This window comes from Lissotriton vulgaris, unplaced genomic scaffold (genome assembly GCF_964263255.1).
Source record: "Lissotriton vulgaris unplaced genomic scaffold, aLisVul1.2 SCAFFOLD_11150, whole genome shotgun sequence".
NCBI lineage: Eukaryota > Metazoa > Chordata > Amphibia > Caudata > Salamandridae > Lissotriton > Lissotriton vulgaris.
The window spans coordinates 1-50,933 of record NW_028248396.1 but is presented as its reverse complement, the minus strand read 5'-3'; the positions used below and the strand labels follow the sequence as shown (position 1 = coordinate 50,933).

At 42.8% G+C, this 50,933-nt stretch overlaps 1 protein-coding gene across 1 annotated transcript; it reads right to left on the bottom strand.

Moving 5' to 3' along the window:
• Nucleotides 1-502: 502 nt before the first annotated feature.
• LOC147664125 (interleukin-17 receptor D-like) lies at nt 503-40,257 on the bottom strand. Its single transcript, XM_086949975.1, has 10 exons — nt 40,138-40,257; nt 39,416-39,536; nt 37,517-37,561; nt 37,279-37,430; nt 28,507-28,572; nt 27,350-27,404; nt 23,234-23,344; nt 19,782-19,966; nt 17,499-18,426; nt 503-4,469 (listed from the first exon to the last, which is right to left on the bottom strand). The coding sequence occupies exons 1-10, from the start codon at nt 40,183-40,185 to the stop codon at nt 4,354-4,356; spliced, it is 1,827 nt and encodes a 608-aa protein (XP_086806101.1). The 5' UTR covers nt 40,186-40,257; the 3' UTR covers nt 503-4,353.
• Nucleotides 40,258-50,933: the final 10,676 nt, after the last annotated feature.

Here is a 50,933-nt window from a genome sequence, read left to right as displayed (position 1 = left end):
TGAGCAGGGCTGCCAGATAGAGGGGGCGGAACCTCTTTCGTATGCATGTTATTAGTGGACCCGGAAGTGAGAATCTGAGCAATGAGAATTATCTATAAGTAATACTCAGATTTTAACCTAAAGTCAAAAACTAATTTACGACTCCGCAAAACAGGTCATCAATGTACTGTACAGCAGATTCCTCTCTTTGACCTCCGGTCTGGTTGTTGTATCGTCGTTGTGGCCGCCATATTTTCCAGTCTAGTTATATTTCACCTTTGAGGTACCTACAAAACAATTCTGCATATTAACCATGAAATATCGAATATCTAACAGTCTAGTCAAGCTGAAATTATAGGCAGTGTATGTGGAACACACAGTTATTTCATACTGAAAATACCCGCTGGGAACATTGAACAAAATAATGATGGCACATTATAGTTTAATGTTAAGTGTTGCTGGGATCCGTCACTTTAGAAAGAATTCTATTAAAACAGACCGCGCAAGAAATTATTTAGAACAATTTTAAAAAGAGGCCATTTTATTCCAAGTGTTATTGGCAGTACCATAAAACAGTACCTAGTGTCCAAATAACACAAAATATCTACTTTCATCCTACGGCATATACACAAATCAACAACTATTTGGTCATAAATGTACACTGTACAGCTTCTAAATTTTCAGGCTCAATTTAACAACAGTCTTAAAGAAACCCTCAATGTACAGAAAACAAGCCCCTTCAACATTTTTTAAAAAAAACGACATACAGTGGTCTTCTAGGTAAACATGGGGAAAACCTGGTACCAATTAAGTTTGAATTATATTCCGGAGGTTACAAACATTGCAGCAAACATAACAGCCAAATAAAAAAAAAAAAAACGTCCATATGCGTCATCGATACGTTAAGTGCGTTTTTGATGTCAGGGGCACATAAAATTACATGACACATATGCACTTCGAGGGTTTATTCCACCTTGTGATTGAAATACATAGCAAAATGTGTTTGCCAACACTGGGGGGGAAGAAAAAAAAAATCGTTAAGAAAAAAAAAAATCGGAAAGAAAAGAAAAAAAAAAAAAATCAACCACAGTGCAAAAGATTAGTTATTTGTGTGTTTTACTGTGGGCCGCACGTGCTTTGTGGCTTTTACACAAGACAAGGATGAGATTTTCCAATCATGTGTTCTTCCAGTAGTAGTGTAGAAATTCCATAAGACTTCAGACTGGTTAGCATCTCAGTCCTGGATGGATCAAAACATGTCTCTGCACACTTTGAGGGGTACTATTGTGTGTCATTTGTTCACGTTTTTATTTTCTCACAAAGTGCGAGCTAAAGTGGCATGCTGCTTTCTAGTTTAAATATTCAAACTCAATGGGCCTATATCAAGATAGGAACAATATTCTCTAAATTTCCCGCTGTACATACAGTTTATGAAGCGGACCCATTTTATCATGTGAAGGAACAAGCAAGAACCCTGGGGTGGCTACATGCATTTATCACTGACAAGTAACATCTTCTGCTCTTCCAAATCTAGGGAGAACATTTTGGAAACAGGACATGTCTAAAAGGCGCCTGCGCAAACATCTTTTCAATCCAAAATACTGTAATTATTTAGCTGGGCCTCAAGAGCTGTTTTCTGGATGAAGAAACCCCTGTATATGTACATGTTTGTTTCACAGAATTTGAAGTATGAGCACTCATTTTCTGTACATCTTAAATAGCATAATTTTAAATATTATCAAGAATTACTTTTTAACACTAGGATAGATTCATATGCAGAATGTGCACACTTTATAATCTTTCCACCTGTGGTTAACTTAAAAAGTCACTTTGGTTACCGCAAGGAACAGGAGCCATGCAGTTCTATACTAGAATTCGCAAAGCAAAAGCCAAGTCATTTAGGTTTCCTGTTTTTTCCAAACCTTATACTAAGCAATTTGGGAACCCAGATTTCCTCTAAAAGATAAAAGGTTACATTGGAATCCAGTAATTTGCTTTAGTTAGCGTGGGCAGCTTTGCAGAAAGTTTTGTACAGCATTGAAGCACACGGTTATAAAGTGGCTGACCTACAAAGTCTTTTCATTTTCAGTTTACATTAGTTGGAGTTTGACCTTTTTAAAAAAAAATGTGTTAAGGACAAGCTACCTTCGCAGTTTCATTTGGAAATTCAAAAGCATGCCAACCACCAACATGGCGGTACACCCATCTCCAACTATAAGGGTTTGGGTTGTCTACTGAAAAAGGGTCAGGCATGCTGCAAAACGTTTCTGTAGATGGTTCATCATATTTTCCTAGCATGGGTGCAGAGAACAGAAGAGAGGTCCTGTGTTTGATTATTCACCATCCCATTATAGATGTATTTAAAAGGTTTTAGGCCTGAAATGTTGCAGACTTTATTCATGCCAAACAATTGTCATCAGTTTAGTTAAAAAAAAAAGTAAAACCACTTCCGGTTTTAGAAATGTGGCCAAAAGTTGATATTATTTAATTCCTAATAGTTTTCCTTTTAGCAGAAAACGAAGTGTAATCTTCATGAAGTGGTGATACAGCATTGGGACAGTTGTTCATTGTTAAGATGTAGCAACAAAATCACTTCAAAGACTTTTCCAGGATAATTCTTTCAGAGTCATGTAGACAACGACGCATGCTAAATCTGTTCAACGCTGCTATAATGCCAAAACAGCTAAAAGAAAGTCCAGATGTTGATGCCAGCTGAGAACCAGTATTCTTAGGGACCCAACAGGTGTCCATTTAACTAATCCCTATTTTAGGCATCTACACAGTAGATTTAAATCTTCATTTCTATAAAGAAAAGGTAACGTTTACGACGTAAAAAAATGTTGTGTTCAAAGAGATAACATGTATTTACAATTACGATTTCCCAATATTCAGTGGTATTAAATGGATATTCTTGCAATAAAAACTCATAAAAAAGCTGAAGTTCCAGCTTTAAGTGGCAAAGTGTTACAGAAAAGTAAAAGGACAATGAACAAATATAAAACTTTTTTTTAGTAAAACCATTTGGTTTAAATAAACAGTTAGGTCAGCCATGGAAATATGACGACAACAAAGTCCCATACATACACACAAGGTTGCAGAAAATCTGCAGAGCAAACAAACTGCATAATGAAGCCAGCCCTCTTAAAAGGATCTTCTTTGCTTGTGTAACTGTTGAAATAGTTAACCAAAGCCCATCTTGCTCAAGACATGTTCCTGATTATTAAAAATCTCATCACACTGCTTCGACATGGGTAGCATGGAAATGTTACAGAACATGTTCCAATGAGACTAATAATCTTTTTTTCATACTATACAACCTTCAAGTACGAAAAGTACCCATTTTTTTTTACTAATCTACTCTTTCAATACAAAATAAACAATTCTGTGCATTTTTAGCATATTCATGAATTATAACCAGAGAGGTTGTATGGTCTTATCACTTTCATAGATAATTGGGTATATGTGGCCAATAACTAGTGACATCTGAGAAAGTGTTGGACTGTCTGGATATTTAGTTGATAATTCTGCAATTCAGAAGATTACGCTTTTAAATGCATTTGTTTGTCAAGACTGGTATTGTACTTACACCAAGTTATCTTTTTTTAGCCACACAAATGTTACGTTAATGTACATTAGCGCCTAAACAAAGTGAATTTATACATAATAAAAAAGCAGTCACAAAAACCTTTTTTCATTTTTTTTTTACAAAAGTTTGCCCTTTGTTTAAATAACTTGTACAAAAATATGATTCTGCAACTTCTACTTTTGTAACATGTGTGTATAGCTACTTGCCACTGGATTTTTTTTTCATACAAAATTAGCCACATAAGGCACATTGGCTATTGTTTTCCATAGTTAATAGATGAAACAGATCCTTCTGAGTTGCATGGCATGACATTTGGCACAGAACTAAGACTAAAGGTATTGGACAATTAAAAAAAACACTGTTTAAAAAAATATCTGAGCGTATAAATGTCCAAATGAAAAATAGTATTGATCTCACAAACAGAGAAAATTATGTGTACATTAAATATCACTAAGATCGTCTGCCCATTAAAACATTTGATGATCCTTCATCACGAATTATGAAAAAAATTAAAGTGAGTGTTTTTGTACATTGTATTTTGAAACTTGCGGTAATATTACGAACAGTGGTTGCAATTCAGCATAGTGGTGTTTCTTGGCAAATGATCGTGCGCATTAATTTGCACCACTCGTCTGAGACAAGGTAAACGTCAGCCAACTATATTGCCCAGTAAGTGTCAACTTCCTTGGACTTCAGTTCCTTCAGGTAACCTGGGGAGATGTTAGCGTATAGATACAAACAGAACCTGTCTGCTAAAGTGGCTATGCATGTTAAACTTGAAAGATGTGCTATAAAGGTGCTATAGCTTGCAGTGCTTCGGGGTGGATGTGACACTGTAGTTCTGCTTTACACACATCAGGATCCAGGGATTTGCTGGCAGGAAGTACAGACAATTCTTCTTCTCCTAGAAATCAGAGGAATACACATTATAACTAAAATCTAATTACTTTGCACCCAGTTTTATATTTTGTACACAAATGTGATATAAGAACATAAACACACAACTCTAAAATTAAGACAGGTCTATTTATTCTTGAATGTTCTTAAAACATTTCTTTTGCTTTATGTTAAAATCAATTACGCATCAATTTGCAGAATTCTATAACTACACTTCAAACACCTCGGTTCGAGAAAAGATATAACCACTCCTACAAAGACGCAGTATACATCAGAGGTAACAGCAACATGATGGCGAACTTCCGTCATTGTTACTGCTGCACACAAGTGAGCCAATCCTTCCACTACCATAGGTTGCACACAGGACAGGTGAAGCAAGAAGATGGAGATGGTGGGGCGTAAAATGGCACATTCTGGGATCTGTGTCAGAGCCACTGCACCTGCTGCACTGAAGGATATAAGTCCTGACCACACCTCCAACTCCGATACCAGTCTTAGAAGTTGCAGCCACCAGCAGCGGGGCAAAGTCGAAAGACACCATAGGTGGTATACCCTGGGAACGGTATAGACTCCAAAAGGGTATCAGGAATGCAGGAGTAGCAAGGAGCCTCAAGATCCTGGAGAGAGAGGAGGAGCTACGCTAGCAAACAAGATGGCTGCTTAGGCTCCCGGCTCTGCCGACCTCCGTCTCCTGCCAGATGATCCTATCATTTATCCTGTCTTTACGCCCTGCCTCCGTGTGTATGAACCGGACTACAGCTCGATGGTGCGATCCCGAGATTTCTACCGGTTTGGTAGACAGAGTTATATCATGTTAAAGTTTGCGGCCTAGCCCAGCTTGGAAGCCGGGGCCTTGAGTACTGTCCCTGCCGGGTCCCAGTTGAACAACATCGGCCGTGAGCGTGTGGCAGGGTCCGGTCTATTTCTGTGGAGGTTTTCTTGGCCCGATTTTGATGGCGGTCTGCTGAGTTGGTAAACATCGAAGGAGGGGTGACGATGCACGACTGGGGCTGTGGGCGGAGGTCCCTGACCTGGTGGCCCGGTTAGCCTCCCGCCGGTGTTCTCTGGGTTGGGATCTTCGCTTACAGTTGCGAAGCGCAGATCGATGCCGCTGTTAACATTGAGTCCCCCTCTGCTGTTGTCTGTTCCACTTTTGACTGTTCCCCGGGGAGACCGGGCTCTATGGGGGACGTAAAAATGGTCGATATTGAGCGAGGAGCAGTGGAGCGGACTGAGAATGAACCATTGTTGCGAACTGTGCTGGCGGCCATTGGGGCTCTTCATACTAACGTGGAAGCCCTTATTCATAAAATGATAGCGCGTTCGTTTGAAATTGGGCGGATTGAACTGGACCCTGCTCCACTACAAGGAATGAAGCAGCTCGAGATACCCACAATGGCCATTTTGATAGAGGAAGCGGGCCCCGTGCAATGAGAGGTGTCGGAGCCTCCGGCCGGTGTGATGGCCAATAGGAGCGAGATCGGTGCTTCGAATGGACCGTCAAGCCTACTATCAACACTGACTGTAGAAGAACTAACCGGTGCTCCCTTTCCGGAGACTTTTGATGAGAACAGTTTTGGGCTTGAAACCGCGTCTCTCCCCGTAGTTCCATTACAATGGCGGAGGAAACAACGTTGGAAGTTCATGACAGTGAGGAGAGTCTTTGGACCTGATGGAGTTCTCAGTAACTTACCATCTTTGCTTGATCTCAGTTTGAACTTTGCTGCACTTTTCTCGTATTTTGACTATCCTGTGGAGGCGACAGTTCGTCCGGAAGGGGTTCGCACGTCCGATCGGAAGGGTCAAGGATGAGACTGATTGACTGGGTTTGACATCGTGGTCTTGATGGATGTGGGATTTGCTACCATGATGCTTGCGGGAGGTTGGGCGGTGTTTACAGTTTCCCCTGTTGCGTACTGCATTAGCTTCTTAATAGATTTGTGGATTTACTCTGGGGGATTCTTGGTTCTGGCGGGAGGGAGGGGGTACCGGGGGCAGGAACGAAGGTGCCCTCCTCCATTTTCTATTTTTAGTATTTAGTTAGATGGGGCGACAGGCACACTGCTAGTTGGGGTTCGGCGAAAGCCATATGCAGGGGTGCAGGGTGGGGGGATGGGTGTGAGTGTAGTTAGTTTAGGCTGTGGCGTGAATATTTTTGTCATTTATCCTGGTTTAGTTTTTTCGTATCTGGGGGCACTACGCCTTTCTTTATCCTGTTCTGTTGGGTGGTGGGGACTGAGTACCGTAGCGCATCAAATGTAGCTTAATTGTGTGCAGTCAACCATTATTGAACGATCTACGCGTCGATGTTTCAATGACCCCGCCCACTGTTTTTTTACAGAAATCCTGATATCTGAAAATGTTTGCTTATTATTGTAACTGAATGTGATGTCCCAGATACGTCTTTGTTTTAATTTGTTTTATATTTGAAAATAAAAAGAAATATAAAAAAAATGAACCTAGAGAGAAGGAGGCATCAGCACTTTACCACTGCTAACCAGTAGTAAAGTGCCTGTGCTACTTCTTTAAACATGGTTGAATTGGCATACCCCTAGCTAGAAAATGTACTTTGGCTATAAATCTCTATTATATGGTGCAAATGGTTCTCAGGATCTAATATCACTATATGACAGCAAGACCATCTGTGCCATCCATTACATTGACAGTGCAAACATGGCTTCAGTCCTAACATTGTGGCAGTGTCAACATAAACCCTTTTGACAGGTCAAACCCTCAATTTTAAACATATTAATAAGTCACCCTCAAGTAGGTCTTGTAGGCCACAAGACATGGTGCTTGGTATTTAATAGAAGGACATTTAATATTAACATAAGCTTACAGTGACTCACACCCAAAAGCTATGTTCACTGTTAGAAGGCTGGATGGCCCATAAAGAACCACTGGCAAGTAATATTACATGCCAATACAGTACCTTAGGAACGGTGCCAGCCAGAAAAGGAATTAAACAACTATTTAAATAGGTATTAAAAATCTAATTCAATGGTAAAGATGGATTATTAATAAATATTAAGGAAAACTAACTTTTAGAAAGTTACCTTATCCCCGTCTGAAGTTCCTGGAGACTAATTTGCATTGGTAGTCCAGCTTCTCCAAGCCAGTGATTAGCCTTGAATAGGTGTGAACAAAGTATGAAATGCTTCTCAGGAGCAAACTATAGACACATTGTTGTGCTGTTTGACAACTAGAATCCCCATGGAACTCCCCTCAACCCCCCCCCCCCCCCAAAGAAAAACGATGGACCTTTCTAACTGAAGAAAGAGGAGATCAGCTAGTGCTGTTTGCAATCTTGGGGTTTTATTTTATGACAAGTTATCTCTGAAGAGCAATGTCACAAAAGTTGCCAGCCCTGGCTTCACGCTCCTATATGGTCTTAGGAAGGTGCTTCTTCTACTACCTACTCAAGCTAAATCGCTCATTGTGTGTAGCATCATACTCATTAGATTGTACTACTGTAACACCTTAATACTCGGAGCTCCAGAGTATTTGATTAATAGACTGCACAGAGTCCAGGTGGCAGCAGCTAAACTTGCTCTAAATAGACCTCACAGATCCTTGGCATCTAATGCATTAAGGGACTGGGGCTGGCTGCCACTGAGGCAGAGGAGCGTCTTCAAAGCCATGTGCATTGTGCATAAGGCTCTACATGGTTAAGGTTCTGTGCTATTGCAACGTAAACTGAAAGTATACACCCCTGGGAGACTCCTCCACTTGAGCACTGCAAATCTTGCCTGCATGAATACATTTCACAAGAAACAACAAGGTGGTTGTGCTTTTGCACCTCAGGCTGCCCAACTGTGGAACAAGTTGCCACCCTCGCAGGTCAGCTACAGATCAGCTGAAATTTAGGAAAGCATTCAAGACCTGGCTCTTCCCCAAGTACTTGCTCTTCAAGTATGTGTTTTTGTTTTTCGATGTTCAACAGTGTTCCTCTCCTATGCTGTCAGTGCCAGGATACCAGCATGGTGACAGCTGCACTTTATAAATAAACTGACTGACCCAAAGGGGCAGAGATGGGTCCTCTGAACCCCACAGAATATGTAACCTGTGGGCATCCTTTTTGATATTACAGTGTAAATCCTGCTTGACAGCTTTTAGCCCACATGTAATAGTTGGGGCATTCTTCAACAGGAGAGAACAGGATGCTCAAGCTATTTTTGTGTATCCACTGTCTGGCTGCTGGAGGACCATGCTTTCTTCCTACCAGATACGGTCTCTGGTTTTATTGTGGGTAAAGGGCCTGCCTCTACCTGGATTTAAATGCTACATATGGAAGAAAACATGCACGCACACACACACCCCTCCCCCCAACCCCGCTCAGAGCCCAAGTTGAGTGTGGTCGAAGTGTTTACCATCTTGTATTTGCCTTGACACATTGCATTTTTGGCACGTTTGCAGGAACGTCAGCAGGAACTACAGCAAAAGAAGATAGGCCCGGTCCTGGGAAGTTTTACCACACTAGTTAGGGAGGGGTGAGGAGTCCAGGACACTTTCTGGACCTGCAGTAGATCAGAAGAGGAGTGGACCTGCTGTCTGTGACCTGAGAGGAGCCCTTAAGGACTAGACCTTCTCCCGATTGTACCCAGGACAAAGAAGTGGATTCCAAGAGTCATAAGGCTGCCCTGTGTGGCTATACAGAGACAAGCTGCAATTGTACCTGGTCTGGACTTGCTGTTCACCTCTGCCCGACACTCTGGGAGTCTCCAAGTGTCTACCTGAGGTCCTGGGGGGCTTTAGAAGTATGCACCTGTGGTCGATTGAGAGTTAAAAGGCTAAATCAGAAGGTAAAATCTTTAACCAGTACACACTTGCTTGGTGTGTCCGACACTCACTCCATTGCAGTCAGCCTCAAATGGCGCCTAAATACCGGTATAGCGGGCGACAATTGACTATCATTGGCACTTTGTGCTTTTTTACACTATTTCTACTTTAAACTTTAAAAATGTATCTCTCCGGCTCCCCTTGTATTTTTTATTGTCATTTTGTTAATTAAATGTTACTCTCGCACTCCACACTGTATCTGCAGCATAGAATACCGATTTAAGGCATGCTTTTGCAATCTTTTTAATCTCTTCAACTACTGCCTTCCCTCTCTTCTAAACCTCCTCTGGAAGATGCCTAACCATTTGTCCACCAAATATCACCACTCGGACATATCGGTTTAAAAGTACATTAAAACTGGCTATTTCCTGCTGACTGCTCAATTATTTTTAACTGCCTGCTTCCAGCCTTCACTGTTAGTCGGGCACTGCACCACATGTAGACACTGATAGTGCATTCTAAATGGGATATTTTGTATTGTAGGCATTGAATAAAAGCTTTGTACTAATTTTCTACTGTAGGAGTTACAGCTTGTGTTGTGGTTGGTTTGAGGTATACCTCCCTTTGTAGCTGGAAGATTGCTGGTAACATTGGTAAGTGATGATACTTGCTACATTGAAGTGTTATGGTCTGTAAAAAAAGATGGCGTCTTCCTATGCTGAATCCATTTGGACAGCTAAAATGCCAGATACCCTTTGGGTGACATTGCGGTAAATGAAATGTTTGGTGGGGAAGGTTGCTTGGGTAGAGTTCAGTTTCTTCCTAAGGTGAGTCTTGCTCTACAAACTGTGTCTTTCTCATCTTTTGTATCACATTGCATCGCAGAGTCATTTGTGTCTGAATCAACTGTTAATCCTTTCTCTGTTAAGTGTTCATCCCCTGTATTCCATTCCTGTAGAAACTGTTGTGGTACCATGGTATAGATGGAGTTGTAAGACTATCAATGTCCTCTCTTGGTCTCTTTATCCTTAAGGGTCTTGGACCCTTAGAAGAAGCTAAAGCCTACTCAAATATATATATATATATATATATATCTATATATATATATATTACGCACATTAAAAAAATCATTCTTCTAGGTTCAAAAATCCCATATGTTTTTGGGTGCTTTTTATCAGTGTTTATGGTTTATCATTGTGTTTTCGAACTCAATCTTGTTCTGAACTCCAGTCCAATTTTTGTCTTTCTTTTTCCATTCTTCATTGTGCTCTGTCCTCAATGTTGTTGATTTGTCTCAATTCCTAAACACGATTGTGCTCTGAAGTAGAGTTAGGGGTTCTTCTCTTTGGACTCAATCGTTCTGTGAAGTTGAGTCCAAAGATATTTCAGTCAGCCTCAATGTAGTCTCATTCAATGTTAGCTGCCAAGCCATAATAACAAATAAGAGGGGGTGGGGCGGGAGTCTGCGGCGGTCGAAGAATAAGAATACTTCAGGGAAGACATGGAATAGGATCACCCCAGAAGGTCTTTAATAGACACTCTGCTCGGTGCAGAATTCAGTTGGTGCATTACCAGTTCTCTTGGCTGAAGGATTTCAAAACTGAATAGGGGCTGCTCTTGATATTGTTGCTCCTTTGTCAAGTGAATGAATGAATGAAACTGCACTTGTATAGCGCTATCTACCCGGAGGCCTCGTAGCGCTTATGACTGAAAACTTACTTAGCGCGGGCTCAGGGCAGATCAGCAAGATTTAGCATACAAGTGTGTTTTCAGGGCTTTCCTGAAGGAGAGATGATTAATAGTTCCCCGAAGGGATAAAGGGAGGGTGTTCCAGAGCTTGGCCGCAGTGTGTGAAAAAGAGCGGCCTCCCCAGCGGGCCTTCCTAACTCTGATGGGGGTGGCCAGCTGGAGGGTACAGGAACGGAGGGGACGGGACATAGGAAGTAACCAAGGGCTGTAAAATTGCAGGGCCTGTGTGATGAAAGGCTTTGTGTAAAATACACATGGCCTTGAATTGTACTCTTGCCGCTATAGGGAGCCAGTGGAGCTCCCTTAGGGCATTCCTTGCCGACTGCCAGCGAGGAAGATTGTAGAGTAGACGGGCCGCACTGTTTTGGGTGACTTGGAGCTTCTGGGTGGCAAAAGTAGGAGCTCCCATATAGAGGGCGTTCCCGTAGTCCAGGCGAGATAGTATAAGGGCCTGGACCAGGATCCTCCTTGCCTGGAATGGAAGCAGAGGGAGCACCTTCCGCAGCATCCTCATCAACCCAAAACAGGTAGCTGCAGTCTTTGTGGCTTGGACCGAGAAATTCAAGGCTGAATCGAACCAGATCCCCAGGCTTTTTATTTGGGACTTGGGAGCGGGGGGCGGGCCTAGACATGGTGGCCAGATGGATGCAAAGACAGAGGGAGAAGGATTACCCAGTAAGAGAACATCTGTTTTCTCCCCGTTAAGTTTTAAACAGGAAGATTGCATCCATCTGGCAATAGCCTCCAGACAGGGGCCTAAGGTGTGGGACGATCCTTCCGAGTGGTCTAAGGAGACCACCAGTTGGGTATCGTCCGCGTAGGTGACAATACGCACACCGAAGGGATGGACTATCCTGTCTAGGGGTTCCATGTAGGCATTAAACAGGGTGGGGCTCAGGGAGGAGCCCTGAGGAACCCCACACCTGAGTGGATGTTTAGGGGACACCGCCTCACCCTCAAAGACCTGGAAGAAACGGTCAGCCACTCCAGGGCCGCGCCCGACACGCCCATGTCCGCCAGTCGTTGTAATAGCGTGACATGGTTGACCGTGTCGAACGCGGCGCTAAGATCTAATAGGATGTATAGTTTTTTTACCTGCCGGTGTAGTTTTACAGCTTGAAGAATTTTCTGAATTACATGCTGTGCATTATTCCGCCATATCTAGTGGTCGGTCCGGAATTGTTGTATTTGTCTTTTTTTTTGTTTTTTTGTTAGTGAGTGTCGATATCCCACCATTTGGTGTCCTCCTGTGACATAGGCGTGCTTTTTCTGGAAGCCCCCACCTTTAGTTGCCATCTTCTGAATTTTTTTTTTTCCTCCTTCCTGTCTCCTTTTTCTTGGTGGAGGAGGGTGGGTTCTCTAATGAATACCGAAAATTATTCAAGCTGCAAAACTACGCCGACAAGTAAGAAATTACATGTTTTGAAGCGTGAATCTTTTCTGGATTCACATGCTGTGCATAGACTTTGTAGCAGTTTGCTAGTCTTGGTGTGGCTGGGTGAAAGATGAGCGTTGGTTTGTGAATAGATGTTGCAAGACATTCTGTCCACCTTGTGCTTCTTTATACATTTGAATGTTCTCACAATAAGATTTTGTGAACGTGTGCACTGAAGGCCATGTTGCCATGCCAATGTCCTGAATTGGAGTATTGGCAGGAAAGGCAATAGTTGCCCCTTTCTGTCTTGTTGAGTGAGCTCGCGGGGATCCTTGTAATATTTGTCCAGCTGGTTTGTGATATAATTGTATGGCTTGTGCAATCCATTTTGCAATTGTGTTCTTGGTTACTGGCCTTCCAAGAAAACTGTTAGCAAAAGATACAAAGAATTGCTTTGTCTTTCTGGATTCCTTTGTTTTTTCAATGTAATACATGACTGCTCTTCTAGCGTCAAGAGTGTGCAATGCTTTCTCTGCTTGTGTCTTTGGCTTTTGGAAGAAAAAATGTATTTTATGGATTAGTTTATGTGGAATTTTGATACCACCTTTGGCATGAAATGCCAATCTGTTCTCATGACAATTCTGTCATTATGTATTTGGAAGTAGGATTCCTGTAATGTTAGTGTTTGCAACTCACTAACTCTACGTAGTGAAGTTATCGCCATTAAAAAGGCCATCTTCAGTGTGAGCATTTGTGGCGTTGCCTTGTGCAGTGGGTCAAATGTTGCCTTTATCAGCTGAGCAAGTACTACATTTAGATTCCACGTGAGTGCTGGCACTGTGTTTAGTGGGGCAATTCTCTTTGCCCTTTCCAGAAAACTTTTTACCATGTGAGAAGTGAAGAAGTTCTTCCCTGCGAGTCCTCTTGTATATGCTACAATTGCTGCTAAGTGAACTTTCAGTGATGCATAGGTTAGTTTACTCTGCAGTAGATGTGTTAAGTACCTTAGAACTGTTTTTTGTGTGTGATTTTTGGGGAAAGACTTTCTCTGAGGCCTCAGAGTATCTTTTCCATTTTGCTGTGTAGCATTTTCTAGCGGTCAGCTTTCTTGCTTCCCTTAGGACTGCCATAGTACTTTCTGGTAGCTTTAGGTGCGCAAGCTCTATGCCCTCAGGAGCCATGGTGCGAGAATCAGGCTTTCTGGGTGGAGCACTCTTCCTTCTTGCATGGTTAATAAGTCTTGTCTGTTTAGTAATTTGTAAATTGTCCATTAAGATATCTCCATTATCTCGGAGAACCATGTGTGCCTCGCCCATTGTGGGGCAATAAGAATCATTGTCATGTGGCTAATCTTGCAATTGTTGATTACTTTGTGGATTTGTGGTATCGGGGGAAAAAAGCATAAGCAAATCTCCCTGACCAGTTTATCCATAGCGCATTCCCTAGGGACTGATCGCAAGGTTGCCTGGCCGCAAAGTGTTGACATTTTACATTTTGGGGTGTTGCAAAGAGGTCGACCTCTGGAGTTCCCCATTTGCGAAAAATCTCTTATTGATGCATCTCCCACTCGTGGGATGACAAAGCTTGTCTGCTCAGTCTGTCCGCTTCTACACTGTCCTTGCCTGGCAGGTGGATTGCTATTATGTTTATGTTCCGTAAATCGCCCACTTCCAGAGTTGCTGAGCTAGAGTCGAAAGTGTTACAGTATTTGTTCTCCTTTGTTTGTTTATGTAAAACATGGTGGTTGTATTAGAGTTGTTTTCCCGTGCAACTCTTTCTGAAAGGTTTTTAAGGGTAGGAAACAGTCTTTAACTCTGGGATGCTGATGTGCTGTCCAGCTTCCTGCTGTGTACACAGTCCCCTCACTTTGAGGTTGTCCATGTGAGCTCCCCACCCTATTTGTGAGGCATCTGTTGTTATGGTCACTGTTGGAGTTGCCAGCTTAAAGGGTCTCCCTTTGGATATGTTCCCCTTGTTCCACCATGCTATTTCTTCCTATATTTTTTTGAGTGACAACCACTAGATTCTCCCAACTCCCCGTTGCTTGTGACCATTATGCTTGAAGCCATTCCTGGAATGGTCTCATGTGTAGGCGGATGTTGGGATTAAGTGAATGCAGTAACTTCCCCACTGTCCTCACTGTCTGAGTGCCCCTTCCACTATAGCTGTTTTTCCTTCAATAAGGCTATTGTTTGTTTCTCGCTTGGGAATACTTTCCCCACTACTGTATCTATTCTTGCTCACAAGATCCTTTTGTCTTGTTCTGGCTCTGGTGAAGATTTGTCCCAGTGTATTGAAAAACAAAGGTGGATTAGTGTATCTATTACCTGGTGTATGTGCTGTTTGCAGACTTCGTACGAGTTTGCCCTTATTAACCAGTCGTCTAGCTAAGTGTATACATGTATTCCCTGTCTTCTTAAGTGTGCAGCTACTGCTGCTAGACACTTTGTGAACACTCTTGGTGCCGACTTTAGACTGAAAGGTAGCACTTTGAATTGGTATTGTATGTCGTTGACTACAATTCTTAGTAACCTTTTGTGTCTGTTGTTCATTGGGATGTGCAGACAGGCATCATTGACGTCTATGGTAGCCATGTAGTTTCCCTTTTGTCCACGGGGTATTACCTTCTGTAGGTTCGTAATCTTGAATATTTGCATCGTTATGAACTTGTTTAGGAATCTGAAATCTAAGATAGAACGTAGTGTTCCGTCTATCTTTAGGATTAGGAAGTACGTAGAGTAATTTCCCTTGTGAGATACATGTTCTATTGCTTGTTGTCCCTGTACTTCTTGCAGTAAGAGTGGTTTCTCCTTTTTTTTTTTTTTTTTTTTTTTTACAGAGTTTTATATAGCGCAAACTTCACCCAAAGATATCGGGTATCCGAGCGCTTTACATAGCACCAGTTGCGTTTAGATGAGGACACATAATTTTTTGTTGTTGTTAGGCAGAGGGCGATTATGGGCCATATGTATCATTCCAAATTGCGACCGCAATTTGTCTTAGTGGTATGTGTGAAAGAAAAACTGTCCCACAAAATAAGGAATCGCAAAATTTGCAATTCCTTATTTTGCAATTGCCTTTACGGAATCGCAAATTGCTATTCCTTAAATGCAATGTAGGAAGCACAGAAAAAGTGCACAGTGGCCTTAAGGAATCGCAAATAACCACCAACTTAAAGTTCGCGGTAATTTGCGATTTCTTTGAAAAGTGCACTTTTTTGCGTTTTTTAAAGTGCCATGTGGCGCACATACACATGTGAACACATGTACATTTCAGGGGTGCAACAGGGTGTCCTTTTGACACCGTGGCATTCCATTCTCAATTTGCGATTCTCTAATTGAGAATCGCCAATTGAGAGGAGGTATTCCTTAATTGTGAATTGCAATTTGTGATTCGCAATTAAGGAATATGTAGGATTCGCAAAATTATTTGCAAAGCCTACATACATAGCGTTCTGCGATTCTCAAATAGCGATTCTCTACAAATTGCTATTTGAGGATCGCAAAACCAAAAGTTTCATACATATGGCCCTAAGTGATTTGCCCAGAATCACAGGATGTTCAGCGTTGTTGCCGAAACTCGAACCCAGTTCCCCATATTCGAGGTCGACCGCCCAAGCCGTTAGGCCAACTCCTCTCCCCTTTGTAAAAATGTTTCTCTTTGGCCTTCTGTTTGGAGGTGTTTTGACTAGTTCTATGCAATAACCATACTGTATAATGTTTGAAATCCATTTGTCAGAAGTGATAACTTTCAATTTTTAGTGGAAATTCTCTAGTCTGTCTCCTACTGGTGTAGAATGTTGGAGGAACTGTTTGTTTGATGTCTTTGATTCTTTGTGTGCATCCTCCGTGATCTTTCTGGAAAGTGTGCCGTGTTTGCAATGCAGTCATTTAGCTTGTGTGGCTGCTCCCCCGTCCCCCCCGCACACCCCCAACCTCCATTGATATGTCCTCTCCCTCACAGAAGGTCATCTCTACCATGGATACCGCCTGCTTTTTCTGCCCAACACAGACTGCACCATATTCTAAGATGTAAGCCACATTTGGGGGCATTGTGGGTCTACAGTCAAAGTCAGAGAGAGTCATACGACTCCACCCAAATCAACGCCAAGTAAAAAAGAACACAGATTTCCAGACAGCATGTGAATCTAGAATATTTTAAGCTGCAAAATTTGCAGTGTGTACCATGTAAAGTGCTATTGCCATTCAAGACACTCATAGGGCCCAGGCACGTAAAGCCACATTTCAGGAATCCACATTGGAACCAGTATGAAAAGCACCAGTTGTATGCAATAATCCACAGAGCACGTAGCATATAGTGCACAGTAGCCATCGCAGTAGAAAGAGCATGGATTCCGGATGGTCGATTCCTCACACCTCCACCCTGTGTTGAACTCTTAACTTCTGTCTTCACATATCAGGCAAGGAATAGCAAAGGCTGCTGCTTGTTCATGCCATATTATTTTTGTTTGGCCATCAAAGCTACTCTCCACCAGTTGCCAGACCTGGACAGTTTACACTGCATAGCATGTCACTGTTTGCAGGCTTTGGTAGACCCAATGAGCAACACGCCCCACCCAGCCCCTCTACCCCAAAATCCAGAATATTTCACAAATCAACTACAATTCGGATCCCTACACTCCTCTGGACTGTGCTACAAAGAAGGGTTGGTGCCCCTCCACCCCAGTGAACCATTCCCATTGCATGTGCATCATTCCTGCAACCTTGACAATTGTTCGCACTGAACCCATGCAGACTCTACATTCCAGTAAACTGTTCCTCAGCACCTCAAAACGGCATGTGCACATGGGGCACCTACAGCACAAGGTATAACGCTCACCCACGGGTTATAGGTAGACCTCCCTTGCCCCCACCATGCCACACAGGGTGCAGCCCTCTGGCTCTTGGCACAGGGGCAGCCTCCAACTGAGTACCACATGAACAGAAAAATAAAGCAAAAATACTGTAAAGCTGCTGATGCAACACATGCGTAAAAGCAGCAACACCATGAATGATGTATTTCTCTTATTACTGGCCAGCCACAAAATGCTCACACTATGTTAACTGCCACACACTGCCATGGATGCAAAAATATGACAACGGCTGCATAAAGAAAAGAAGAATCATACTTTACCTAATCCAGAGGATGAGGAGACGCTCTCCGTGATCGAGGAAGTTTCTATATGGTCTAGCAAAAGCCCCTCCATTAAGGGAAGGGAAATTTCTGACGACGGAACAGAAGAATCGTATATTCCCGAATCTCGAGGCATATCTGGCGGATTGGTCACTTTCACCACATGCAACAAAGGCTGAAGCAGCACACCTTCCGCTCCCATGTCCTGCGAATCACATTCACTCATGTTCAAGTGTTGAATTAAAGATCGCGAGTTTGAATTCATAGCATTGACCACAACACCATCTGAATCACCTTCAGGCAACTGTTGGCTTGTTACGTCATTTAAAACCAGGCCAGAGTCAAACTTTACCATCACGGGCTCGTGTGAAGGAAGAGGTGGCGAAGAAGACACTGGGGTCAATTGCTTTTCAAACCAGTCAGGCTCTTGGTCGATATACTGGTGCATGTTGCAGATTGCAACATAAAGGGCGCGACCAGACTTGCTCCTAAAGTAGTTTCTCTTGCTTATGTTGGCCGGAAACTGCTCGGGGTCCTGCAAACTCTGGTCCTTGGAGTGTAGACGGGAGTAGAGCTGAGGGAGATGATCCATAAGCTTGAACTTGGTAGTCATATCCAGGACACTCGGAATGTCGCTCTCGCAGGAGTAATCGAAGTACACTGAAATAAACCTGCAAAGCTCCTCAGAGTTCTGCTTCATCTGGCGCAGCTTCTCAGCCATCGTTGATATAGCAAGTACAAAAAGATCTTCCTTCTCAGGTTCTCTCTTTGGGCCTTTCTCCAGCTTCTTCATCCTCTTTTCCACAAAGTACTTCATGCCTTTGGAACACACGATGATGAAGTAGTGACATTCTTTCATTTTACGCTTCAACCAGTCCTTCTGGCCACTTTTGCGGATTTTGATGTGCTCCCACATATCCAGTGTGACCTGGAAAAAAATACAAACAAAGGGTTTATACATTATTCAATGGTATATGCTCCATATTTGATGGGTTGCGTTAGCAGAGAACATGATAAATCCATGCATATCTTTCTATGAGATAGATCAAAAGGTACTAAAAAGAAAGTGGTGACTTGTTCGCACACAGTGAAAGGCCATCTTTAAGTTCCTTATTTTTGCATTTGGTTATTGAACTGGTTCTCATGAGGTGACATTTGTGCCCAGCCAGCATTACCATGTGTTACAAACGACAAAATAATAAAGAAATGCTATCAAAAATGTGCTGCATCACGCTACATAACCTGCTTTTTTTTGCCGCATAATTAGGCCAACCGTGTCGCATAATTTGAAGCTCCTCTGCCGCATAATTCCAGTAGCCATGGGTACAGCCCCCCAATTACCCTCCTCCTGTAGGTCCGACGTAATTGCCAGGGCTGGTTTGAGTTCCCAGTCCGGCCCTGCCCACAGTGACATCACAGGATTGCCCCCCAACCCCTCCTCCGTCCAACCTCTGACCCTATGCTTACTTGCAGCTGAGGGACTACCTAGCGGGCAGGCAACGAGTGTAGACAAGACTCTCAGCCCTATCCTAACCCAACACTTGAGCTCTCTGAAACAGGCCCAGCTACCGGCGGGTTAAGCACCATTTAAAATAAAATAAAAATCTATTTAAGTGAGGAGCCATGGTAGCTGGGATACTTTACAAATATGAAGAAAGTGTAGTGTTTAAAAATGGGAACAGCTAATTCCAAAGGTAGATCACTAGAGTTAAACGTCATCAGTTAATTGCACGCGCTGCTTATTTCTGCACCTAAGTAGGAATGGCTATAGTGCTCTCTGAACACTAGGTGTCGCCCTTGCCGCATTTATACAACGCTGTAGAATGTATTGTCTCCAGCTTGCGAAACACGATCACGTAAAAAGGATCTGTATGAAACATGCAGGCGGCGTTATACTAGCAACAATTACAAGCTTTCCTATATCATTGACAACAATTGCCATTAAAAGCAGATGTACACAGTATTTCCGAGTATAAACAGTTTCGTAAATCAAACAATACAACTCTGGGCCGCTGCATTAAAACACAATTTGTAAAGACAACAGTACAGTGCTTTGTTCAATGTGTAATGTTTTTCGTGAAAGGAACGTTTACCCAAGCTAGTACATGCCAAAGGTACACTTTTCTAAAAAATATTTAAAATGTGCCTTTAATTGCTAGCCCCGTATGTAGTTGCTACCAGGTTTAAAATAAATGCCCAATCTTAAGTGCCATTACTGTACGAGCATGATTTGGACAAACTTTCGCCTGCGGCAAACTGCACACCGAGTACTAATGCATCTACCTCACAGCCGCAGAAGTCCTGCAGAAAGGACGCGAAGCACTGGATGACGTTGACGTGCTTGGGGCAGTCGCGGCTGGAGTAGCAAATGAAGACCTTGGGCCGGTGTCGGGGCCGCTCAGCCGGCAGCGCCGCCGAGTACGCAGAGGACTCGGAGCTCTCTTCGTCCAAGTGAGAATAAATGTTTTCTGCAATAGAAAGGGAGAACATATTAACTATTCAAGTTCCTGAAGAGAAATACTACACGATTGGCTGCGTCCGTTTTGGCGGGAAATTACTGATGGGCAGCACTGTTAAACCTTAGGTAGGCCACCGTTGTATAGACCTAATGTGGGGACCCTGGCCTCCGACAGGTGACCTGTGCGGTATCTGTCCACAGGCTGTCCGGTGGTCACTTTCCCGAGAAGAATCTCCCTATTAAGGCTGTTGCGCTACCTTTACAGCAAACTTGTTTATAGCGCCAACGTTATTACACCATTAAACCCATAAGTGTAACGCTTGATACAACTCACCTTCACCGGCAGGAACATTTACTGGACCGAAGACCTTGCTCCGTTGTTTTTTTGTACTACTGGTTATTCTGATTATCTTTTTGTATTATGTTTTTATCTGACTGCTATCCTACTTTGTATTATGTTTTTATCGGATTGCTATCCTTTTTGCATTATGTTTTTATCTGATTGCTATCCTATTGGGCTATTCACTTACTACCAACTACTATATTGTACCCAATAGTTTGTTTAATCACCCTCTTGTTTACCCTAGCCCTTGTTTTCTGTAAAGCGCTCTGATATCTGCAAAGATCTTGTTCGCGCTATATAAAACTTTGAAATAATAATAAGTTAATGGGGAACAAAGTCTTCTGCAATGCAAATTAAATTCCATATACAGTTTGAAAATCTGAAAATGATACAGTTGAACTTCCAGACTAAAATCGATGTAAAAACGTGAGTAATGGCGTGTGAAGACATCATCGAGACTGTAAAGATTAATAAAGAGGGGGGCACCTTTTATTTAGTAACATTATACCTCTATGTACTGAATGTTGGATTATGTAGCTGGAATGAAAAATATACACTCGGATTCGTTAGTCTCAACTACAAGCCCGACAAACAATGCTATAGTATACCAAATATATTTTACAGGAATTATCACTGCAAAAGAAGAAATAATAAAGATTCTCTGTGCTCATGGATGGAACAAGAGAGGAGCATGAGATGGGATTTTTTTCTGCTCAACCTTTAGGACAAAATATAAATATCCATATGTCTGCACTTTATCGATCAGATACTTGGGTCTTGGTTTCACCCACAATATCCCAATTCTCCCTGTAATAAGCTGCTCGGAGCTGCAAAGGGTTCGAATCTGACCTTGCCTGGACAAGCTTCAAGAGCTGTTCAGAAGCAACTTAGAGGTCACTTTGCTCTTCCGGAGTTCCATGTTAGTTTGCTCATCGGGTTCTTCATTTCTGCTTACGCTGTACGTCTGTATTATAACTGGCACAGCGCCAATCTGGCATTTCTCTGTTGCTCAGGTTTGGCACCTTGTCTTTTTTCAGTCCTGCTGAAGTTGCATTACCAATTGTATATATGGCACCAAACCGAGTCACACAGGGAAGAAGCAGACAGAGCACCACTGTGGGCACAGACTTCTTCCATGCTGGCCATCGAGCACAAGTACCTACAAATACATCTACTTTTGTTTCTGAGCAACTGCTGTGTCTGGTGCGTTTCTTTCATTGTAGGAGGGTGTAAAAGTATTTCCATAACACTACCCAATTGTGGGGAAAAAATACATGGAGACCACCAGCCTGAAGACCCCAGTCTATTAAAACTCAATTTCGGTTAACTTTTCAAAACAAGGAAAACACCCTTTGGCTGGAAACATTTTGGATAATTGAACACGACCAGAAAAAGAGCAACAAGAAAACAGCAGAAGGAAGCCAGTGACGGAGAAATGGGGCAGAGGTTCTGGTGTATAGGCATGGGAAGAAGCACTAGGGCCTGGACAATGTTAGCGGTACTTAGGTAGAGGTACTGGGGTATAGGCAGAGGAAGAACATTTAGGGACATAGATAGCCAGGGAATACCTAGGGGTAGAGGTTCTGTATTGTAGACAGCAGGGTATAGAGCTGATCTAGTATAAGTAGGAGTAGAGGAACTAGGCACAGGTAGGAGTAAAGGTAGGCATATGTAGGAGTAAAGGTATCGGTAGAGGTACCAAGGTGCAGATGAGTATGGTTTTAGGCTAGAAGAAGTAGTAAAGTATAGCTGCGGGTAGATAATTAGGGTTAAGAAAAAATATTTGAGGGTGCAAGGGGACAGCAAGGAGTGGATAGAAAGGAGGGGGATGGGTGACTACATCCTGACACACTGTTCCCAACAAGACATCCCCAAACAAGGCAGAGGACAAACAAAGAGGATGAAAGTGTGGACGGGGTAGTCGCTATGTTAAAGGGAAGTAAAGGATCTAAGTGACACTGGAATAAAGACTACAGGTAATTTTGTGGGCAAGGACGGCTTTCCCCAAGATGAATTCCACATCTTGACAATAGTATTCATTTGGAAATTTTCAAGGAAGAAGGTTAGAGGAGAAAGTTTCCAGAGCTGGCTGTTTCTCTACAATAGGTCGATTTTGCATGAATTTATTTGCACTACAGACCGTAGATAATCCACCAAAGGTTCAGGTGGAAAAAAAAATTAACCCTTGGTTGACTAGCTTCCTCAAAAGGTCAATAAGCTGCTACTAAAAATAGTTGATAGAGAAATATACATGCTACTAGGAACTCTACACCAGAAACCCAAGTGAAAGCAATGGCAAAGATCACTGAGTGGTGACAAAACCTATTCCTAGGAATGTCTTAATTTGTGGCAAGTAATGCTAGGATTGATCACTAATTGGAAAAATCAAAAATTGATCACATAAAAGCTACAGGGTTTTAAAAATGTTGATAGTATGGCAGTATTATAGTCACTGAAGAAAATGTGTGGGCAAAACTTTCAGCAATGGTTAATGACTGTACATCTGTCTGCCTTTGGGGCCAGCGCAAAAACAATGAAGATTATGTTGCCAGGGATTGTCCAATTTTGGTCCAAAATGGCAAAATCAGTGCACGATTTTCAGAAGAACCACACACAATCATTTACATGAAAGCTCATTAAGGAAACGGTGGATAAGGTAATAATCGGGCAAGGATCCATCACTCGCAGACTAACACTGGACACTAAAGCAGAAATCCCCTTTAAATTTACAGCAGAGCACAATTAAAACCTCCTTCTGAACGGCAACGTCTGCAGCTTGCTAGGTACCTTCACTTTAAAAAAAAAAAAGACAGACTGTTTGTTACAGACGCTGACCTATAGGTTATTACACAAGAATGCAAACAGCTGTATTGTAACCTTTTTTTTTTTTTAATGCATCTTAAGTAGTGAAGACAGACGAATAATATGTAATACCTTGTTGCTTTTTCCGGCACATCACAGTGAAGAGTGTTGCAAATGCGGATATTAGCACCAGCGGCACCGTGATGGCAATCGCCCGTATTGGACCAGCCCACGGGGAATGCACTGCCAAAAAGGAACATAGTTAGCAATACATATAGGTATGGTTTATCACAAATTATTAAAGTTCTAACCAACGCTACTGGAATTATGCAATTGTGCGGCTGCAACAATCTTCCCATAAGTATAGATTTGCCGCATTAGCCTCGTACTCCATCATCTGCCCCATAGTATGCAGATATTAACCAAAAAACTATTTTGTTTTTAGCTGAAACTGTTCAAAAGTTACTAAAAATGCAGCGACACATTGCAGGGCGGCGGAAGGCCCTTTGCAAAACTTGAATTGTCAGCTTTCTGTTGCTTATTGCTACATTTGGGAGTTAAACTGGTACTAATGAGGTGCAACCAATGCCCAGACAGTGTTACAAAGTTTAAAAAAGACAGAATAATGAAGTAATACTATTACAAAATGTGCTGCATTATTTGCCTTTTCTTGCTGCATAATTTAATCAACCCTGCCTCATAATTTGGCCCTCTCCTGCTGCATAAATCCAGTGGCACTGGGTATAAATACTAAAAAAGTTGAGCAACAGAAATCAGTTTGCATGCCAATGAAACTTGTGTATATCTGAGAGTTAAAATGCAATAATAAGAAACATAACTCAGAAATTCTCAAGGGGTCCGGCTGAGCCAGCTTTCCAAGTGTTTTTCCAGGCTTCTTTCAAGCTAACTCTGTATGGATGAGAAGGTAGTTAAAGCTGGAACTATACAACGTGACGGGGCTGGGCCACAACGCCCTTTTTGTAGATCTGGCCCTTTCCACCATGATGATCTGCGCGCAGTAGAGCATGAGCCAAAATGGAACCTGATCCGCTCCAACACTTTCAAATCACAAATAATCAACCATTTTTCCATGCAGTGCACATCTCGAACACGGAGGAGTCCTCAAAACGTGACTGGGCTCTGGCCCAAGACCTGGTAACAGACACCCTTTCCCAAAGTCTCCTCGCTCCTACAAAGCAGAAGCCTGCCTGAAACTTTGCTGTTGTGGACAGAAAAGAGTCAGGCTTTCAACAAGGAAAACTCTGAATTAATGTGCCATGATGTTTGAGTACAAAATACGAAATGGCTCAAACTTTCTACAAATCCAGGCAGGGACAAAATTCCAAAGAGCACATGAACAAAAACCAAAAAATAAAACAAAATAGTCTTCGAAAGGTTAAAAAAAAAGATATTGTTTTGAACACAAGCATTTCGAAGGAGTACAATCTACCTCCGAATAAGATGAAAGGAAAAAGGAGTGCAATTGAGAGAACTCAACAGCAACTACCACGCTAGACGCAAAAGCATGCACCACATCTAGAGTTCCCCACCGATGCAGCAGGACATTTTGCTTTAGGGGTGATTAGGGAGAAGAAACTTCTAACCTTCATCACAAGCTCCTCCAGGCATGGCCCCACCTTACATGCCTCCACTAAAGCATAAATCGCTACGCCATCTGCATTTCTGAGATCCTGCTCCTTTTCCACAGGCACCCGAACCCTGAAGGTCTAGGAAATGTACTCCCTACTTGGGGTTATGCTTCCAGGACTCCCATTCAAAATGCTGATGATCCACACTGCGCCAGGCAAATTTCTTCAGATTTCTACGCGAGACCACCATGGTCTTGTACAGAACAAACGAAGGCTGGTGGATATAACATCTAATGGACCACCCTCAATTGGGCAAGCCATCCGATACTACATCAGCTGTCCGGGTGGTTGTAAAATGGGGGACCCCTATGGAGCCAACTGATGCTTCTCTATGGAGAACACTGGCTTAACCCATCTTCCAAAAAGAGTAGCAAAACAAGGGGGAGGGGCTATGTACTGTTACCATTCACCTGTAAGTGAAGGCCAAAGTCAATTACCCGGTAAGTGACAGTAACGAGAGGTAGAAATGTCGCCCAATAATTCACCATCAGTCTGAACAACTTCTAAAGTTCTTATGAAAAGCTGCCACAATTCTGTTCTGCTTACAGAGAACTATAGCTCTTTCACTCAAATCCATTTTAATGGATTCACATTCTGAATTCAAATAGAAACTCTAAAAGGGGAAGGTAAGTTTTCATTAAAGATTTTTTTTCCAGTAGCAGGGGTCTTTCGAACATAAACACTCTGCACAGAAAGCCTAAGCAGTGCATACCTCGCAAGAGTACAGGCATGACATGATGTTGGTAGATGCAGATAACATGCAGGTATTTATAAAACTACAGTGGAAGCCTTTAGAGGTGGTGGTGAAAGCATGGGGTTTCAGACGGGTGGTCTTAGAAGCTGAGGAGGAGGGCTTTGAGGGCAAGGTTCAGTGTGCGTTGGATGTATGAAGCACATATTCCATAGGGGAGGGTGTTTGAGCGGTGGGGACCTAAAAAGGCCAAAGAATGGAAAATGAGAGGAAACGCAGGGTTCTGCTCCAAAGGCAGATGTGGGATGGTCAAATGTGTTTATTCTCCGGAGTCGGGTGTCGATAAAAAAGAAAAGATGGTAGAGAGAAGTACAGAAACCATCGTTTGCAGAGGTTTTCAAAAGGCACAAACCTCACTGTGCGAGTTTGCCTCACTCAAGCGAGCCGTGTTACCTTCAAGTAAGGGGCCGGTGCCAGACCATCATTTGCAATAGTATAATAAAGCAGTCAACTGGTTATAGTTGTATACATCTTTACTGCCCAGCTCTTGACCATTGTCAACTATAAATATCTGTAATATAATGCAGATAACCTTTCTCACAAATAAAACCTAAATCTGTCCTGTCATTAACCTCTCAAAATGTTTCCTTGCTGTAATGGTTGTAGTGAGCATCCTCATCTTGTGAAACCCTGGCAGTGATCTGAGTTCACAAGGCAGAGCTTTAGAATTGATGTTTGCCCAGGCCACAAAGAGCAGATACCTCTTGTGCTTCAAGCTAGGTATCACCATAAACATGCCACAAAGCAGTAGAAATACATCCCTCAGTGTGTCTTCAGATATCTGTAAATGGGGCAGTTCCACTATTAGCCGAAGCATCCCACCCCAACTGGGAATCATGGTCTATTGAACCTAGTCTTACTGGCTTCTTTAGTGTTCTAGGAGAAATTTCATCTAGTTTGCACCTTGGTAATATTAAAAGGCGGTCACCATGTTTGTGGGTCTGTGCATTGGAGGTTGATTTTGTATAAAATCTGTGCAGTGTTCAAGAATTATGGTCACACCTTCTCATGGTGAGGAATAACCACAGTTTTTCCTCTGCTAGGTGTGATGAGGGAAGCCAGGGTATCAAGTATTACTGCATACTAGATTGTTCCTTCACTGTGCAAGGAGCTCTGAATGCTTGTGTATCCATGCTCACTGTAGTGTACTGCCTCCAAGATTTGATTGCAGTGGCAGCTGCTTTTATAAAGGGAGTTGGTGTATTGTCGGAGGTGCCGCTACCTTGCGCACAACACTAAGCTGCATCAGTCTCTTCCGATTCGGCACTTTTGGATACTTTGGCTGTCTCCCATGTTTCACCTCCTGCCCATCTATAAAGCTATGATTCTTAAAGGCCTTATTCTGCACCTCTGGTTTTGCCTCCATTCAAACTCGAAATCAGGGACGAATGGTGCCTGAGCACCAGCCCTGTCATCATCAGCCAGTGGAGCCTCCCTCGTGCAGAGGTTTGTGGCCGCCTTCCCCTGTATAACTGTACTGTCTGCTCACCGCTGATGAACGTCCAGATGACGCCCAACAAGGACCTCCACTCTCACTACCGTCTAGTGTAACGAGTTAAAATCCTGTGAAGTAACAATTTGCCAAATCATATCTCCCCCACTCCCAAAATTCCTACCTGCAGCATCCATTCTCTTACTTTTGCTATGTAAGGGATAGGAATTAGGTAGGCCTACTTTACAAGCAAACTTAACTACAACAACTAAATAAAGAACAAGGAAAATTAACGTCTTCAAATAAAAAATCTGTTTATCCATTTGAAATGAATCCAGTAGATCCTGGTGCTGTGACAACGTATCTTTCTATAATAACGCATAACTGGGTATTTAAAAAAAAGAGAGGCTTCCTACCTGGTTTCAGGGTGTAAATCATCATTTTCCTTGTGGTGTTGGTGTCATCAACAAGCTTGAAATAAAAAATACATATTAAAAAATAAACATAGCAGTGGCGGAACAATTACTCGATTATATTAACTTTTACCAAAGTACTTGTTTTTGTTTCAACGTTTGTCAGTGAAGTTAACAAAAAATAAATTAAGGGCCAACATTCTTTCTGTAAGGGATCTCAATAACCAAAGAAACTTGGTGCTTTGGTGTAGAAAACTGTAAACCACCATTCATTCTGCATAGGAAGAAATACAAAGATGCTGAGGTAAACCTCTTGCTTGGACAGAGTTTTAAATCAGTCCACTACTGAAATCGGAGCCGCCCCCATTTATCTCCAATCCCTCGTTAAACCTTATGTACCAGCACGTTCTCTCCGTTCTTCTTCCCAACATCTGTTCTGTGTGCCTAAGTTCAGGCTTTCCAGAGTGGGTGGTCGCTCTTTTGCTACTTTAGGACCCAAACTCTGGAATTCTCTTCCCCTGGACTTACGTGTGGAGCACTGTCATCTCCGCTTCCGTAAAGCCGTAAAGACCTGGCTTTTTGCCCAATAACTTTCCCCTTGGATTTATTATGCTATCACTGTCAATCAGCGCCGGGAAACCCTTACGGGTAGCTGTCGCGCTTTATAAGATTAATTAATAAATAAATAAATACTGAAGAGGACATATTGCCTAGTTCTCAACATTAAGCCCCTCTTCAGGATAGGCAAACCTAGATCTACATCTACAAATCACGCATAATGTATCTGTAAAAACACAGACAAAATTAGAGCCACGTGGTTAAAAAAGGAAAACAGTAAGTACAGCATAGAAAATAATCTGAATGAAATTAAAGTAAATGGAAAAAAATGACAAGTGCAGCATTTTCAATTTCTGCTGTTTAATAATGCACTAAAACGAATCTAATTATCTGACGCATTTCTTGTTCAACTTCTAGTAGAATTTAGCCACTGCTTAAGTGCCCTGATTTAATTCGAAGACAAGATTGAATAAGGTAAAAGCGATGGAAACATTGAAACATTTTGATACATCTTTAATGCTAAGAATGGCAATTTTTTTACAAATATATTTTGGAGAAAAATGGCCATCCTTAACATGGCTACTGAGTTCAGTCATTTTTACCTCTATCACATAGTCACCAGGTGAAACATTCTGCAGAATACAGTTCGTCACTTCTACATTATGGTCCTGAGGAAGAAGAATAACAATTATTTGTTAGTACTTAGCTGCATACATCCCAGCAAGGTCAATGACATTACAAAAGTCTTTAATGGAGGGGACTCAACTTTCCGGACTTCTGCTATCTTAAGAACGTGACCGATGACAAGATTCTGATGAGTCAGATACTCCTATTTCGACAAATTCTTCTTTAGTGTTTTAGTAACAATATTGAGCATGGTAGATTTACACGGCATTACACAAAAGCTGTTTATTGCTCAGCCACTTCTGAAGCACACACTGTATAGACACAAAGGTAGAACCCACACAAAGGAAACTGTTTTTCCTCACATGCGTAGAGACAATACTCCATGACATGACCTTGCTCATGTACCTTCACCATAGGCGCATGATCAAAAAGTCCTCCTTCTGCACCCTGAAGGTCGCACTGGTTGCTCTCTACTCAGGGGTTAGAGGAGAGGCCTTGTACCCTTTCAAAGTGCACTTTAGGAGGGGTACCAAAATGATATATATATATATATATATATATATATATATATATATATATATATATATATATATAAATAATCATTCATTATATGGGATTTGATTATAAGAATATATATATTACCTAGTGGCATACACCACTAGATAGTTATAGTTAGGTCTGCTTTTCCATTGTTTGCTAACAACTCTAGACCCGTTTGCTGAATCTTCACAAAACTTCTGCAAAACAAAGATCATCCACCTCAGCGCCTTCCTTGAAAGTTTGGGTTTGATCAGTCACGCAGGGGAGCGAGAAAAAAAAAAGGGGAGTCCCAAAATGCGAAATGCCTATGCGTTTTCCATAGACTTCTTTAGGCAAGGCTAGGGCAAAAACTGCTTAACAGAACTATCCCAAATTTGGCAGGAAGCTAGCTCTTGTTCCGCATTGTTCTTTTCGTGATTTGGTGTGCATCCATTCATTATTTTGAGAAATTAAGGGACAAAAATAATTGTGTATCAGGAGGGCTGGGTCTGCAAGCATCAATTAAAAAATTAGAGTGTTCTAATTGGCCCAGGGAGCTTTATTTCCCACAGGCCATCTTGCTTCCGCTGGAGTCAGACTCCAGGAGAAGCGAGAGCTCTGATCTGCGGCCAGCAACATGAGAAAAATGCTGCTGGCAGCCATTATAGGATCGGAAACATAGTCCTCATGCCTGAAGTAAAAAATAAAATAAAACATTAAAAAAAAAAAACACACAAGGGAGTAAGGTAGGAAATAACCTGACCACCCTAGGCCCCAAGAGGGGGGAATACCCAGAGGACACTCAATGGGGGGACCCAAAGGACGTCCCATGGGGGAGGGGGGGGATGACCCAGAGGACATTAATGGGGGGCAGAGGATGTCTCATGGGGGGACCCAGAGGACACACCATGGGGGGGGGGGGGGACCTAGAAGACGCCCCTTGGGGGTGGAACCCAGAGGACGCCACATGGGGGGAGGAACCGGGAACCCAGAGGACGCCACATGGGGGGGGAACCAGGAACCCAGAGGACGCCACATGGAGGGGGGGGGGGGGGACCAGAGGGGGCCGCATGGGGGGCAGAACAAAAACGCCTCAATCTGAGATAAAAAAATAAATTGCCAGCTAGGTCACATTTAGTAACCTTATGACCCAAGGAGTCCACCCTCAGGCTGTGTTCATAAAGGGGAGGGGGTCTGTGTGGTCCCCCTCCCCAAGCCTGCTGAGGCTACGGGGAACCCACCCCCGGGTCCGAAGATAGTTTATATGGGAGGGGGAACAGCACGCCCTCCCTATCCTCAGGCCTCCAGAAGACCCGGGGAGCTCAACCCCAGGGCAGAAATGTGTTTATATGGGAGGGGATGGGGCGGCGGCTGTGCGGCCCCTAACTTTTAACGGGCTTGAGGAGCTCACACCCAGGGTTGATTACTTTAAGCAATTGGGGTACCACATGGACCCCCTCCCAGAACCATTAATAGCAGAGGGGAACCCCCTTCCCCTGGGTCATGCTCGCAAGCTATGTCCCAGGGAGCCCACCCCGGGGACATAGCAGTTTTCAGGCCCGGACTGGTGAGTCTGGGCACCGGGCAATCCCCCGGTAGGCTGGAGGAGTTTGGGGGCCGGTTTTTGAAAAGGGGGCCAGTTTTGTGGCTGGGGGCCAATTTTCAGTCCGACCGTCACAGCCTGTGACGGTCAGCGACTCGGACTGAAAATCAGTCCCCCAGGCGGGCCCCAGCCTCAACAACAGCGTGCAAGTAAGTGCAACCTAACCCCAACGACGGAGGAGGAGGTGCCTGTGCGCGCAGTGCACAGAATTGCCTCCTCTTCTACCGCGTCTCTCTCTGCGCCTGCGCGCCTCCAGGGTGCAGCGGGGGTGGGGGGGGTTGGGGGTGGTGTAATTCCCGCATGCGCATTTCAATTACTGTGCGCGTGACTGCCAGTGGGAGACGGAGTGACGAGAGCGAGGAGCGGTGAGTCGGGCCATAATAACATAATTGTGTAGGCCTGCTAGCGCCGCCTTACCCGCCTGCCCGACCCCTCCTGTGTCTGTAGTAGTAGTTAGCAGGCGCCAGTGGGAGACGGAGTGACGAGAGCGAGGAGCGGTGAGTCGGGCCATAATAACATAATTGTGTAGGCTAGCGCCTTACCCGCTGTCCCCTACTGAGTCCTGTGTCTGTAGTAGTAGTCAGACTCAGCAGGCCTGAGGTGAGTCCGTGACAAGATTCAGCCCTCCTGACTCAGACGGAAAAAGCTGTTTGAGCGAGGTACTGTACTGTATTTAATTACAATCATTACTGCGTCACCTCTGCAGAGAGCGGACCCTGCTGTGAGAACTCGGCCTCACATACTTACGAGAGGAAAGAAAGTATGTGGAATCAAGCCATAGTGAAAATGTGTCCCTCCCTGTACTAATTGAAATGGATAAGAATGTTTCTGAAAGAGCGAACATACTTTTCCTGTAAGTTCTGGAACTTTTTTTCTGAGCAGTGAATGAAAAGAAGTTGCCAAGGAAGCATTATCTTCATCCATGTTTAACGCAAAAAATATACTCCTTGGTATTAATGCCCTTTCATATGTTGTATTCTGGAAATTGACATTTGTTTACATTGAAATTAATTCAAGTCACAAAACGAGCAGGTAAAGCATTATCTTACATTGGTTAGAGCAGAATGACACCATTGCAGCGTAAGGGCAGGCCCTGCCTTACCTCATCCTAAAGGCCGACCTTAAGATGAGATGAGACAGGTGCCTTACACTGCTAACAGATAGCAATAATGTACTGCGTTGCAGCTGGGAGCTGTAAATGTGACTCTTTTGCTGGCAGGGAGGTGCCAAGGGAAAAATGCATGTTGGCTTGCTGTGCCGATAATCCTGGCACGGTTTTTGTAAACAACTGCATGAAAACGTGAATATTGTGTTGTCTAGTGATAAAGTATAAAAGAGTTAAAGGTCACCCCTAAAAAGTCGTGAAAGATCACTGGGGTCTCCTTTGTCCTTGATGGCTGCTTGCTTGAATCTCCGGTGATCTGTTTGCTGCTGATGAAGGCTTTCGTTAGACCCACTCACATAGTAGTAGACATAGTAGGACTAGTATTTTTTTCCCAATTAATAAGTACAATTATAAATACTGTGAGCGCACTAACACATAGCAGTTGAATTTGTGCAAACAGTGCTAGTGGACCAGATGTTTGAAGGGGGCTGTGGATGATATCTCAAACCCAAAGTCCAAAACTGATTTTCTCACATCAGTACTTTCTCATATTATTCACTGTTTCTCCTGTATCACCGTCACGTGTTTGACAGCTTTGCAGCACTTCTCAGTTTTCTCTTGAGAACGCACATTTTGCTATCCTATGGTAGGTGCCACATTTTTCTCTGGTTCTAACTCCCCATTACTACTACTGACCGTTAATCCAGTTATCCGGCTGCATTTGGGGCCTCAGGGGCAGCCATGCATGTGATCACATTCCTCCTTATTAGCACCACTAAAGGTAAATGTGATCCTAAAGCTACGTTGTCTATTCCACCTTGTGTGATGCATATGTCCCTCCTAGTCTAATGCATTATGCATACACAAATGCCGGCCAATCACAGACACATTTACACAGCTCATATTCACGGAGCGTGGAGCCGCATAGGGAGCGTCGTCTCAGGGCCGCTTCAGACATCCCTGCCTACCCCACAACTACATTTAAAGTGGCCATTCACTGAAGAGAAATAAAAAACAGACTTCTGCACCCAGTCTTACATCACAAAAAAAATAAACAATAAGTCTTCCACAATGTTCCTCTGTTTGATGATGCCAGTTTGGGTTTTCAGAGATGCTGTGAAAACATTCATTAGATTGGCCCATTTTACAGTGATGCCACCCTGACTGTTATGGGGCTCACTGCACCCTCATGCTGCACTCTTTATCACAATACAAATATGCTGTTCTAGACCTTTTTTCCTGACACCGCCAACACATGTTGAGATGGCGGCATCCAATGGAATGATGTTTGGCATTGGGGAAATTTGTATTGATCAACTGAGGAGTGGAACTAGAAGGCAGAGAGTAATACAATGTCACAGTGCATTACTTGCTCACCATCCTTTAAATAAAGCTGAATCCGGTGGCATTTGACTCAAGGGGCGTACTGTTGGCTGATGTGCAAAGAATCGAAGTACGATTTACAGGGAGGTTGATGGGTTTGTTGAATGCCACACATGCAATAATGACGGCCTGTCAACAGAAGGTCAGGCTGTTGGTTGCTTGATGCTTTAATAAAAGGTGTACTTAGTGCAAAATCTGCTTCGTTTACTTTGAGCTTAAACATACCCTTCAAGTATACTGTGCTGGGATCGGACATTGATAGTGTTCATACACACCCTCAAGTAGCCTACTGGAGAAACACCTCACAAGTTGCCTGTTTTGCAGGAAGTGTGGGAGATATATTTAAATTGGGCTGTGATCTTTGCAGTGTTTGCATACGGTCAAGCCTACATTTTGTACTGATCGAGGAACCTTCCATTACAAAGACGATGCTTTCATACTTTCCCACTTTCCATGTGTGCTGTTGATGCAGCTCACGTCCAAAGTTTGAAAAATATTGAGACAGGGGCTTTGTTTGGTCAATCTGGGCCTAAATCCATTGTTTTTTTGCTCATCATGCCATTCCAGGTTGGACCCAGTAATATGCAAATCAGTCTTAAAAAGTGTTGCTGTGTGGAGGTTCTGATCTGTTTTAAGAAGCTTGTGTTTGGTATAAACCATTTAAGTTGGATTGAATTAATGTAACTACTTTGTATGATGGTCATTATTATTGTGTGTTTCTTAATAAATATCCTAAACAGTAAATGTAGGAACATTAGGTCTTAAGTACTGGAAATGGAACTGAGGTGGGGGTAGGGGGGAGGGGGTGGCAGCGACAGAGCGGGAAAGCCAGTCCTGAAAGGTGGATGCAGTCTCAGCCTATGGTGTCCCAGGACATATGGATTATTTTTTTTTCACAAAATCTGCCCTCATGTCAATTCACAAGGAGAAATGCTAGCGGTAAAGGTGTTCATGATTAGCTACATAGGTCACAAACAGACCACATTATCAGATGTCCTGGAGGGTTGAAGCACATGGACTGTATCTATTTGTATGCTGCAAGTTTGAGTGTATAATAGGATAGGTCAGATGGTTAATGCACTTATTGTGGCGATCGCTGTGCTAACTGATCACTCTGAATTAGAACCAATATAAATAGCTTAGAGAGTTTATATACCTACCTCGTACAACCTACAGGTGAAATGTTCAGTTCCTAATTGTTTGCGGGTGCCAAACATGCAAGACACAGGTTAGAATCCAGGTAAAAACACTCAGTGTAAACAATAATTTCTTCTACGCTGATTAAATGTATACCTGTTATGAATTGCCAAGACCAACTAATATTATGGTATGCTGTATATATGATTATGTTAGTGTAATATCACACATGGCCTGCATGCTCTATGTGCCTACTTTACATACTACACGTAAGCAGATCCTTCTTTTGAAGTGGCATGCGGACAGTGCACCTATGTACCCTCTGATGGGCTGCTGAGCATGGAGGAAAGGTGTGCCAGTGCGTACTTTGAACCCTAACACCTCTCCAAGTGTTATTGTTTGTTACTATACTTTTTGGCTATGCACTCTCCTCAGATCATCACTCTGAATAGCTCCTTTTTCTTTGCGCTGTATTATTTAGCATTCTCCTTCAAGCTTCTCATTAAGGCCCGAACAGTGAATCTCCATGTTGGGATCTTAGTTTTGTCTTGTGCCCGATTTTACCATACCTCTGGTCTGGAATGTGACAGCAGGGAGTTTGGGCTAATATGCAGACTCTTCATATTTAAATAGGAAGTCCTTCGTAATAATGATGTATTCACAAATAGTAGCAGGCTCTCCAGAAGTGTATCACACTTATTTTATCCATATTCTGCTACGAAGAACTCACCACCCCTGGCTTAGCACTGTCTCTTGGTGGAATCCAGCCCCTGTCCAGAACAAAACTTGTATTTGCCACCTACATCACTTTTGCTATATAAAACTGTACAATCTAGAATTGATTCCGAAAAAGGCTAGCATCTACATTCAGCACATACAATTTAATGAATATGACTGGGTGGGTAACCTGATGTTCTTTAAGGTCATCATCTACTGTTTACTGTGCTTTGAAAGCTGATACAATTTGAATATGTAACGAAATATGTGCTGTAAAATTCACCAACACATGTTGAGATGGCGGCAATTGAACTGAACCCCCCCAAGCCCCCCTAGTGGCCGTCGGGCTCGCTCGCTGCGCTCGCTACGCGCTGTACTGGGGCTGGTCCGCTACGCGCCGGACGGGGGCTGGTCTTGCAAAATTTGCCAGGGCTGCTTTCAGTTCCCAGTCCGGCCCTGGCAGTTTTGCTGCCTGCACGGAAGTGGGCAGGAAAACCTGCATTTGCTTTCACTTGAAGCATTTTTAAATTTCCCGCAAAGTGGAAGCATAAACCAAGTTTGCTCCCAGCGGGCCAGAGCTTCAAAAATACTCCCATCCACTAAGAGCGGATTTTTGATCTGTTTACCTGCCCGCACTGAAGCGGGCAAGGAAAAGAGTAAAAAACAAATTGCTCCCATCATGATGGAGCAGCATTAGGAGCGGTTCCCTCCAGGTGAGGGCAATGCAGGCTCCCGCTGTATGTGGGGAGCTAATGGGGGCCTTGCTGGCCTTGGGGTTCCCTTGAGATACCCCACTGACCGTATGAATGCATGCCCTGGGTGGGCACCCACTTTTAACTGACCGGGGTCCCAAGGAAAATTATGCCGGACCCTGGGGGATGGGGTCTCCGGGGCCGAAATATGTGTGGGAGGAACAGGAAACTTGAGCCCCCCCCCGCTCCCTCAAAATGATGCAGGGCCCCGGTGGGTGGAGTGGCCAGGTCCGAAATAAGCCCCCCTACCCTTTATTTAAAAAGTGTCTCTGGAGAATGAGGTCCCTAGGGCAGGCTTAAGAAGGTTCGGAGAAGGGGTGTGGACCATGCGGCTTTGCAACATCTCCCTTTTTAAAATAGAAATAATTGTAGGGGTGGGCGGAATTTGCGTAGTCGCGCTACGCAAAACTCATCCAAACGGTAAAAAATTTCAGCCAGCACGCAAAGTTCCACAAACACGGGAAATTGCTTGTTCCGCCCATTTTCGATGCTTTTTTGCTGTTCGCGAACGCTGTGTGTGCTCCAGGAGAAATATCATGCGAACACACATTTTGAAAAGTGCGAACAAGCAAAACATTCCGCGAAGCCGCGGATTGCAGAATTTCTGGCAATTCCACGGTCTCAGCGGAGCGCGAAATTACCCAAATTCCACGTGCGGAACGGAATTTACCACCCAGGCCTAAATAATTGGCCCCAGGGGATTGGGTCCCCTGGGCTGTAAACTGCTTGGGGATGGGCCACTTCCCTTTACAAATACACAGTCTTGGGGAGATGGGGCACCCAGGGCTTAAAGAGGTTCCGGGAGGGGGGCTGCAAAGCTCCTTCCCTTTATTTAAATAAATGGCACCAGGTTCTCTGGGTTGATAACAGCTCAGGGAGTGGTGCAGTGTGCCCCCCCCGGTTATTTCTGGAAATGACCCTGGGACATTGGTTCCAAGGGCTTTGAAAGGTTCGGGGAGCGGGGGCCCGCGCAGCCCCTCACCCTTTAACTTAAATGTACGGCCCTTGGGGATGGGGCCGACAGGGCCTGAAGAGGCTGGGGGGGGGGGGGGGGGGGGGGGGGAGGGATACAGCCCACCTCACCTTTAATAATACATACGAATTTCCTGGGTAATGGTGACCCCAGGATGAGGCTATATGGGCAACCCCCTGCCACGCGTAGCCGAAAGCCATGTTCAGTGTGGAACTGGCTGACTTTTGGGGGGTGTAAAAAGGGCGAGTGGAGGGGCGGGGGATTCATTTTCTTATGGTAATTAAATATTTTACATAAAAAAAAACTATAAAATCACTGAAAAAAACACTGGTTAAAGTGAGGCTATAGTTAGGTGAACTTGTCAGTAGCGATCGTTAACGTTTTGAACAAAAGCATTTTTTTTTTTTAAAACACACACATTCACCAGTTTAAGTTAGCAGGGCTAACTCTAACTTGCGCCCCAGCCATGCACGGCTTATAACTTCTTATATGATATTACTCATTATGTTCTATGACATAATTTATGACATCACTGCTGGCATCCCAAATGAAGCTTACCGGTCTGCAGGTCTTTTGTTTAAAGGGACCCTCATGCTTTAGCTTGTAATGAAGATAATAAGACTTGAATCCATAGGTGTAAGGTGCGTGGTCAAATGACACATGCATGTTGAAACCTTGCTGGCTCACACTAAGGTTCTTTGGCTTCCAAACTGAAAAAAATAGAGAATTTTTTTTAAGCTACAATCTTAACACCGTAATATATTCATCATGTTTGTAAGACCACAACTATACTCACAAGGTCTGCAGATCAGACTGTCAGGCTGTAACAGCATTTCACAAGCTGGAAAGACACAAGTATAGATCATAACTTTTGCAGCATCACTTTTAACACAATGCAAAACATCAAGAAATCAGAGGCAATCATTCATTGTCCCTCGTTATTTAGAGCAACTGTACAAAAAAGACACATTCACACATTACTACAATGCAAATGTCAAAATCACATTAATTACCATAGTAAATCAAAAATGAAATGAAAAAAACACGGTATTGCCTCAAAGATTGCATGTAACACATACTTTTTCACATGGAAACAACTCTCCTAATAATCACAATCTCGCTCCTGTGTGTGTTTTCTTTTCCTGCAAAACTTGATGAACCCTTTTCATCATGGACTTTGTCACATATCTTTTGTTAAAACAAGGGCACATGAAAAAAATACAGTGTCATAAACCTTATCTGCAGTTCTGCATGCAAAAGGGAGTTATGAGTCATGGCCCCGCCCCACATTAAAAAATGGTAATATTTACACTCTGTACAACAACATGTTTAATTTATATAAATACATATAGACCGATACACACATACGCCGAGTTTCGTTGATACTCCTGTTCTTATGAACAAATGCATGCATACTTATGAAAGGAGATCAAGAAAATGTTCAAAAACAAGAGATTAATATTCTTTCCAACATAGGAATAGTGTGTTTGAAGTGGAAAAGAGAAACCAATTGAGAGAAAGCCGAAAAAACAAAAAGGTCAAAATGCTCGAGGTCTATGGTAATTTTTAAATCATAAATATAAATTAAACAAAAGGAATTTAAATTAAAAAAATATTAAAATCCTTTCATGCTGAATGCAATAAAATGCTCATCAAGCCATGAAGATGGGTGGTGCTAAAAGCCATGCAGAGAAAAGGCGCAAAAGGCAATGGATAGAGAAGGGGCAAAAAGCCCATACGGTTGGCATATATGTAAAAGACCTTGCAGACTAAAGGTGGAAATAATACCATTCAGTTTTAAAGGCACAGAAAATGCTACCCCAAAACATCAAAAGGTAGCATAAATAGGGGACATAAAGGACAGGCAAATCACACATATCAAAAGGATACACATATTTATAAAGTGATAGAAGAAAGGTGTAAGGAATAAACATTCAGAAACCGAACAGAACATTGAAATGTGTGAAGAAATGGACAGGAAAGACTAAGAAAGGTAAAAGAAAACGGGTGATGGGGTGGGGGGTTGGAGGGGTGGGAGAGACCAGAAATAAAAAATATATGAAGAAAGAGGAGTTGAACCCAGTAGAGTATAGTAATATGTTCGGGTAGGGAGCACAGGAAAAGTGAGCAGCAAGGGTACAAATAGCAAAACTTGTGAAATGGGACAGGAAAAATGAAAAGCCTTAAGACTTAGTAGATGAAATGATGTAGGAAGAGTACTAGAGGAATAATAAAAAGAAAACAATGGGGGCTGTTCATGAAGGGTGAGGAGAGAGGAAAATACGTGAAAGGGAAAAGTGGAGAAATTGAGAGGAATAATAAAAGAGAGGGAGGGAACATAAAAAGGGATAAAGGAATATGTGGATAGAATGGAACAAATGTAAGAATACATGAGGACACAATAGTTGAGACATGAAAATTGAGACGTGAAAATGTAGAATAAGAACATTTAGTAGGGTGGAGAAAAATGAATCGGAGAACAGGATTAAGGGAATTTTGGAATAATTAAAAAACTGCAATGCAGAGACATTATAGGGCAAACAGAAATAATGGTAAAGCAAAGAACTTTAAGCCTGCAAATCCAAAAACACGAAGATGGCACATCCCCCAATATCTGCTGCCTTAGCGACTGTGCCCTATAGCACAACCGCATCATAAAGAGTTGCAAAAACATTACCATAAGAGTTACACTTACTTCGACTTCGGAAAAAGAACGGGTGGTAGTTGCTCTCATTTTTAACAGAAGGAAATGGAATGACCTTTACAAAATAATCGGTTTCAAATTTGAGGTTTAAAAATGGCTGAGATTCCATCACCTAACGAAAGAACAAAAAGACAAAGGTTTTGAAACCTCAAGCCATCTAACATTAGCTTTGCACAATCAATAGCATAGTACAAGAACGCTCGCCACATTAGTTCATAACATCTACTTGTCCACTTTAAGCCAAAGTGCAGCACCACAAAAAGTGAGTTGAACAAACTTGCAATATCTGTTGTCCAATGCACAGATGAGGCCACAAATTACACATGCTGTAGCAATATCCTGGAGCAGTAGGTTATTGGGAAAGATCAGTGCTGCATTTTCAGGAACATCCCTGATCTACAACTCCAATCGACCGGAATAATTATAACGAGAGAGGAAGTCCCAATCTCAAAGTACTTTTGCACCAGTAACTACATTGAACTTCAATAATAGTTCTCCTATGAGCCCTTTAGTTTGCATCATGACATTTAAAGAACACACTCAGAACAATAGTATGAATATAACTTCTGTCAAAATATTGCTTCAAGTAATAGGTAGTCTCTGATTCCTGAATTTAACGAATTGTACACACTATCTTCTGTATTTCACTTGCGGTGGTAGAGGGCAATAAACGCTTTCAGTTGATTCAAAGACCTATGCCACAATCTACTTACCGATTTATTAAAGCTAGCGTTGAGCTGCTTCGGATCTTTTAAAACCATTTGCTGGCACAGTCTCCCTTCGGATTTCAGCTCCTCCAGGATTACACGAAACCCCTTCAGAAATTCCAGACCTAAGGAGTAGAAATCACATTACAGGTGTGAGGAAAAATGCAGGCACTTGTGAACATTTCAGTAAGAAGGCATTAAAGGCTAGGCATCTTAGTGTCACCGGACTCCGTCTCGTCTTACAAAGTCCATTAGATAGGGTCTCCGGATAAAGCTGTATCAGAATATCACTGACAAAAACAGCAACATACCAAAATATGGACTACCAGTACCTTGTTAAAGTTGGCACACATAGCTAAGTACAGCTTCACTATTCTTAACCATGCATTTATTTACCTTAAATACTATTCAGAAAGTGAGTGTGTCAAGGTACATACAGGTGGAGTTCGGAATGGTAAATCTAGACTGGATTAATGATATTCCAGTAGTCGATATAATGGCCATGGTTTTGTCTGTATTCCAGTGTCAATATTCTGGTAGTAAAACCTGGTACATTTCTTTATCATTCAATGCTCCTCTATCAGTAGCCTTTCCAGATCACTTTAGTTTTGAAGCTCAGAGAAGGTTAAAATACAATAGAAAGATTTGTCATATTAACTACGTGTTTTAACATCTTACTTGCAAGTTCAAATACAACCTGAAATTGTATTGGGCAATAATTGTAATAAATAGTTTTAGGAAGGGACAGATGATGTAATGCAGAATGTGATTTTGACTGAGGAAAATTAAACGAACAAATAAATAACAGTGTATGCGCTACTGGGTGAACCTCATATGTCTTCTCACTGTCCATTAGACTCCATATAGGGTCTTCTTTTGGTATTTTTGCTTATTCCATCCTGACCCAGAACAATGGTCTGAGGTACCACATTCTCATATCCCCAAAGATCTTAGCGGTATGAGTCGTAATGATGTGTCCGCAACTTAAAAGCCTGTTCTTAACCTGCATTTCTTATGGGACCAAATTATAGTCAAGACGACTCTCAGGAGCAACATTTATAGAAGTACACAGAAGTACAAAAAAGTACAAAAAAGTCCAAAACTTTGTGGGATTACAACTGTGGATCCTATTTTCGAAGGAATCTGGCCTGATGGAGCAAAAATATCCCAGAGGAGATAGTCCTCACTGAATTATTGATTTGCACCTGTAGCAGTTACACGCTCTGTCTCGGTTACATCCTTTCAGCTTCAGACATTTATCTATATCCCTTCTCTGCCTCTTTGATTAAGGCTGAGAGAAATGTAAGTCAACTCGCTAATCCAATGACAGAGGTTTCATCTGTCAACGACTGCATTCGCACTCATCTGGCAGACAAGTCCTTATACCGGGCAGATGTCTTACTTTGGTTTACAAAGGTTTTATTTTCTTAAAAGCATGAGTAAGTCATTGAAGGGGAGTTCTCAGTAGAAAGAATGGTAGCAGAAATTAACAAGCATTGGCAAAGCCAAGAGGTCTGGTTTAATGCGCTCATTCAGAGTGAGTGTACAACAGGAAGTCAGCAGGAGCAGCCAGAGAGGGTGATAGTAGTAAAGTAGTACCTGATGCAGTTCAATGCAAGCGCTCTACTAGAGGCAGAAGCGTACACACAAACAAGCCAAGATCATTACGTGAGAGATGAACACTCTACTGGACTGAGCCAAGACCAGATTAAGAAAGTCACAAGCTAATGGTTGGAAGAGGCTTGCAGAAGTAAGTCATTCATTGATTGTTTGAAAGGGGTATTTTGCTTAACAAATGTGGTGGGGTAATGGGGTTGAACAAGGAAACATTACATGAGCTTATACGCGATAAGAATGGATACAAGATAAGCAAAATCTATGATTATTTGAGTAGCTTTTTGTTGGACGATCGAGAAGCAGCTTGAGAAGTGACAGAATAGACGACAGACTAAAGACAGCAGTTTCCTTGCTTCCCTTGGTGCAACACTATAAAGACTTTTTAATTTATTCTACACAGGAGCAAAACTAGCGTGATGGGGGAGGAGTGCAGGTTTTTTTTGTCTGCGCTGTCAACGCTGAGAGTTTGCTCTGGTAACAATATTTTGCACTTGCCCAGCCCTTGGCTCACTTAACCAAGAGAAAGCAAGCTTTCTGAGGGAAGTTCTCCATTAGATTTGGTATTAACTCCACAACTTGTTAGGGGTGCACAACAATGCAGGTGGTATCACTGGGCAGCTGTTCATTTTTGTAACCATGGCAGTTACTTTATATCAACAGAGCAAAAAATACAACAAAAAACTAATTTTGGACCCTCTGCAGGGATGGTCGGAAGGGAGGGCGTGTAACTATGTGCCACTCGTATAATTTGGATATGTGAAAACTGACACAAATCCCTCATGGATTGATTTTTATGAATTCGTTAAAAAAAAAAAAAAAAAATCGGCTTTATGTGTCGACCCACCATATCTGTATATATTATCCATAGGAGTTTGGAACTTTGTAATTAATCTAAATCTATCACGGAGTGATAGAGTCTGGGCTTTGGGGCAACTTTCTGTTAAGTGATTTACGTTGTTACTGAACTGTGCAATTCAGTTTTTTTATTATGTGATTAATCATGGTCCTCATAGGAAAAATGTATAAAAATATTTAAATAAATTACTTTTTTAAACTAGGAGGGAGAGAGAAACCGAACCAAAGCCCTCCTTATTTGTGTTATTAGTGACAGGCTGGTTGTCAAAACACCGACCTAAAAAGGTATGGAAGATTATTGCTAATACAACTGTCCTCCAATACGTCATATCTATCGATATAGTTGACAGTAAAGCGCTTAAGAGGCTATGTTACCAAACCCAGAACCAATCTGTGAGCTTGCACTCAGAATTAATAGCCAACCATACCAACATGGAGCTTAGACGATGAAGGATTAAGGTTCACTTAGTGCTTAATTTTTTATATATTAAGTGCAAGTGCCAAAACTTTTTCTCAGAAGCATATTATCCGCGCTGAACAATGTTGGAATTGCTGGATGCCAGTTGTACGTAGCCTTCAGCCCACCTTATACCTCTTTCGTCCCCCGCCAGACACCCCCTGCTCCATCATTTCACTCTTGCAGGTTGGTTTTTATCACTGCTTACCCCCTTTGTCACTATTATTCAGTCTTTCTCTTCTCCTCCTTTATTCTTGTGTTTTCCTTGCTCTGGGTTAAAGTCTGATGAGGAAAAGTAAGTGCTGGTCTCCAAAAAAGGAGTACTGTGAGCACCACCAGCTCAAAATAAGCACTGGGTTCACCACAATCACACAGAAGAATACGATTTTTGACAGAGGAACTTACTACAACTTTTTAGTTGAAACATTTAAAAACGTTGGGTACTTATGTGAATACCCTAAGGTTATCCTGGACGGCAGTGTGATCGTAAGGATTTTGGGGGCCCCAGGCGAAACATTTTGGGGGCCGCTGTACAGAATTTTTTTTAACTGTATTACCCATTTCAAGCCCACATGATAACATTTAACATAATTTAGATTTGTTTGTCAACACAGTCACATAAACAGTTGATATTTGCCTTGCCAAAAATCATTAAAATTACACTGAGAGAAAGAGAGAGAGGTTAAATAGAGAAACAGTTCAGTTTCCCAGGGGACCCTTGGAATATGGGGGCCCTGAGCAAATGCCTACTTTGCATATGCCTTAAAATGTCTCTGCATGGCCCCTCGTTCCCTACCCTAATCCTAACCACACAGGTTCAGGACATTTTCTAAACCTGCAAGCTATTGTGGCAGTGACTTTCATCTCAAACCCATATCTACCGTTTGGGACCACAGATGGGGTTTCCCCAAACCCTAGAAGTACTTCAGCACACACAAAAGGTTTGGAATGGGCCCTTAATATTTAAGAGCATAAATATGAAAAAGCGAATTACAGAAAGCAATAGAATTCTAATTGGTGCTGCCACTAAACGGGAATGTCCCAAGCAGTGCTGAAATGTTGTGGGAACACGCAGGATTCCTGTTCCGACAGGTATTATTGCTCGGGAACAGGGTTCTTGGCTGGTGCCAGCAGCTTCTCCTGGCTCTGTCCCAACAAAGATGCCCAGGCTCTCCTCGGCATACGTCGCAGCCTCTCACCCACGGTGTGTGGACCTTGCCGAGCAGCTGCCTGCACAGGGTTGAGGAGGCCATTTTCCTCCTCTCAGGGGTAATGACCTGCATTGTTAACTAAAGGCACTAATATTGAAAGATGTTTACTGTCCTTTCAATCTGGGCTGGGCTCTCCACATCTGTATAGTTCGCAGGCAATTCATTCCTTTTCAGTAGGTTGCCCCTGGGCTTGGCACAGGTACGGCATTTCATATCATCTACAGATGGATCAGCGGATTAGAGGTACAATGAGGCAGTTTATCAGGTAATCTGCTGAGAGATAAACTTATGTTTAGTGTAGTGTCTTTTTCTTTTTTTAACTTTTGGTTATTTGCATCTGTACTCACGTTTATTTATGTCTGGTATGAATATTGTACTTCCAGTTACCTTTGCGAACCTTCACGGCTAAGTGGGCAAGTGAGGGCAACAGTAGATGCCCCTTCTGTGAGAAGTGTGAAGAGTCTTATGCTCATGCTCGCTTTGTGTACCCAACATAAGCGTGGCTGGCTCCATTATGCAGATTACGGTCTACTAGAACATGAATGACTGCAATGAGGAGCTGAAGCAAAGTATCTGAGCTGGATGTGGGCATAAGATCAAAATCTCTCAATCAATTGATCAACTAATGTCTGGCATCTATGTCTGTAGCTTATTCTCTTTAATCATTATGTATGTTTAATTACCTATTGTATTTTCAATCAGAACAATCCAATTCTTTTTTTATCTAATGCATTATTACATATGTTTTAATATGATTTTTAACTAAGTGCAAGATTGATGTATATTTATTAATCCTTTTATTGTATTTTTAACATATTTACACTGAAAATGTCTGTAACAAAATGAGTTTAATTAGATGTACTTCGCTTTTATGACATTTACTTGTCGAATAAAGCTTTTTTTGATTGGATTGTTAAGCAAAGTGATGGGGGTTGTAAAATGTAATCTGTATGTGGCAAATAAAATATGCCACTACAATAATGCTTCTTTAATTGTCAATTCCTTTTGGTGCAGAGTTTATATTGATTATGCATATGTATGGATGGGACCCTAATGACTGAGGATTAGACAGGCTGGTTCCTTACACTAGCATTTAAAATATGTTCCCGTGCTGGCACAGACTAATGGTGTTGGGTAGAATGTTTAATATGATACATGATTGGTCTTGTATATCGCGGATGCATAAATAAATAGAGCTCATGTTGCGCAGAATTGTCAAATGCTATTTGTTTGCTGTTTCATGCATAAAACCAATAAAAACATTTTAAAATAAATATGCATATGTACTTGCAGACATTAGACGTTAGGTTGCCTACCGCTGAATGCATATCTTCCGATTCAGTCTTACTGGACTCCGCCCCCCCCCCTTTAACCCTACCGCTGCAGTGACCCTATTTTAGCGTTCCCAGGTATTTTTTTTCCCAATTCCAGCGCTGATCACAAGACATTGATCCCATGTCAATCACTGAAGCTGGAACTTACCAGCAATGCACAAGTGTAGGGTAGAAGCATTTTAGTACATTTTGATCAGTTTGACTTAAATTCAATAGCTTTTTTTTTTTTTTTTAAATAAAAAAACCCAGCAGAACACACCCAAACAGAATGTGCATTCAAACCATGCCTGGTCTCTTGATTCTGGTGTGAAAAGTGTTAAAAGCTGGAGTGGGGCAGGCGCGTGAAAAGCAATCGATCATGACGCATATTTTATTTCCTGAGCAGAAGGAAATGCATCTTTCACTCCCGCCAATACACATGCTTATGTTCAGCAACATGGCGCTGTGCATCCACCACGTCATTAAAATGCATACAGTTCAGCATGTAAGCTGAAGGACTCCAAAGGACGCCCATAGACCCCAATGTACATGGGAGGGCTTCACAGCCTTGCCCTGGGTATGCACCACTATATATAAATAATGTAAACAGACCTAAAAAAAAAGCGCTTCAGGGGTATGACAAGGACTATATAAAGAACAGAATATAAAATCAATTTGTTAGCTAAATAATGTCTTCAAGATCCTATTAAGAGCCTGGTCGGGGTCTCAGAAAGCAGCTATTCTCTTCTATTAACCAAACTCTGCTTTTCAAGCAAATTACATTTACTTCCCAGGTTCTTTCCTGCTGGTTTAAGGCGCTTTGAATGGGCGCTGCCGCTGCCTTTGTAAGGTCTATCAGATTGCACGGAGGGCTCCGGCGAACAATTGGTTATTAACATTCTGAGGAACAAAGGCCCTGCTTGTGAGGCCCGGCGGAGCGTGAAAGGGCGGAGTCGGATCCCTGGGACACCTGAGAGGCCTCAGCTGCGGCCCTGCTCCGTCCTTTCTGGAGGATTAACCTCTGCTCGGTACAAGAATGAACGCCAAGCTTTGTATCCCAGGGAGAGCTCATTCAGGCCCGGCTGCGACCTTAGCGCGCCAGGTTCGGAACCCCAGCGCTACAGAAAGCCTCCCCTATCGGGTTCACATTCCTTCTTAATACCCGCGAGCACGCCACTTGCATTCGTTTTTCTGCTCATTTTTAAACCCAAAGGGGGTAATTACAGATGGAGTCGTTTTTACCTGGATGATGCAGAACAATGGTTTCCAGGGGAAATCTATATGTTGGTTTCTGAGCCTCACGGAGGTGCGTTAAGGCCAACGCTTGTACAACTTGTGCGACAAATGCTTAGCTGGTCTGTGACAGCAATCCTTTTATCCGGCGGGGGATGTTTGATGGGCAAACGATAAACTGACTGAACCTACATCTATGAAAAGTGGGATGAGTGCACAACTTATTTTAAAACAGTTAATTTTCCTTTTTGGGTGCTCCGTAGGTGGCGGCTAACGTCCCTGGGCGCCTATATGACAGATTCTGTGGTGTGTCCCTAATGAGACATTAAGGACATCCCCTTGGGCACACCTTATTTTCCTCCCTTGTAATCAGAGGATTCCACACTTGTTAATTCCTTGATAATCAGCTTTCTTTTTATTTTATATTTTTTTGATGATTTAATTTCATTATACACATCTTGTAAATATTTCCAAGTAACTTTTTCCATATTTTCACATCAGTGACATAATTCCTTTTTACTCCAATGCATTTCGGGCGAAATCATGGCGCCCTTCATCAGGGAATCAGTACTATATAAACATAAAATTAAAATAAACAGTAATTATAATGATGTTCCAGAGTCTCAATGTGTCATCTGTGTGTGTGTTTTATTACATGATAGTTAAGTGTCCGAGTGTGCATTCCAAAACTCACACCTATTGCCCTTTATCTGCCCGTGCTTTTGTCTACCAATTCAATAGCACATGCATGCACTTACGTGTCACTGTTCTTCACTACAACGTCATGGTCTGTAATACAACAATATCAAAAAAACTCGTAAGCGACTCGCTCAAAACCGGGTGTGTAGCTATCAGCATTAGTTAAGAACCAGTGGGGCTGTCACGATTACCGATGAAGAAACTGACCTGTATCCAGCTACCTTCGCGTCTTGTTCTATTTCTCTTCCGCGTTCTCTACACCTCCATTTCAGGAGGTTGTCAAGGTTACCAACAAGCTGCTCTCCTATACGCTACCATTCCGCTCACGTGATCACGGAACGAAACGAAATACTTCCCCTGACACTCCGTGTTAGTCTGACGATAGCCCTCTATTCAATATGTTATACATCGTCTATCTATTGTAGGGTGCACTGGTTTGTATAAACTATAATAAATAACGCAAATAACGTAAACTCCTGAAAAAATAAATCCAAAAAAAACTAGTCACTCTGGTGATTCGAACCCCTGTTTGCCAATGTAACAAAAAGTCCCACGTTTTACTCGGTGAGCTGTGGTGTAGGTGCGGTGTGCTGTGTGATTAGCACTGTACAGGTTCTACATGTTTGACTCTGGATTCGAAAACAATCCTAATCAAATAAAAGCACAAAAATAGCATATCATATCGCAGGTCTCCTTTCCAGTGTAAGAAGGACAACAGCACAAGTCTATCTAAATTGAATTATAAATAGCATGACAGTTCACTCCGTTCATTAAGCCCATTCGGGCTATGAGTACAAAGTCTATGTATCCAGTAGTTCTCACGTTGCAACATATGTTTGGTATGGTCTCTTCCTTCTGTTCTTTCTACTACCTCCAAGACCATATATTGTAATTGGGAGATATTGTGTTTAGCCTCCATGAAATGGGTAGCTACTGTGGATTTAGTGTTCTTCAGCCGTATGTTCGACTTATGTTCTGTCAGTCGTGTTTTTATGCTGCTTTCCGTTTTTCCAATGTATAACTTCCCGCACGGGCATTTTAGTGCGTATATAACATTCTTGGTATTGCATGTCGCGTTGACTCTGATCTTAATCTTGTTTCCTTTCATTGGGTGATTTATTGTATTACCTCTAATAATACTGTTACAACTTCCACAACTTAAACATGGCTTTGTTCCTTTGAATATTTTGGTTTGTGGCTGTCGGTGTTTCAAGATTTCTCCCAAGTTCTGAGCTCGGGTGTGAGCAAAAATAGGAATTTGATCAAAAGATTGTTGAAAGTCTGGTTCAGACTTTAACATTTTCCAGTGTTTAATGATAGTTCTTTTAAAGTTATGACTTTGTGTTGAGTATTTTGATACCGCTACTATGCGTGCTTCCTCATGTTTACTGGATGGTTTTAGAAGATCCTTTCTGTTCATAGTATCCACTCTTTTTCTTGCTTTGTCTATTGTCTCTTTCGGGTAGCCTCTGTTTGTGAATCTTGTAGCCATTTCCTCCACAGAGGTGCGTTAAGGCCAACGCTCGTACAACTTGTGCGACAAATGCTTAGCTGGTCTGTGACAGCAATCCTTTTATCCGGCGGGGGATGTTTAATGGGCAAACGATAAACTGACTGAACCTACATCTATCCATCTTACATGGTTTGGTCGCCACTGTTAACCCCTTCGCTGCTGGGGTTATTCCCCCGCTGTGCTGGGAGTTAGGGGGGCGCGCACAGCGCCCGCATGCTCATGACTAGCTCAGCTCGTCATGAGGCACGGTGCTCCTGTGCTCAGGACGAGCTCGTCACAGGTGCATTGGCTCCCGTGGAACGTTCAGCACAGCAGGGGAATTATCCCTGCATGCAAGCGTTCCACGGGCCATGACGAGCTGAGCTTGTCATGAGCACCGGAGCGCCGTGGCTCATGACGGGTTAAGGTAGGTCAGAATTTCTATAGAAACAGAGTTTTTGTTTGACTAATAACTTTAGCACCATTTGACAAATCTTCACAAAACTGAAATAAATAAAAATAAAAAAAGGAAAAAAAAAAAAGTTCATCCACCTCGGCTCCTTCCTGAAAGGTTTATGGGTGATCTGTCAAGGGGGTTGGGGGGGGGGATGGGGGGGGGGGGGGGGGGGAGGGGCACAAAGAAATAGGGAGCAGTCCCAAAACCTGTTCATTCCATAGGAAATTTTGATAACCAATGTAGAAGAAAATGGCTGAACGGAACGCCAAATTTTGCAGAAAAAAGGAAGAAAGAACTTTAATCAGAAAGCATGCCTTTTGTGATTGTGTAAATCCATTCAGCTGGTTTCAGAAATAAGCGTTTAAAGAGGTGCTTGGGGTGTGCTTGAAAGGGTTAAAACCAAAAAAACTAGTTAGATCTGGCGAGGTGTTCCCGGAGGAGTGCTATAAAATAAAGCTATCTGACAAAGGGAGCCCTTCCCTTGCCCTGCACCAAAAAAGAAAGTTAGTGTTGTGGGTAATGTGTACTCTGCGGGACCCAACACAGCCCTCCTGTGCGGCACAAGCAGCACCCTAGTGGCAGGGCGGGACTGTGCCAGCTTCAATGAGCTTGCATGGTCCTGCAGTACCATGTCGGTGGAGCTTGTGCGGCACCACATGAATACTGGAAAACAATTGTTAAAAAGTAAATAAATGGGAGAAATATGGGGTGGGGTCTGCGGAGGGCTTGGCCTCAGGTCACCTAAGGTGTTTTGGAGCAGGCCGAGGCTCAGGGATTCTCAGATATGGTCTACCACTGTGAGGCCTGGGGAAGTGGCCTCCTACTTTTGGACCTCGTATCTATGACCTAGAGCTGTGAAGGGGAATAGGCCTCCATCCATGAGCTAGTGTGGTTAGGTACTGCAAGAGGGGCCCCCGTCATGGGCCTCACTGCCATGACGTACTGCTATGAAGCCCTGGCACCACTTCCTTGATCCTCATGCTAAGAAATAAGTAAGATGCAGTTCTTGGAGACCAGTGTTTGGGGGGCGAGAGGGGTCATCACTCTCCCCTGATCCCCATTCATATCACCAAGCACTGTGGGGCCCAATCCAGAGTTACTAGAACCTGGGTAGGGGCCCCATTCACCTGGGCCTTGCAGCCATGGTCGATAGCTGTGAGGCCCAGGGAAGGGGCACCCTCTCCTAAGGCCTTATACCCATGACCCAGCACCATGAGGCCCAGTTCAGATTTACTAGGTTAAAGAATGTGTCCCACTTCCCAGGGCCCCGCAGCCATGGTCCAGCGAGGAGTCCCATAGCCAGCACAGCGTAGGCACAATGTAGGGGGTGCCCTCTCCTTGGCCTCAGAGCCATTGTGCAGCTCTCCGAGGCCTAAGTGTAGGGTCCCCGTTCCTCAGGGTCTTTCAGCCAGTGCCTAGTGCTTCGAGGCACCCATGTCTGTCGTACACACACGAGGCTGCTGTGTTA

Coding starts and splice junctions, on each gene's coding strand:
- LOC147664125 (XM_086949975.1), bottom strand. CDS start 40,185: ATGGTTTTAAAAGATCCGAAGCAGCTCAACGCTAGCTTTAATAAATCG. Junction 39,537..40,137: donor ACGCTAGCTTTAATAAATCG/GTAAGTAGATTG, acceptor TTCTTTCGTTAG/GTGATGGAATCTCAGCCATT. Junction 23,345..27,349: donor GATTTACACCCTGAAACCAG/GTAGGAAGCCTC, acceptor CCTTTTTGGCAG/TGCATTCCCCGTGGGCTGGT.